General features: G+C 36.5%; 2 protein-coding genes across 2 annotated transcripts; one reads left to right on the plus strand and one right to left on the minus strand.

Moving 5' to 3' along the window:
- Positions 1-1,729: 1,729 nt before the first annotated feature.
- LOC149781594 (cdc42 homolog) lies at positions 1,730-31,113 on the minus strand. Its single transcript, XM_089935646.1, has 5 exons — positions 30,985-31,113; positions 20,484-20,646; positions 17,751-17,933; positions 11,701-11,898; positions 1,730-6,771 (listed from the first exon to the last, which is right to left on the minus strand). The coding sequence occupies exons 2-5, from the start codon at positions 20,586-20,588 to the stop codon at positions 6,682-6,684; spliced, it is 576 nt and encodes a 191-aa protein (XP_089791772.1). The 5' UTR covers positions 20,589-20,646; positions 30,985-31,113; the 3' UTR covers positions 1,730-6,681.
- A 10,749-nt stretch (positions 31,114-41,862) lies between these two features.
- On the plus strand, positions 41,863-54,244 carry LOC149781595 (cyclic AMP-dependent transcription factor ATF-3-like). The gene is made up of 4 exons (XM_089935647.1): positions 41,863-41,941; positions 44,898-45,284; positions 51,020-51,127; positions 51,456-54,244. The coding sequence occupies exons 2-4, from the start codon at positions 44,934-44,936 to the stop codon at positions 51,582-51,584; spliced, it is 588 nt and encodes a 195-aa protein (XP_089791773.1). The 5' UTR covers positions 41,863-41,941; positions 44,898-44,933; the 3' UTR covers positions 51,585-54,244.
- The last annotated feature ends 17,845 nt before the right edge of the window (positions 54,245-72,089 follow it).

Consider the following 72,089-nt stretch of genomic DNA (forward strand, 5'->3'; position numbering starts at 1 on the left):
TATTTTACAGCTGGCTTTGGGCAGACTTCAGCTAATCAGATAGGTCATTCTCTTTTGAGTGCCATGAGTACAATGATTTTGAATGGTGGTAAGATCCCTTTATGTAGTCTGACCGAGGTTTTCGGGGAACCTACTCGAATAAATCCATTATTGAAGTTAGGTAGTTTGGTTGAACTTTTCCTTCTGCAAATGAAATTGCGACCTGGCAATGTAAAAAAACACCCAAATTCCAGGACTTTTCCATAACTTTGAATGACTTATGAAAATTTCGAAACTTTTCTAGGTCCTTGAAATGTTTTCCTTAATTTGCAAACTTTTCCAGGATTTCCATTAATGAGTACTTGCTGTTCAAATAGACTTGTGATATCATGATCGTTAAGTTGGTTTCCATATTGGATGTCCAATCAGTACCCTTTTCATTTGGGATCAACTAGACATAACAATATTGATATGACCATCCATGCAAGAGCAGTAGTGAGAGAGATTTTCAAGATGGATGCTATAATGGCCATATTGGATGCCTGAGCATCATCGTTCTCATTTAGGACCAACTAGATCTTTGAATGAATGCACGTGTAAGGTTTCATGGCAATCCTTTGTAGTTTTGGAGTAGTAGTGAAAACGAACTTGTGCTAACTGACAGTCAAATGACAGAAAGATAGGCAATAGACCCTCCCATAAATTCTTCTAGTCAAAAACCTGAAGAGGAAAATACTGCAGGACAGATTAAGCAAACAAGACTGTCTTACACTCTAACAAGAAAAAAGCCAAGAACTTTAACAAAAATTATTGGAGCTAAATGATTTGCCACTATGCGCATCTAAGGATGTCCACAATATCTATTCAATTTAGTGGCAATCCATAAAAAGCTGTGGTATTTTTTGTGCTAACACAATTCCAGCTAGAACATACAGACATACAGTTGAACATTAACTATTATTATACTCTGCCATAGTGGTGTGGGTATAGAAATTAGTGCAGGGCATGTGCATATTTATGTACCTGCCTAGTTCAAGAACAATGCAGTCCATTATAAAAGTAGCAACATCTTAGACAAAGACACAATTTTCAAGCATGTTAAATAAACCCTGGAAAGATAGTAGTTACTTATTTTTGGTGCACGACACACCTTAAAAAGGCATCTACAATTCAAGTTCAGTGACAATAGATTAAAAGATACTGGAGTATGACCTTAGGAATTATAACCAACAATGAATTGTATCAGCCCTGCAAAACAGGTCACAATGACCTAGTTTTGATGTGTTACTATTATCTTAAGATATAACCAGATATCCCGAAAAATAAAAAATGGTTTTCAAAACGTGATTAGAAATTAATGATGCAGCCATGGGAGAGGATGGATATAGGGATGAAAGGGCAAGGATGGCCAGACAAAGTTAATCAGGTAACTAGCAGTTGCATTACAAAATATTGCGGAGCCCCGTGTGGCCGGGTGGTCTAAGGCGCTCTCCGTTACTGGTCACTGCAATCTCACCTGTCTGCGTGGGTTCAAGTCTCGGATTCAGCCAATGTGGGTATGCGAGAAAGCTTGCCAGTAGCTTCTCGTGGGGCAGTGGTTCTTTCCGGGGTTTTCCCAGGTTCTTCCTCCACCATTAATACTGGCCACCATGTATAGCCTATCGTGTGCTGAAAAATGGCGTTAAACCCTACAACAACAACAACAAAATATTGCAAAGACAATTTCTAATAAGTACCAACAAAAACTGACTGAATGAAATTCAATTTATTTATTTTGTGATCTGTGATACAAGATTAAATTTAAATGATACATACTTCTAATAAAATAATACAATCTACATGCAAATTTAATAAATGTCCTTCAAGAACCATAAAGATTTAATTTTATTCTCAATCAGGACAGGGTAAGCATACCCAAAAATACACATGCAACATAAGTTTTCATGCAAAGAAATGATGCTAATTTAGAAGTTTTACTGAAGATATTAAATTGAATTTAAAAATGTACAAATTAAACAGTTCAGAACTGTCATTGTTAATTCATGAAAAGATATACCAGATGTTGAAACACTACTTGTATCTACACATTTAAGTATGTGATTAACAGAAAGGAAGAAAAAAATACAAATTTTCTCTAGAACAAATATATAGCCATGTTGTAGAAAACATCCGCAAAAGAGCAAACCTTAATCTTTGCACAGCTATGCTTTTCTAATTATTTTCCAATTTCATGAACCAGCTTTTACTTATACAATTAATGGCAATTCACAAATATATGCTTTTTCACAAAAAAAGCATAAATATAAAGGGTACTGGACAAGATACCCTGATTTTCAAGACAAATGACCAAGAATATCACTTGAAGACAACTGCACAAGCTTAATTCAATTCTCAACAATGCCTTAAATGAGGCACTTCCATCTCAATATTAACTTTAAGAAGTCATTTTTATATATGATAAATCTCCACAATTGTTTTATGATAAAGTATTGTACTGACTACACAAGCAATTTTAACACTGCTGCTTCGCAATTTGGAACATCTGACCATTCTTTAAGATATCCTACTAACTTGAAGAATAAATATGTAAACACCAATACATAAAATATAAAGAAAAACTTGGCAATAGTTCCCATTCTCCGATGGTGTTACTTTTGTTGTTGGTAGTACATACACTCGAGTATATAACAAAACGGATTTAAAACCATCCTCCTAAGTCACTCGAGTCTATGCTGTTATACATGATGTAATTTAAAGGTTATAAACAAATAAGTTTCCATCCAAGTAAGAAAATAATAGATGAGTTTTATTTTTTCCTCATTTTGTATGCATGCATCACCAATCAAATCTATTCATTATGATTACAGCGATGTAAAACTTCCTACCAATGTAAGACCTTAGAGATTTAACATTCTTGAAGCTTGTATAGACAAAATACCTAACCAGCTGATGATAAGTTCTGTAACATCTATATACAAGAAAATACCATCACTTATCAGAGCATTTTCTTTTAAATACATGTACCTGTCAACCTTTAAAACTTCACAAATAAGTCTTGGCCAGGCTTGAATGAAATATCTAAAATATCTGCTTGAATATGTACAAAACCTATCTTTTTCTTCCTTAAGAAAACAACAAGATGTTCTAGGATAATTTACTAACATGACTTAGAAGTGGAATGCTTGAGATCAAGCACAGTTTTAATTCAATTTTCTTTTCTTTTAAACTTGTAAACAAAGATACATGTTAAAAAAGAGTTCAGAATGTAAAAGAGGCCAAGACTTTGTTACAAAAGTGAAGCCTGATGACCTCTAAGTTCAAAACGAAGTCTGGTCCCTAACAGTAAGTTGGTATGGCAAGTACAGGGAGAGAACAGATCTATGGTCAAATATAAAGTAAGGGAAACAACTGATGTGAAAGTAAATGACCAAAAGCAAGGGAGATAACTAATTTAATTTTAGTTTGGTTCTTTATGGCACACAAATATAAGTGGGTTATTTAGTGCCAAAGCAACTGGAATTAAGTGCCTTGCCCAAGGACACACCGTGGTAACTAACGCAGGCTGGTCCAAGGGTAGGATTCGAACCTGCACACTTTCATTCATCTGGCATGCTAACCAGTGTGAGCCACCGCAGCTCCTTAACTGATATGATAAATGACCAAAAGCAACGGTGAAAATAGATTTCATAAAGGAAAAAAATTTAATGATAAATGAATAAACAGCAAATGATCAACAAAAAAAAAAAGGAGAGAACAAACCTGCCAGTAAATGGTCAAATGAATGCAACCTAATTTCAACCTAATTTTTGTCAGTTAATGTAACTTGGCTTTGCTGAAGAAAAGACAGAAAAGACCATATGCTGATGGCATTTTATTCACCAACTGGATGAAAGATTAGCACCACTTTTATTTAGAACTAACCAGACATCATAAAATGTCTATCAATGAAAGTCATATGTTAATATGATCATAGTCAAAGAAAAATTTTCACAATAGCCATTGTAGTAACCAAGTTAGATATAATATCAATACCATTTTCATTTAAAATCAACTAAGTAATTAGTCTTTTATTGAAAGCCTCATGTTCATTCGACTATCCATTTGGAAAAGGTAGTATTATTACAATGTCAAACTCTAGTCATTTTCGCATAAATTTCATCTGGGACCAACCAGACATCATTAGAAGTCTGATGGTGAAAACTCCCAAGTCAAACAACCATCCATCCAGGAGGTGTCGCGACAAGGTTTTCAAGATTGCCATATTGGCTGTCTATCTGCACCATTTTGCATTTACATCCAAATAGACATCACTTAAAAATCTCCAGGTGGAAACGCCATGTCAAATAATACATGTTCCACTGCAGCATTAAAACCATTTAAAATGGTTACTATTCTGACCATACTGAATATTTTGAAGGGCACCATTTTTATTTGGAACCAGTTAAACCTTAGGATTAATGTGTGATAAGTTTCATGGTAATCCTCCAAGAAGTCTAGGATAAAAAGTTACAACAAACCTGTGGTAATGAACAGATGGATGATGGATGGGACAACCAAAGATGGACAACTCTGGTCTATGCCCAGCTGCATGTAAATTTGTGTTATTTTTTCAATGACACAACAAAAAAAGTATGTGGCTAACTAAGTAGCATCACCTAAAGACAGCATTTTTCAAATCTATACATAATGTAGGTGCTATTCTAGAGAATTTCTCAGCGACCTCTGAATAATGGGTTCACTATTCAATCATGACACAAAATTTGTCTTCTTATCAGGAACAAGACAGCAAGGAATGGAAACATAGATAACCAAGTCTTTTCAAGGCTTTAATTCATTACACAACAGATAGTCCGAGTTCCCTGTACAAGTCAGTCACAAATGTGAATCTTTACCTTTTCTTTCTTTAGGTGTGAAGGTTTTGAGCAAAAGCTGAATGTTACTTGATGGGACAATTCCATTTTCACAATGTTTTTTTGAAAATCCAGTCATTAAATTAAAAAGTTTAATCTCAACGACTAAATGTTGTTGTTGTTGTTGTTGTTGTTGTTGTTGTAGGGTTTAACGCCATTTTTCAGCACACGATAGGCTATACATGGCGGCCAGTATTAATGGTGGAGGAAGAACCAGAGAAAACCCCGGAAAGAACCAACGACCCTCAAGAAGCTATTGACAAGCTTTCTCACATACCCACATTGGCCGAATCCGAGACTCGAACGTACGCAGACAGAGGTGAGATGGCAGTGATCCGTAATGGAGAGCGCTTTAGACCACTTGGCCACTCGGGGCCCCAACAACTAAATGAAAATACTTTAATTGCAAAATTGTGAAAACTGAATTTGCAGCTCAATATCCAAATATTCCAATTTTCTCAAGACAAAAAATGACACATTTAAGTTTGTCAGGACAGCAGAACTGGAAAACATAGCTAGAAATATTAAATTGTATAGTGATATTAACATATCCCAAACTTGGCTCTTGCATGCATAAACAAGACCTGACACCAATAAGGGTTCCAAGATAACCGCCCCTTCCAACAAAATAAATAAGGAAAACAAAAAAGGAAAAATGGAGTAACCAATGACTATAAAACCCTTAATGAGTGGATTACTAGAATTCACTATAACTTGCATTCCAAATTTGGTAAGAAAAACATCTGGAGCTTGATTTTGTATCTTCTTGTTTTACTTTTTGTGAGATTTTATTTTTAAAGATAAATAAATTGCTGCTATTACATTATGTACATAAATATTTTTTAAAAGCAAGGCAGAATGCTTGTTCTCTAAGATATCAGGCTTCATACTAGATGAGGGAAACTACATTAATAAAAAATCATTTTGTCATACATTTAAGGGGACTCTGGGAAGGGTTTGGAAAAGGAATAAATAATGATCCCCTCACTCTTGTCACACATACTGAACAAAATGATCCATTAATCAGTTCACAATATCAAAAGTTGTCAACTTCAAGACAAAACCTGTAAATGATCAAGCCAGTGTGCAACGAGGTGAAATGCACATATAAAGGTATATATGTTTAGTATGAACATTGTCTCATTAATTGATTCCAATGTACCAATCTATATCTCTGGAGGCATGCACTGTACTTCTCTGAGGGCTGTTCCAGTAAAATATACATGAAACCCAGGGAAGGCACTTTTAATATAGAATAGTCACCCACAGATGCATTAGAATTCTGTATTGTTTATCATATGAACTCTCAGAGTAATCTGAGAAACCCTTCCATACATTTATAAAAAAGTGCCTTCCCTGGGTAGCATGTATGTTTAAATGGAACAGCCTAAGTAACATGGATTAAAAAAGATGAGAATTTAGTTAATAAACAGAATTGGATGATTCACAAATATACAAGTTAAAATGAATTAATTCAGAATATATCACGCCTTTCTCATAAACAAAAGCTCTAATATCTAAATTAAAACAAGTTTCTCCCCTCATTATTTATTTAAGTTGTTCAAATGTATACATATTACTAGTATTCATTGATATTGAAGACCGCATGATGATTAAAAAAAAAAACTACTTTCCTTAAACTTATAAACCTGAAATCTATAAACAGTTTTTGGTCTGATATGTGCCTTCCATTCCCATTCATCTCTGTATTTGTTCTGAGATTGTAATAACTGCGTGTAAATATGCAAGAGTTGCTGTCCATGAATATTTTGCAGTGAAGGTTGGTCACTGTTTACAGGAGAACACACTTCTTTTTCCTTGGTGGTTCTGGGGGTTCTAAGGCAGCAAGGATTGCTTCATCAAATACATTCTTTAGTCCTTTCTGAAAGATGAGGCAGAGAATGATTACTGCTTTTAAAACACTGACAGCATGGATAATTTAACAATCACGTACTACAAGTTTACATCATTTAAAACTTGACAACAGTCTCACTGAAGAATGGCCATAATGTTAGCAGACTGGAATGATCACCTGTCAAAACAAGCTGAAAATGTTCCTGGCGAGTCAAAATTTCATGTTACTTGCAACAAGCTCTCCTACAGTACAAGTCATACATGATGATGTTCAGTAACAACTATTTCAGGAACTGATATAACTTTTTAGAATTTGATTACACATACCATTAAATGGTGATTATTAACTTTATTTTGATCTTCATACAGCCATATTTCTAAATTCATTATATACAAGCAATGAGAAATATATATAGCCAAAAATATGTTAAAGTACAAGGAAAATCCTGGATGAGGGCAACCTAAAGGTTTGCTCCAGTACAAACCATGTTGGATGTTGCAACTTGTGATGTCATATTTTTTAAGCTGCTCATGTTTAAAAAAAAGCTGTACTATCCTATTATTTGTTTGATTAAACTTGACGTCTTCTTTCTTGACACAGTACAGTACCGGGTCACCATTGTAGAAATTCAAACATATCAATAATTTTCATCTGGAGCCTTTTTGATGACAGTTAAGGTTCTGAGCTTTCAACTATCAGGAATGCATTGACTTTGGTTAAACCAAATTAGCATTTAATTTTAGATTAACAATATTTAATTTAAGAGGAGTAAATGCACATACATGACTACACTGACATACACTTTGTATCATATAAAACATGTTGATGTGGGTTTAATGCCATCTTTCAGCACAAGATAGGCTATACATGGCAGCCAATATAAATGGTGGAGGAAGAACCTTGGAAAACCCTGGGAAGAACCACTGACCCATGAGAAGCTACTGGCAAGCTTTCTCACATACCCACGTTCACCATGCATGAGACTCGAACTATAAAATACGTAGGTAGAACAGCGTTTTGTGTGCAATCTGATGCACGAGGTTATGAACAACAGGTCTTAATAATAATCTATATTCATTTAATCTAAGTTATCTTTTGTGACCATAAAATTCATGTTTATGTTTTGATACAAAAAAGTCCAAAATAAATGTTAAAATGCCTTTTGATAACAATGCAGCTTTAATGACCAAACATACAGTAACTTTTTTTTACAGAGTCTGCCTTTTATTAAGCTAAGACAATTTAACATGGACCTTAATTTAAGGACAGGACAGACTGACACATCGATGGACGGATATTTGCAGAGACAATTAGATGGCAATGTTGAGTTTCATCAAGGCAAAATGTCAATTTTTTAATACTTAACCAATCACATTAACATCAGGAATATACGCTCTACTCTTTTCCAACTGCAGCCCTCCCAGACAAAAATTTACCCATCTATCTATAATAATCTATAAAGGGCAATAACATGCCCATTACCTCCCATTGCCACCTACAGGTGGAGCCAATTTAAAGCTGACCAGAACATTGTCTAAAGGATGCTCACATTGCAGGGTGGATGATATGGTATTAAATTAATGTGATTGGGCAAGTATTCTAGGAGAAACATAATTTACTAGAATGTTTGATCATCTATTTCAAATATATTTCTCAATCACATAAACGTTAGGAGAATAGATAATGTAGGGAGCTGAGCATCCAACTTACACCCCCTCTAACCTCAGAAGAAAGAATATTAGATTCCCCATATGAAAGTTAACTTACACCTAATTGCAAGTGGCACAACTGGAGGAGACGTGGATTATGCCTGGAAAGAAGAAATTAGTCTGTCTTAACATGCACAATTTTCTGGCAAATCCGGTGAGAGCTGCACTCGGTGTTCATCTTGAAGTTGTGCTATGTCAACTAGGTCTAGTGGCCTCTTAAGCGAATGAGAATGGGCCTACTAGATCCAGAATGTGTCACTGTGGAGCCACATCTTGAAGAAAAGGACTCAAGAAGGTCGACTGTGCATGCCAACCAACCGCTAAGGCAATATCTCTGATAGAAACATTATGGTCAAAGGCAATGCTTGTATATATTGCTTTTATTTCATGAGCAGAGATCTTCAAGACAAAACTCTCTTCTGGCTGTAAGTCAGAGAAGGATATGTGCATTTCCCACTTCGGCTATGATAATAGGGCTTGAGAGGTTATGTCCTGTTTCTCACATTTAACTGAGAGAGAAAGGCATCTTTGAGCCCCACAAACTGGCTCAGTTCACTTCAGGTAAAATTATGTGCAAGTACCAGGTCCTGCTTGAAAGCCTCTTGGTATGTGTTGATACAGGAGACAGGACTTTGTGATTGCAAACTAACAGCAGCCAGTTCTTGGCGAAAAAGTTGACCAGAACTAATTAACCCTGTTGTTTCATGTTGCACCAAAATGATGCACTTGTAACTCTGTGATGGTGTGGGTGAGGGAGAAGTCACAGCTTCCTCCAATTCTCCAGAACAGTAGCAGACTGCAACATTCGCCATTTCCTTGTTGCATGATAGGCCCCAATGATATCCCCGACTGTTATGTATATTTGATTTAACTATATCTGATTTAATACGTATTTCAATTTAATTGTTAGTCAGTTTAAAAAAAAAAAAAAAATTTTCATCACATGATATTGTAATGTAAATTTATTCACTAGAGATGATACTTTTTTCCAGAAAATAGTTTGACCTTGACTGTTAGTTTATAAACACCAGGTGTTGATCTAAATCCTGACCTTGTTTCAAAATTTGTAGCAACCACCGTAAACAAGTTCTATTTTATTTTAAAATGATTGGTTGTTTTTGAGGTCATGATGGGAATTTGTCTTTAAGATGTAAACAATTTATTTTTATTCTCAGAGTAAAATGATTGGTTTTTGTCCAGGTCACACTGGGTGTACATGACCCTTAATAAGTATTTAGCTTCTATAAACTTCCAGAAGATGATCACATGACCCCATGTTTACATTTTAGAAAGACCATATAACCCATGTTTTGGAGAGCTAATCTCAGTAGAAGCTGGGCTGTTAAACTGTTTGTTGTATGTTGTACTGTTTGGAGTTATTTCAAATTATTTGGTTTGTGGAACAAGAACAGTTTTTTTTTACAAAAATTTATTCAGCTATCAGAAACCGGAGTGATAATTTTTGTTTCTACAAGGAACTGTAGACTTCAACATTACAAATTGCCGCACGCGTCATTGTCTTCAATATTGGATTCTTCGTCGGGATTCGACTGTGAAATCAGTAGAACATTTTGTTATTAGGACTACTAAAATTTTATTCTTGGGTTATTTTTGGAATTGATTCTTTAAAACTGTATGTTCATATTTTTTTCACTTTTACAGAATTTTTCCAGGGAAATATATTATTGTATTTTTTTAAAGCTTGTTGTTTTCACTCTTTCTTGTGTTACTGTTTATTCAAGCCTAAACAAGTGACATAAGACTACCAAACTGACCAGACTCTGTATTAGGATTAATGCTCAAAACATCAGTACTCTCAGACTTCGATTTTCCACATCTTTCCTTTCTACGAAATTTTCCTAAGTACTATCAACAACATAGCATAGTATTTGACCATGCTGCACATAGATAATGATGTACACTTCATACAGACGATGCATGGTTCATGTGAATCCTCAGTGGCCTTGAATATTTTGCACTTTGCCAGCAATATGATGTATTATGTCTGAAAATAATACAATCCTCAATAGGTAGATGAATATAACGCAAAATCCAACTGGTTTTCGGGAGGTGAAGTGAATTACATCTGTCCAGTTCACATATAATACTTTGAACTATCACCAACTGTAGGTGGCAATGGGAGGTAATGAGCAAGAGTTATTGCCCTTTGTCTATATATTATAGACGGAAAGACAAATTCTCGTCTTTCGGAGAGCTGGATTCGGGAGGTAGCCAGGATTAAAACTCCTAACCTTAATAGGATTGCGAAATATATTCAAAGGAAAAATAATATATTTTAAAGGACTATTCCCAATCGCAAATGACCTAAACATGCAGGATGCTATTGTGAATGCTCTAAATTAATGAACAGTGTTCCAGCTAGAATCTGAAAAAGGCAGGACACCATTCCCCTACAAAGGACACACAGTAATGTGATGCATCAATACATTACATACCCAACCATAAAACTTTATCAACTTATCCATAAGTGCCATAGCTGCTTTAAGATAACTTTACAAAATTTGACTACTAAAAATAATTGTCAACACTTATTTACATGGGATGCTGCTGGATATAAGAGGTATAAAAAAATTTATCACAAGTAAGCAGCATTTGGCATCTCTTCCGCAAGTTGAATAATTTCCCTAACTATTATTCCTAAGATATCAGTATGTTTTAATTGTGCAGTCTAAAGAGATATCTTCAGGACTCAAACTCACACTACTTTATCAGTTGCATCAATCCAGCTAACTGCCAATCTCAAATACTAGCACCAGCTTTGATAAAATTGTGACCCTAGATGCACATTATTACCAAATGACTTGTCCAACAGAAGAAGCCTCTTAATTCCAGCCTCAATAAATAATGCCATAAGTGAATATTACTTTCACTTATGTTTGGGAAGTCTTGAACTTAGCATGCTATATTGGAACATACTAAAAGTGAATTGGACTATACACTGAGAAACGTTATAGAGACAAGAGCCACAGTTCTGGAAATATACAAGATGATCATCTTACAAAGAAAATCTATAGCCAGAAACAGAGATGCAGCACACAATCTTGGCACCTGGTAAGTCATGACCCTCTTTACTGCCTAGCTGGAACACTAGTGAAAAAACAGTATATATGAATTTGTCGTATTATTCATTTGGCCTAAATGGAAATACACTGATATTCATCTGATCTCAAAAGCTATTTAAGAATAGACACCCATCCACTCTTCTCTCACACTTTTATCACCAAACCTGTGTAAGTGCTGAGCATTCCACATATTTTACAGCACGTAACTCCTTTGCTAATTTCTCTCCTTGCTCAGATGTGATTGGTCGCTGTTTATTCTTTGCTAATTTCTCAATGGTACCAGCATCATCCCTCAGATCCACCTGTGTACCCACTATTAGAAAAGGTGTCTTCTGACAATGATGTGTAATTTCAGGCACCCACTGAAAAAGATGTATCAATCACTGTAAGTCTCTTTATTTGATAACACCTACCATGTACAAAAAGTATTAAGAACTTTTGAAGCTATAATTCATATACCTCCATTTATGCAGTCATGAAATAATAATAATAATAATAATAATAATAATAATGTGTGTGTGATTTAGATTTTCAACATAGCTCTAACAATTTTCCAGTCATACTGCTATGATGTCTGCAATGTGGCAGTTTAAAATGACGTCTAGCAATGGAACATCATGCCGCAGACATGTAGCATGATGTCCCACCCAGTCACATTATCCTGATACCAGACCGAACAGTCCTAACACTAACTTCTTAATGCTGCGTGTCTATCGAGGCCGCTGTTAGTACCATTTTTATAAGTATTTGGTATGACTCGGCCAATGTTCGAATCCACAACCTCCTGCATCTGGTGTGGACGTTCCAACCACTAGGCCACTGGAGTGTTAATAATAATAATAATGATAATAATAATAATAAGAGAACCAAGTGTGTCTGATCACTAATCAGGCATACATTGGTCTACAAGGTAAATGTACTAATAAGGCTGGTGCCTTGTGCTGAAAGACACCATTGGTAGAAATTGGTGGTATCCTGTCATGTTGTTTAACTATGTTTCTACTTTCAGTAATTTCAGCTGGATTATAAAGTGCATCCACATTTTTTTTAATGAATATTAAAGGTGTTCAAAGTATGATTTTGTCTATCAAAATGTGATCTCATATGGACTGATCATGGCAGTTTTGGGGATAAAGTTGTTGACAAAATAATATATAACAAATAGTCTTACCCTATGGAGACAAGTATTTATTGTAGGCTTTCCACCCAGTTGCTAAGGAAACCAGCCTATAAAAAACTTTGATAGCATATGTTCTTAGAAACTCTCATACCAAGTTTGATCACAACTGGTGTAATGTTGCAGCTAAAATAAGGTTTACTACCTTGTTGCGAAAGAAACCAGCAACCCTTAAGAAATTTTGATACAGCATGTCATAAGGAACATTTCTACCAAGTCTGATCAAAACTGGCTCATCAGTTTTTCTGAAGCTGTTGAAAATAGGTTTTCCATACAGTAATTGTGAAAGCCAAACAATCACTAAAGAAGCGATGCTTGTCACAATTCAGATAGTGTATGTCCTAACAAACATCCCTGCAGACAAAAACAAAATTGAACGGACTGTTATAGAGAAGAATTTTTTTTTTACTTAGATGCTATGGAAGTCATTGTTGTTTTTAAAGCATATAAAAAATTTGTTCATGAAAAAATAATTATATATCCATAAAAATCCAATTGTGCTCTAGATTTTTCTGTAGATAACAGCTAAAAGAAGGGTCTAACTGTCTAGATTACAATAACTTATCATGCTCGAAAATATCCCAACTAGGCAGCCTACTGGTATGGGATTTTCTAGGTATCAGTAATCTATTTATAGCATTGTACTTTGGGTTTGACTTTCGCAAAGCGAAGATTAAACAACAATAGACCTACAAGGTAATGACCCTTCAAAAACTCTACTCAAGCTACATGGATTAGAACAAAAGTTATTAACCAAACGCTATTTTTCATTTTTCAGTCACAGTGGACTTGACTTATTGAGCACAAAATCAATATGCTTCTTTTATCCCCAAACTTGTGAGAAGGTTAATCTGAGGTTGAAAAATAAAAACAAATCAACTCGCCTAGTCAGCACAGCCAAATACAACATATTTTAGTTGCACAGAATAAACTCTTTACTCACCCAGTTTTTATATAAATACAAAAGTTGCTCTTATTGACCTAAATTTAATCATGGTAAAGATAATTTTCCAGAACTTATTCTATAACCTTTCTAATACCAGTTGTATGCAATTACAAACTGAAACTTGTCTGTTCTCAATCTGGTAGGCTTTTATTAATACTGAAGAAAGTGGGCCAGCACTTGTATATGATCAAAACAAATAGAAGACAGACTGCCAGTATAAAGCATGGTGTTTCAATCAAAAGAAAAAAAAATGGCTACCCATTATTCAGCAGCATACTCATTACTGCTGGAAAAATTCACTTGCCCTATTTGAGAAATAAAATTGTTTTGTGCTGATACCATTTTTCAGTGACCATGAACTGTAACCACTTGACAACAAAATCAACAGGCTTGAACAAGCCATCCATAAAGTGTATGTGTGTGCGTGTACATATGAATGAATGTTTTGTATGCATGCATATATTTAATGAAACATCACCACAATCCTGGCTACCATAATGAATACCAGTCTTTAGATGCATTAAATGATGTAATACCATTATTTATTTATAAAAATAACTTTTCATGCTTTATAAAAGTTGGGAAAGAAGACCATAGCAATTTTTGAAGGTTAGAGTTCTGGACTAAAAAGATGTCTTGGGACTATTCCCATTGAGGAATATATAAGATTCTTAGAAATTAGTTGGACATAAATCAATAAAGATATTTAATTGTCAATGTTTTTTGGTTTTTTTTCAAATAAAAACAACAATCATGTAGCAATACCACAATGCTGCTGGAACCCAACTCAAAAAAAAGGACTTCTCCATTTCTTGCACTATTCAATACCATGTACAATACTATTTACATTAGAACAAAATAGGAGAGTTATTGCAACTTGAAAATCAGCTTGCTTGGTTCATATTATCTTGTGATACTGAAATCATGGTCTAGCTTGCACATGAAAATTGGTACCCAATGAATTTAAAGTGATTCACAGTATTCAAAAACACTGTTGGATTCATGGGTCCAATAATGCTCAGAAAGCCACCTAAACATGTAGCAAAAGCCATTATTGCATGCATAAAATATAGGTCACATTAGGCAATTTTTTTCAGTAAGATGCAGGTAAAAACTATATACTGCTCAGAGATCTCGGAAACGCTAAATTACGCATATTTGGATGCCAATTTCTGATCTGGGACGCAGAAAATCACTTAAGTGGGAGTCCTCCGTATGCATGTAATAGGTGTGCGGCAAAATTCAAAGACTTGCCAGTCCTGCTTCAGCCACCTGCTTTGTGTGAAAATGTATTGATCATTTAGCTGTGCTGATATTTACAATGACAGAATTCAGTGACTGAAATACCCCTTGATATACATACATGTTGCCATTGTATAAGAGTACATAAAAAAAGAACATGATGCAATAGCTGGGCAGCAAGTTCAAAGGCTTTGACTGGCGGCTGGGTGGGAAAATGTACTGATACTTACAGTGATTGAATTCAGAGTCAGAAAGACCCAGAGATGTACACGTAGTCATTTATAAAAGTACATCAAATAAACAACTTCAGCTTTCGCTATTGTGTTTATTTCCGAATGTAGTGGTATAAGCAGTGCACGTGACATGAGAATCAAGACATGTTGAGACTTTGACAAAATGCCATTCGGAAGTGGGTGACAAGTCGCCTAAAAATGTAAACTGTGCCTTCTTCTGTTAAGAAAGCGAAAATGACTTCGCCCTGTGATCATTTAAGTAGTACATTGACTGACCATAGCATTTTTTACTTAAATGCCCCTTGCATTCACAAGCATTATGTTTTGATAGCTGATTGACCATTAACCCTTTTCCGAGTAAGGTAGCAACTATCAATTTCCTGCATGATATCCTTTGATGATAAAACAAACTTTGTGTTTTAAGATCAGAATCGGTGATCTAGATATATATTAACTGCCTCTTGTACACTATTTCATCATAAAATAAGTTTGAATCTGTAAGTGAACCAGTAGGCCTAACGTGAAATAATGGCAGACTTTGCTAAGTCTGGGATGTACCAGTTTATTAGATTGTCTGTTTTCTTAAATCATCGGGCAAATATATTCAGAAAAAAATAAACAAATCATTGAAACCAGAGCCTAGGTATTATTTTATAAAAGATTTAACTTTAAAATGCAAATTATGTAGGTCAGAAACGTATGGGACAATGCTATGTTGTGGAATTCGCGAGATGTGCTTTAAGGTCTAAGCTGTTTTCTGACTTGACAGCAAATCAGATCCTATTTATTTGCCTAAAATTACTACAAGTACGTATACAAATAAATAAGCCATAAATTTGTGGTCCTGTCAATGGACTGTTGTAATGAAGCTATATTATAGTGAGTGATTGATTCTGTAGGAAAGAAGGGACTGAAACTTTTGATAGTGGGACTCCTATTTTTACCCAAATGGGAGTCCTGGAATCCTATTTTTAAAATCTTAGCAAGACCTCTGCTGCTACTGTCAACGTCAAATCATGCATTAAAAAAGTTAGGAAGTGTGATCTGAGACCAATGCGGCTAAGACATATATTATGTTCAAGTAAAAATGTTAGTAAAAGTACAATGGACCTTAATTACCCCCACCACTACAGTTCAGAAACTAGTTCCAAACCACATGGAGCTCAAAGGTTTCTTTCTAGATATCTCAACCTGACATGATCTTTATGTTGTTTTAGTCATTTTCTAGTGACAATGACAATCTCTGATACCAGACAAACTCAAACCAACACGTGATATCAAATAATAATATAAATGTTGCCTTTCCTCATTTTTCCCTCCAGAAGAATCTGAATAGTCCTTATCTAGACTTCTATTCTGTTTCAATTCTTTAAGAGGCTTACTGTCCATCTTGAGTTCAAAGTATATTTGTTCATTTTATGCCATTTATAGACAATGCTATAACACCAGTTTGATCTTGCAGGTACTTCCAACTGTCACATAATGTAACATAAATGACTCGAAGTAAATTTTTCAATCACTTTTTACTTTTTTTAAGAAAAATCTGTAAAATTCAATGACTTTCAATGACCTAAGTAAAATATCAATGACTTTCAAGGCCTTGAATTGACGTGTTCATTTCTCAATGACTTTCAATGACCTTTAATGATCATGTGAACCCTGTATTAGTAAAATTTCAATTTCGTGATTTCATTTCAAATAATAGGTGAAACTTCTCATCCTAAAGGAAATCTCTATGTGCAAATTCAGAAATTTTAAGTTAACTGCAAACTTTGAAAACTTGCTTTTCCACAATGGGCTTAATTGAAACAAAGCTTCATGTTCAAAAATAAGGGCAATTTTGGGGGGTATTTGCTAGTTTTACCAAAATGGAGAAAAATCCAAGTTGTAAGTGGGTTCTAGAGTCATCAGAGCACAAGTTATCAAGGGAGTTATATATGAAACCAGGAACTGGACCATGGGGAGTGGTATATGAAACCAGAACCTGGACCAGAGGGAGTGGTATATGAAACCAGGACCTGGACCAGAGGGAGTGGTATATGAAACCAGGAACCAGACCAGAAGGAGTGGTATATGAAACCAGGAACTGGACCATGGGGAGTGGTATATGAAACCAGGACCTGAACCAGAGGGAGTGGTATATGAAACCAGGAACTGGACCATGGGGAGTGGTATATGAAACCAGGAACTGGACCAGAAGGAGTGGTATATGAAACCAGGAACTGGACCAGAGGCATGCCAGTTGCCAGATTTGACCCCTAAGTCTGTAATTTAAAAGTGATTTCAGTATGATTTGTGATCAAATCATAAAGCCTGGCAGGTCTGGAGCTGTACTCACGCAGCTGAATCTATGTGACAATGCACAACTTGAGAGCCAGTAACACCTGAGAAAATGACCCAAACATAAAACTTAATATATGGAGAGATGATGTTGGTAATGACATATTCCCTTAGCATATTGATGGGAAATACAAAACAAAACAAAAAATATGTTCATGCTTGGAATGTGCACAACATTTAACTGCACAATAACAGCTTAAGTTGCATCTCTAAAGAAATTAAGACATAATTGCTTAAAATAAGACAAAGTGTTGAATCAATGATTTGATGACTTGCCTTTTCTTTGATATTTTCAAATGATGATGGAGACACTACAGAAAAGCACACTAAGAAGACGTCTGTCTGTGGATAACTTAGTGGTCGTAATCTGTCATAATCTTCCTGACCTGCTGTGTCAAACAAGCCTAGAGTGTATGGCTCTCCCCCAATCATCACTGTCACCGCATAATTATCAAATACCTGCAATTAAACATCGAGGAATAAAAAATTTAATTTAGTTTTCCACCTGGTGGTGATAGAATAATTAATAAATATTAATGGATGAGAAATTTTATGTTACAGAGAGGGGCATGTAGAAGTGTTTCATGATCTTAATTCCTGTCATAACCACAGGACAACGTAAGACGTTTCATTTATCCATGCACTGTGATGGAGATGGAGAGAATATGGAAAGGATGAGGAAAGTCTCTCCATGTTGACTCATTGTAAATGTTCCAAGTCACTGTATTTGGATACAGTGTATCACCTCATTTTGGGAAGGGGTACCAGACAGATGCCCCCTCCCATTTCCTCCGCCCCAAAAAGTGTTTTCATGTTTCTATGTTTCCCCCAGGGTTGGTGTTTTTATTTTAATATAGAATTTTGATCAAAAAAAATTTATTTTGTAAAAATTTTAATGTGGTATTTTTATTCCTAGTGTATTCTAAAGGGTTATTCATTCAGCCTAGGCTTCTACTGCCTTGCCGAATTCCCTTCCCTTGCTAGTTTCAAGTGACCTTTGCTAAGGGTCTACTATGTCCTATGTATGCTACATGTGTTGTGCTATATTTGTACGTTATAGACTTGTGTGTAGGGACAGCATTGAGATCATATTTCCCCTCGAGTTTTCTTCATCTTGGTGTTATTTATGTTTTTAAATTTCTAGTGCACAAGCATTGCAGTTAAACATCTGGAGGACATCTTGCTGAGCTCAATGGAAATCGCGTGAAAGCTTGCGAGATTTAGGGAAGCCACTCCGTCATAACATTGCCTATGCTAGAGTGATTCCGTTGCGCATGTTCCCTGCGTTGCACTCTGCTATATGAATAGTGGAGTGCAACACAGGGAGCATACGAAGCAGGGAACCAGACTATGCCTATGCTCGAAGGATACATGATGCCATTCCTCATCAAAAGCATTGGATATTAAATAAAACCTAATCAAATTATGCAAATCCTTTGCATAAAAAAACACACAGCAACAAAACGTGTGCATCAATTTTCACCAGTGTGAATCACTGACGCACAAATGTGCATAAAGGGAAACACTGGAAAGGATGTAACATGACTGTCACGTGAACAGTTAAGTTACATGATATGTGACAAAATAAGAAAATTCCTTAAACAGGTAGCAAATAGACTCAACAAAAACTGTTTACCTTTAATTACAAATATATACTGACAATTAAAATTAAACAATTCGCAAGGAAACACAGTAATGTGATGCAAGATTGTGTTCAACACTTTGTAAAACATCCAAATCTATACTATCAAGGCTAATTAAGAATGATGCTTTGGCCCAAAGTTATGTATTTTGATAAAAATGCACAGGTTAGGATTTCCATGCATCTGAAATAGATAAAATTTAAACTGAATGTATCAAAACCTATGGGTGAACATTTGTTGAAAACAATGCCTGCACACTGTGACCTATGCTGCTCTGCACATATTAATGAGTACAAAGAACATACAAGGACAAAATAAAATCCTGATTAAGTTATTAACTCATTCGGCCCTAGCACTGTCATCAGTATCTCTGCTGCTATGCCCCAGAAGCACTAAGCTGTGTCTAGCTGCTTGTGCCCCAGAGTTTTTACCTGTTTGAAAAATTTTGAAAACATCGTGCACATGCATTCACTTTTACCTTAATTTCTCTCCTTATATCCAATTAAATTCCATGAAATTTTCACCATTTATTCCAAATGAATTTGTCTGCACTGTAATGTATTTTTTTTCCCTATTTGTCCAAGTCTTTCACAACTTGTTTATACAGTAATTTACAAAATTATGTGCAACGTTTATCCGCAAGAACTCTATCTTCATTGCTGTCAGCATCCTCATCTAGGGACGATTCAATCTCAGAAACTTCTATGTCCAAATCTAAATCTCACAAATTATCCAACTGCTGAACATATCTTTTCTCAGCTTGCTCAATATTTTCAAGATCAAACCAGAGAAACTCATTTTTGCTCTTATCAAAAACCACTCTTACGTCCGCCATCACTTATGATTTTTCATGAATAGAACACGCGTAGTTAAACCACTCTCAAACAGTAACCCTTGGCTTCTGAAGAATTCAAATTTCCACAAATGGAAGTAAAATCATTTCTGATTGGTTTAATAGTTGTTTATTTCTTGGAATAAACCCATTTCTAACCAATCAGAGATGTTGTATCTAACACACATTCATCACACACTGGAGACAGGATCAGCCATTGAAGCCACTAAACAATTCCCGACTACAGGCAAGATCGGCCAATAAATGCAGAAACCGGATCACACCTACAGACGGGATCGGTGCTGAATGAGTTAAACAGATAAAGATAAAGTCATCTAATTATGGGAGATAAGTGATTTATTAGCTAAGAAGATAGCTGTTTAATTGCTCAGTGTAAGAAAAACATGAAATATAGCCTCTAATTATAATTTACCTGTTACAAATTAACATGAAGATCGCTATTATTTAATTGCTAAGTATAAACAAATATTTTCTAAAGGTGGAAATATGCAAGGGTATGCACAAGTAACTTACTGTGGGTACATATTCTGATGGAAATTTGTTAGTTGTATAGGAGATGAGTAGACAGGTTTTCCCAACAGCTCCGTCTCCCACCACCACACATTTTATGGTCTGCATCCTGCAGTTGCCTCTTCTGACCTACGTCTTCTTCAAAATTACTTAAGATGATTTGATCCTGAAAAAAACAAATAATACTTGTACAACTCATACATGTATGCAATTATGACTGCAGTGTTCCCTTGCTATAAAACATTGCAGTGTTTCGAACCGTACATATATTAACTCAAGATGATGCATCACAAACTGACTTAAAATTATTCACTTATTTTATTTTTGCATTAAATACGATTAGATTTTCAATTTAATAAAGAAAAGAAAACAGTATTATTTGAAGTCAACCATGATAGAAAAACGTATTATCCAAAGCTAACTGTAGAATACAAACTTGTGTAAGCAATATGACAGTGATAGTGGCATAAGTTTTCACCAGGCAAGAAGCACATGCACAATATGCAAGGTAAAGCTTGGGCAGTCACATGTATGATTTCTATGGACAGGAGCTAAAACCTGGACATTTAGCATAGCCATATTATGATATGAAAACTTTTTATTTCTTTTAGCATTTTGAATAATATTGGGAAAAGTGTTTCAACTGCACACACTTTGGGAATTATACTTTTGGCAGGTAAAGTTTTTTGTTTATATCGAATAGGGTTGTTCTCAAGGATTCTTTTTTATTCTTTACAATTCATTCTAGAGTAATGTATTTTCCCTGCTTCCATATTTATTATAACCAAGTCACTGTGTATACTCTACAGACTATTATGTTTATGAAAGATGTTGATTGTAATTTATGTTCATGTAGGTAACACTAGTACATTAAATATACTATCCTCCACTGTTGTAACATGTTTGTATTGATCAGCTGCAACATATATATATTTCATATTTTCATTGTTTTGCATTCATACAATTTTAAGTTTTCTTTAGTTTAGTGTAGTATGAGATAAGAACTGAAAACATGAACAGAGCATTTGTATAAAATGGAACATGAAGGCACAGTAGGTAATTTTAACTCAAAAATAATGTACACACATAGCAAGAATAATTTCAATTAATGACTCAAAACATTTTTCATTTTGTAGCCACTTCCCACCCTCGAGAGCTAGGGCCAGGTTGAAAGATTGCAAAAAGGGAGATTGTGCAAGCCAGGAAATCCTGCCACAAGGGTGGACAAAGCCGAGGATGTCGTAAGAACGCCAGACATGAGAGCTGCAGTCACATGAAGTACCCTATAATTCATTATACAGTGAAGAAGCCATTAGTGGGCATGCCTAAACAGTGAATAAGCCATTAGAGGGCAATACAAAGTGAGGAAGGCATTAGAGGGCAATCTAAAGTGATGGAGCTATTGAAGGGCAATACAGAGTTTGGAAGCCATTAGAAGGCAATCTAAAGTGAGGAGGCCAGTAGAGGGCAAACTAAATGAGAAAGCCATTAAATGGCAATACAGATTGAGGAAGCTGTTACTTGTGTTAGAGGGCAATCTAAAGTGAGGAAGCCACTAAAGGGCAATACAGAGTGAGGAAGTCGTTAGAGGTCAATCTAACGTAATTAAGCCATTAAAGGGCAATACAGAGTGGGGAAGCCATTAGAGGGCAATCTAGAATGAGGATGCCATTAAAGGGCAAAACAATTCAATGCAAATATTAGCGAACTATCAAATGGATTAAGGTACTGTTTTAGCAACTTGTTTATTTCATAAGTATTGAGAACCAATGAAAATATAATTTCACATCATTATATAAACAGCTTATAGTGTTACTTTTTATGTTACAACACTCAACAGCACCTCAGCAAAACAGTGGCTGCATGAATCCAACCAAAAGCCATGTTTGATAATGTATCACAAAATTTATATAAATATTAAGTACAACTTAATAATAACATATTGAGCAAATATTTTTTTTAAAAAAGCAAGCATTTAAAAAAAAAGTCAAACAAGATTACAAATGTTCTGAACACTTATCAAATGAATTCTTTTTCTTGAGCAATTACTTTTGAAAAAAGGTGTTCAGTTTTCTTATAAAAATTGATAGTTTTATTTAATGCCATTGACATGTATTAATACTACAACAATAACACTCAATCGAGACATGCTGAAAAAGAGTGACACGTGGACATGTATTCTGTCATGTTGATTCTGAAATTACGAAATAGTTCAATACTGATAAAAGATTGCAATTTTATGGGAGCTCTCAAATGCCACAGGTATAAAAAAACAATACAATCTAATCACAGGGATTTAATAATTTACAAGTTACTTGCCCAGAGAACAGCCTGCTGAAGAACTTAACTTGCCCTTGTAATACCTTAACTGGACCCAAATGTAAAATCACAAAATGAGTAAAATTTTATATATTTTAAATAAGTCACTTTCTATTTGTTTAAACTTTTGTATTCTTATCTTTATTGGCACCTTAAAACCATAGGCAAATAATATTTACAGTTATCTATATGCAGCACATCCTTTTATTCAAATGCACTCAAATACACACATTAAATATATCTTTGGAGGTATATTTATATAGACTGACCAGTTTTTAATCATTCATTGATGAATGTAAATACTTTAAGTTCCACTTTCTCTGTTGTAGATTGTTGACATGATTTGCATCCACTCTATTAATAACTACATGACATGGACAGAACATACTTTGCGCCTGTAAATGGTATATGTAAGATAAGACTAAAATGGAAATATATAAGATTTTCATGAATCTTTATTTCTTATTTCCTTTTCTGCTTTGAATGCATAAAAAGTAATAAAGAATATAAAAGGATAGCTCTATTATTTATAATAACCAATATTTATGAATTCACTAATTTAGTTGAAAAATATTTACATCATCTGCACATTTTGCTTAAGTTGTCTTCTTTCTATTGATATTTATATGTGGGCCCCTCTCAAGCTCCTAACTATATTAATTAGTAACCATTAAGCAGTGCCCCCCCCCCAAACATTAGGTCTAAATTTTATAAAGAATTTAATGTGTTTGTGTGTACCCTTTCTTTTGATCAAGTTGTTGTTGTTGTTGTTGCTGTAGGGGTTAACGCCCTTTTTCAGCACACGAAAGGCTATACATGGCGTCCAATATTAATGGTGGAGGAAGAGCCCAGGAAAATCCCAGAAAGAACCACTGACCCACAAGAAGCTATTGGCTGAATCTGAGACTCGAACCCACGCAGACAAAGGTGAGATGGCAATGATCCATAACGGACAGCGCTTTAGACCACTTGGCTACTCGGGGCCCCAATCAAGTGATGTTATAGTACCATTAAAATAAAAAATAAAAACACCAAAACAATAATAATAGAAACGAAGCATATGGTCTCAGTTCAAGCACATAGCTAAGAAAATAAATTGATTTCACAGTATTTTAGACATCTGTTCATTATATACTCAATAATATGCACCCCCTTATAATGCTATTCATTATTTTCAGGGATAAATATTTCATGTCACTTTTCAGTATTCTTCACAAGTGCACACCAACAGTAAATCACAATATTACCGACACTTCTTAATTACATCTTGTAACCAAACTTAAAATACAAACAATGATCCATACTACTGCAAAAATATATTTGAAACAAATAACAGTTACAAATAATTTATATGATCATCAGTGTTGAGCTTAGATTCTGAAGGTTTCATCAAAGCAGTGTCAAGTTCAGTGCTACATGTATGCTGGAATGAGGATCACTGACTTGTCTTATTCATTTCATTAGTAGGTACTTTTCAACTTCTGTAGCTGTTCAACTGAGTGCTGACATTAGGATTCAAATGGATGAACAGGTTCTGATTTACTAAGCAACAATGCTTCTAGAGTGTTGCCTCTCATTGGTGACCTCTGCTCTGTTCTGTTCATGTGTACTGTGGAGAAGATTCTTTCACAATGTGTATTACTGTAGGGAATGGTTTAATAGTCGATCACTTTATGCTTCTCTGATTTTATATGGTGAGAGATGTTGTTCCTGCCACCACTCCTAACTGACATATCAGTTTAACACAGTTTGCAGAAGGCATAACTGTTGCCCATTCTGCTGGCAGAAATGAACAGCCAGGTCTTGCTGTATGATGTGAGAAACTGCTGTACTCATCACTTCATGTCTTTGAAGTTAATTCTTCAATCACTCTTTTCCTCATAGATATTATTTCAAATACATTTCCAAAACCAGACTCAGCCATGATGCTGTTTACTTGAGACATGCACCATTGCAAAGCATTTTGCACTCGACCCTTCTATTTAATACAATGGCTGAGAGATATTACTATACATCCCCATTTGTTTGTACTCCCCTAGTGATTTCAATAACGAAAACATTTAATGTGATAAAAGGTGCACAGAAGTAAGTAAATTGAATCACTGATTTATGATTTCTAACCAGATTGTGACCAGAATGGCACTAATACAGGCATCCCTTGCACCTTTCATGCTTAATGGACTTTCCATACTAACATGGCGCCATATTGCGCACACTATCGGCTAGTTTATTTCTATCAGACAACATAATGATGTAGTTGATCCTATTTGGTAACTGCCATATAATTCCATAAATTAACATTACGTTGAGAATTTGGAATTATATCCCTCTGCACACATGATCACAGAAATTAAACCACTTGTTAAATCCACGTAAAAGGCAAATTTGTTGTTATTTTCCATTGCCTGATTCGACACTGTAAATATCTGAAACAGACAACATATGTATGTATATTGGTAGTTATGCACATACCCCTTTGCTAGAAATGGACTCATCCCGGAACTGGAAATGGATCTCGATCATGTCCGTCTATTATATTGAAAACTTCCGTTATGCGTGAAACATGCAATGATGTTTGGGACACTTTACTCACAGTCAAATTAGAAATTATAAATCAATGCACTTATTATCACATTAAAGGTTTCCATGATTGAAATATATAGGAGGGTACAAACAAATGAGGATGTATAACTACGGCAGGTTGCTACTGCTTTGCTTTCATATTTATTTCCTTTTTTTTCTCGTACTTGCCAAAATTGGATTTAGTTCTTGAATTCACATTTCCATATATTTTTTTCCATAGTAAATACGGAAAATTACGGAGGGTGCACAGGCCTGTTGTACAGTAAAACCTGCCCTGAAAGACCACTTCTATGTGAGACCATCTGTCTTGAGAGACTACATTCTTAATGCATAAAAATCATTGATTATATAGGATTGTGACCTGTTTATGGGTAACCAAATGTCTTAAGACCATAATTTTGGGGCAAGAGAGGTGGTCTTTCAAGACAGGTTATACTGTATAGTTAATTGGAATAAGAGGTGGCTGTCTGGATGAATACATGAAGTTTCACAGAAATGTTTTTGCAATGACTAAGAAAGTTTTCTCAATGAAACCTTAATTTCTACCTGTGATTCATTATAACAAATGGTGGAAGCTGTAATGTGTTTTTAATAATTAGTGAAATGTATTTTTTTAGTAAAACACTAATTTTTTGTGTAACTCATTATCCTGGTTGGTGGAATTTTAGCATAACCAAAGGTCTCACTAGGATTTTAAAACTAGGAGTCCAGGACTCCTATCTGGACTCCTTTTTGGTAAAAATAAGAGTCCCACCATCAAAAGTTGCAGTCCCTTTCTTAAAGAATCAACAGACGTGAGTGCATCTATTTTTAGATGGAGAGCTTTTCATAATTTAATCACTCATTTTAATATAGCTTCATTACAACAGTCCACTGACAGGATTGCAAATTTATGGTTTATTTATTTGTCTATGTCCTTGTAGTAATTTTAGGCAATAGTTAAATAGCATCTGATTTGCTGTTTTTCCCCGTATTTTCTCAAATTCGCATCAAGTCGGAAAATAGCTTAGACCTTAATGCATATCTCGTGAATTCCACAATATAGTATTGTCCATATGTTTCTGACCTACATAATTTGCATTCAATGATTTGTATATTTTTCTGAAAATATTTACGCTATGATTGATGAAAAGAAGACAATCTAATAAACTGGTACATCCCAGACTTAGCTTAGTCCGCCATTATTTCCCATTAGGCCTAATGGTTCACTTACAGTTTCAAACTAATTTTATGACGAAATAGTGTACAAGAAGCAGTTAATATATATCCAGATCACCAATTCTAATCTTAAAACACATGTTTGTATGTTTTATCATCATATGATATCATGCAGGAAATCGACAGTTGCTACCTTACTCGGAAAAGTGTTAATGGTTAATCAACTATAAAAACATATCCTTGTGAATGGGCAAGACTTTGTTTGTCAACATAATTGATATCAAAACAAGGCCTAGCTACAGATGTCTTGATGAATACATTTCGCTACAACAGTAGAACTAACCAGGCTAAGGCGAGGGGAATTTTTAAAAAAAGTATGGTCAGTCAATGTACCTCTTAAATAGCTCTTGTTTGTCCATCAGAGTGATACTGAATTTTGTCAATCCAAGTAAGGACTTATTCCAAACACTACGGTAGGCATCACACACTTTCTTACACTTAGCTACTGTCCTATCCGAACTATCAACTCTAGCAGCTTTAGCACTCTTCTGAATCTCGTTACAATTTTCGCAAGTTTGTCGTTTAACCCCCCCAAAAAAACTTTTCCAAATTTATGAATGGCATTTTGTCTAAGTCCCAACAAGTCTTGATTCTGACGTCACATGTACTACTTATTCCGATACATTCGGAAATGAACACAAGAACGAAACCTAAAGTTGATTATTTGATGTACTTCTATAAATGACCACATGTACATCTCTGGGTCTTTTGGACTCTGAATTCAATCACTGTAAATATCAGTATGTTTTCCCATCTGGCCGTCAGTCAAAGCCTTTGAACTTGCCGTCCAGCTATTGCATCATGTTCTTTTTTATCTACTCTTATGATGGCAACATGTATGTACATCAAGGGGTCTTTCATTCACTGAATTCTGTCATTGTAAATATCAGCACAGCTAACTGATCAACACATTTTCCCACAAAGCAGGTGGCTGAAGCAGGACCAGCAAGTCTTTGAATTTGGCCACACATCTATTACGTGCGTACGGAGGACTCCCACCTCAGTGATTTTCTGCATCCCAGATAAAAAAAATTGGCATCCAAATATCCATAATTAAGCGTTTCCGAGATCTCTGATTACTATTATATGAATCAAGAATATAATGGACTGAGTAGGTTATGGATCAATTCAAGCTAGTTACAGTTAAAAAATGTTAATGGGCTGACTATGCTATGGGCCAAGTTGTCACAGAATTCAAGTAGTCACATAATTCTTTCAAACACTTGGTTAAAAAAGCAGATGCTAAACTCTTAATGCCAGTGTGCAATGAAATCAATTTTGAGAAACATAAATCTATTAATTATTAACATGAAGAACAATAGAAAATGGTACAGCAAAACCTGTCCTGAAAGACCACTGCTAACTGAGACCATCTGTCTTGAGAGACTACATTCTTAATGCACAAATTTATTGATTAAATAGGACTGTGACCTGTTACGGGAGACCACATTTCTTAAGAGACCATAATTTTTTGGCAAAAGAGGTGGTGTTTCAAGACAGGTTCTACTTTACTAAATAGTGTGCAGGGTTAAACTGTATTTCATTTGAGGACTACATCCATCGACACACTATCATTAAACTATATTTCATTTGAGGACTACATCCATCGACACAATATCATTAAAATGCTACAATCTACAGATTATTATTAAAATATATTAATAATATTTGACAAAACAAACCTTAACTTTTTAAATAACAATCATACTTTTAATATTAAAAATGATGCATTTGAGCGCATCTCAACAAGGAAGTGTCTACTTGCACAGACAGCGTGTGGCTAATTTTGAAAAGACTTTGCCATGCAGCCAGAACAGAAAGGCTATCCGCATGGCAATAAGTAAATGAATTACGACTAAGTCCGAAATATTCTGATTGTTTCCAAATTTAAAGACCATAAAATACAAAACTCCACAGAAGAGGGAAAGCCCAGCTATTTCCATCACATGAAACTTATTAATGAAGAGCCTGATGTTGTTTTAGAAGCATTATGAGAAAAGAATATTATCTGGATTAGTTAGTCAATTATGTTCCTGAATAGTATGATTTGATAGTGTTAAAACTACTTTCACTTCCAAAACCAATAGCTAAACTTACGAGTATTCCCTGTAGCTCATTACTAATTAAAAGGATCATTCAGCACAAATTATCATTAAGTGCAAGATGTAAGAATATTGTGCACTTGACTTTTCCAACCATACAGTTAGGATGAATGGGCTGTTTACATACTGTGGGTAATTTTTTTGACATGAGATTATTGATCTGATTTGTAATAGAAATAGGTGTGTTATTGCAGAAAATGAAGCAGAGAGAATATAAACATGTACCAGTTTTACCTACAATCACTTGAAAAAAGTAATGGAAGATAAGCAGGGATCGTTCTTGGCCTCGCCAATGTTGCAAATTGCTATTTTTTTTCCTTACTGGCGACAAAAATATCCCATCTGGCGATTTTTTTGGTGACATACTTTTTGGTTATTTAATTTGTACATACAATCATGGATTTAGACTGGATAAATTAAAAGGGAGAACGAAAGGAAGCCACAAGCTTGACTAAGCAATGCATTTGAATCAATCTGTTACACAAACGATCCTTTGTTCGTATTGACAACCCCATCTTTACAGTGCATTGTTACATCATAATCTGCTTATGCTGACATCTGGGCTGAGTACTGTATGCTGTGATACAGTCAATCATGCTACCGAACTATACCTACAACTGACCGACTTCTGAAGACGCGAATAGAACAGATACAATTAACTGAATGGCTAATCCTTCTGTTTTTTTTTTTTTTTTTTTTTTTACATATAGTTTACATATATATATACAATAGTTTTGCTGAACCTTCACAGAAAACTGATAACCTTTGAAGTACTGACTACTGTGTATAAATACAAAGCAAATGGAAAAAATCTCAATCACAATTATATCTGTCGCCATTACAGCATTTTACTCATTGATCTTTTCCTTTTGCCATCAATCCGTGTTACAACTGCAGAGACTTAACTCCGCAACAAGAAACAGCAAAAAAAAAAAAAAAAAACGGTTTTGCATAATTAATAATAATTATTTATTTCTCAAAATACAGGAGTGAAAGAATCCCTAAATTGGGTGTGAATTTATGCTTATATATACGGTCCAATATTGCCAGGTGTTGACTCATGTAAGTTTCATTCGTGGGAATGGAGATCCTATTTTGCTTGTCGAGAAAATTTATACAGCATTCAGTGATCATTCTTGGGATTTAGGAAGCAATTCACTACAAGTTTTGTGAAGCTAGCCGGGGGGAGGGGGGGGCTGCTGAGAGACTACTGGTGTCACCTGTCAGCACTGTAGACTGTGAACGTGGATTCAGTAAGATGAACCTCATAAAAACTGACATCAGAAATAAACTCTGCATCTCATCTCTCGAGAATTTAATGAGAATCAGCATGTACAGATGTGAAAATTTAGACTTTGAAACTACATTCAACAAGTGGGCAGCCCTAAAATCGCGACGGATCTTCATGTAACACTTTGTAATATTTTGTTAATGCTTGTTGTAATTAGAGTATTAACTAACCCATCTTTTGTAATTTTCATTGCCTGTTACATTAATAGACCAAATTAACACTTGAAAAAATGTACACTACTTGTTCTGGCGACACTTTTTGAAAATTGGCGACAAAATATTGAGGTTGGCGATTTTTTGGCGACAACTTTTAAAAGCCAGGACCATCCCTGATAAGGTATGTGGCAGACATACGAACAGTTGCTTGAAGTAAATTATGCAACAGGCGGACATGCAAATCGTCTTTCAAAAGTGGCCACATGGCGGCTGTGAGAATAGTAATGGTCTTTGAGTAAAAGGTCGCACCCAATAACAGAGTTGCCATCTAAAAACATTATAAAATTGTAGGTTATAGCTTTAAAAGAAATACATATATTTTCAAAAGCTTAATTTCTTTCAATCAATACACATTCATTTATCATGTTAAGTCCCCTCTATAGGCTGCACAACGCCAACTTTTCAACGAAAATCTCACCCACCCACCCACTTTGCCAATGACGAGGGATTCTTCAACGCATGTGGCATTTCACCTATAGCAGCACACTTTGCCCAAAATGAAGTCATTAATACTGTTAAAACCAAGAATAAAAAACGTTTATATCTGCAAAATTGCGCTAAAATATATTGTATATGGCTACGATCACCCAATGACAGCTCATCTATACAATACCGGAAGAGATTTCCGCCATTTTTTATCTTACCAACCCCCTTCGCCGTCTAATTTTCACGATAAACAGACGTTAAATGCACTGTTCCTAAAGTTACGAATTTAAAGCGTATTTCACTGCACAATAAATTATCACCGAATGTCGGGAAGGGCGCTATTCTGTTACCTTAATATTTCCTCCCGGGGCGGTGGTGAAACTAAATCTCATTAACATGGATTCCGGAAACTTGAATTGCGCATGCTTTTAAACTTTGACGTAATTTTATGCTGCTATTTTAAGAATTTGTCGTTCCACACCTGTATACAGACAAAATGAGTTCGGCTAATTAATACCAGTGTCATTTATAACCTTATGGTTCGTGTTATATATAGTAACACATTTTGATTAGCTGATATTTTAGAACAGATATATTTGTGATGTAAATTTAAACTTTATATGATTTTAGACTTCGGTAGTGGTGGTCTTGACTACTGTTGGACAGTGGGTCACTAGGGTTGGTGTCACTAGTGTGGTATCTCATGGGGTCCCCCCCCGATGGATCTCCTTACTGCACAAAAATTCAAAACTGTTAAAGACAAATCATGTGCGGTAACTCATGGCGTCACCCCATGGACCTCTTTCCTGCACAAAAATTCTTTTTTTATTTTTATTATAGACAGTCATTTTGATGTCACCCCCTCTGATGGTGTCACCCTGTGCGGTCCGCAATTCACCCGCCCCCCTCCCCCCCCAGTGACGCCACTGATGTTTGATACAAGTAAGGAAATGATGTTATATAGACTGTATGTCTACCCGTAAATACATCACTATCCTGTTTGTTGTTGTTGTTGTTGTTGGTTTTTGTATACAAAGGGAAAATAAATCTTTGAAGCAAATTATAAATGACAATCGACACATTACACTTGACGATCGCATTCTTGGAAAAACGTTTTCAGGTACTATCTCCACTGGATTAAGTAGCCATTTTTTTCCTATCATGTACAAGGATATTCAGTCGAGGCCAGACAAAAGCAAACACCAAAATATGATAGTTATTTCGCTGGAAAAAATATAATCAAGGGGATTTAATTATGAGAGTATCGATTATGAATTGGACTGACGTATTTATCTGTGAAAATTTAAATGATTCATCGGTTCAGCTCAGAAAGATTTTTAGTTCTGCAAGTACTATTATGTACGAAAATACAAATGTAAGAATAAAACAAAGAACATACAGGGGATAATATACGATACATTAGAACGCATCGAACATAAAGATATGTTCATCTAAAAAAAAAAGAGAACCAACAAAAGAAACAAGACGAGGAAGAGGAGAGGTATTCCAAAAATGAAGAAGAACCCGACCCTGTCAAGAAAGGCAAGACATCCAGACCACGAGAACAAAGTGAAGAAGAAATTAAAGTATAAAAAGAGATAGTGAATGACGAAGAAAATTGATTTTCTGTGATGAGTTGTGAAAGTTCGTTATGATTTTAAGAAAGGGAACATACCCGAAAGAAGTCGTATCTTTGTCTTGATTTGTGTAAACTATGGATAAACAACACACACACACACACACACACACACACACACCTTGTAAACGTCATGGGGAAAAGGGCTTTACATTTTAATACATTTGGCAAACTTTGAGTAATATTTCTTTCTAGAGATCTGAGTGGCCCTGAAAAAGACCGTTGGTTGTTGATATCTTTTGTAATAAACTAATGCACTCGACACGATGAGCTTTAAATTTCCTTGCCACGGCCAAGTCCTGCTTCTTCTTCTGCTGCTGTTTTGTTTTTGGTAGTCGTTGATGATGACTTTTCGGTGGTAGTGAGCGTACAGGTAACGAAATCTGCTGAAATATTTGGCACGGGAAGGTCTCTTTCTCTTGGGTCGAGTTGATACATTTTCTCAAATATCTTGACTTTGCCAAAATATCTAGTAGCACAACGAACATTTGACTTTCACAACCATTCTCCTCTCCTTCGCACTTTCTATTCTCTTTTCTCTGTTGAGTGACAGAGGCTTTCTCTGCTTCTTTCTGCTGTTGTAAAAAAAAAATTAAAAAACACAAAAATCTCTGGTTCTTCATTATATCTGCTTATACGGTCCTCTACCAAATACTGTTACCGTTACACATTATTGCGAAGAGGAAAGAAAATCAGCTAAATCCCAATTAAAAGCATCTTCTTCTAGAAGCAGAATCGTGGTTGCTTTCTTAGCTGACATTCCGTCATTCCTCCACCGCAGGCAGACACCAAGATATCATCTTTTTAGTTTCCGCCATGTTCAAACAATATCACATGGAGTCATTGTGCACGAATGCTGGCCCGCGTATGTACTGAATGTAACATCAAGAAGCGCTCTCTTCTGATTGGAAGAGACTCCACATTCTGACTGACTTTTGTCACGTGGCGAAAATCAACTCTAACGTCACGTCTGTATGTAAAGAGCAACAAATTAGTTCGAAACACGTGGCCGATCATTTTGTTAATTTTCTTGACTTACTGAAGTCAGTCTAATACTTCTCTTGCAAGTAATTTTAAACTAAGCACAATTCTTTCAAAATAAAATGTTGATATGTGTTTTTCAAAGTGTAAAATTGTCGATGCTTATTGGCACTTCCGTTGTCAGATCTTCATTTTCGGAGGTTCTTAGGTTTCCCAGATGTAAAGTTCTTCAATTTCGGAGGTAAGTAAATTTTGCTTATTGTTCGCGATCCAGTAATGACTAAATAGAAGTGATCAGTGATCAACTTTTTTATATAAAAAAAAACATAAAAAAGCACAAAACAAAATCAAATCAAAAGCTTGGCGAAACTTGTCAGTCTGTCTCGATCTGCACTTACACCATAAATACAACCGTCTTGCCACATGGTTTCACCTGTTCCCACGAGAATATGTGGACAAAGTTGAACCCTCTACGACTGTGTCTGGTGTGTTGTTTAATTAAGATTACGTCATGTATATGAAGACATCTTGGGAGATTACTAGAATCACCGATAGGGCTATTTGGAAGAGAAGATTATATATGGAAAGACAAGATTGTCTGAGGTGGATGTTGATGAATGTACAGTATGACGAAGTTTAAGGAAGACAAGAAGTCCAATGATATATCATTTATGTTAACTCGACTGAGTCAACAATCACAAATGGCACTTTCAGGGCCACTCCCATGCATCGAGTTATACACTTTCACTCTAGCCAAAACAGTTTAGTGTGTTGTTTATGTGTTTGCCTATGTTATAAACTCAAAACTTCAAACCTTTTGACTCCATAAACCTTTCTGTCCCTTAAACATTTTTTGTCTCATAAACTCTTCTTTTCCATACGCAGTTTTACCCTATAAACACATTTCATGTTAAATTTTTTCCAAGTGGACCCTGCTTGTTAAATTCCTGTTATGCTCACAAGTAGGGCCGGCGCTACCATATATATAGGCAAACTAGGCAGCCGCCTAGGGCGCTGATTTCAGGGGGAGCATTTTTTAATTTTTTGTATTGTTTATAAGTTTTGAAATTGATATTTTCCGGGGGGGGGGGGGGGGGCGCCAGAATCTAACCTTGCCTAGGGCGCCAGATAGTCCGGCAGGGTCTGGCGCCGGCCCAGCTCACAAGTGGTCCACATAATGCGCTCAAAATAATCTGTCTCATGCAAAATTCATTTACAGGACGTAAAGGACAATACACATTAGTATGAGAGAAAAGTGATTTATTAATATATGTATCTACATGTAATGACCATAACATGTACAAAGTTTTATAGTGTGTGCAAGTGTGTGATTTAGATTTTCAAGGTTGCTTAAACAATTTTAGTTATACCGCTACGATACATGCAGTGTGGAGCTTTATAGTGGGGCACTGGGTCATCATGCCGCAGACATGTAGCCTCGTGTCCAACCCAGCCACATTATCCTGACATCAGGCCGACCATTCATATCACTAACTTCTTAATGCTAAGCCCCAGGCGAGGCCAGATGCTTGTATCAGATTTGTAAATCTTTGGTATCACTCGACCGGGGTTCGAACACTTTGACCTCCTTCATCCGAGACAGACTCTCTGACCACTTAGTCCACCGGAGCGCTCAAGTTTCATACTTATGATATGAGACTAGTTGAGTTTACAATATTATGTCGTAACCTACATCAGGTTTCAAGTCAAGAAATTAAATAACTCAAACAATTTAAAAAGTGCTGAACACACTAATTTAGCGATTCGCGCATCTTAACGTGATGACAGTAACATTTCCCAAGTTTCATGGAGAGCCAATGAAATATGTGAGACGTGCATCGATTATGTCATACCTTGCATTCAGCTGTCAGTCAAACGGCAATGACACCTATAGAAGAAGCCCGAACGCAGTGATTTGACGATATCCGCGTCTTCAGGCAATGACCAAAATATTTACAAGTTTTATGGCAATCCACCAAAAACGGAGGTACTAAGTGCGCTAACGAGACTGTTGCCGGCCGAAAGGTCCCCAGACTTTGGTTATATTCCATCCTCTTTCAGGACATATCACTTCCATAAAATTGTTTTTGGCCCTTGGATCATCTAAACCTTAGTGGTATTATTAGCGCAATAGTACACGAACAATTTGGCTGGCTCCAGTCTTACATGTAATCCACATTCGGAGCATCATCGTCCCTTTCTGATGCCAGTCGAATAACTACGACTGTGTGCAAAATATTCGGATGTAATCGTAGTGATACATCGCAAATTAATCATTTATGCAATTTTGAAATTGTAAAAATTAAGTAATTTTCAATAGCCTGAATCTGATGCTTGATTTAAAGCTAGCGATTACACGTCATCCAGTCATTGTGACGTAAATGAAATTATTATGACGTAAAAAATGACCATGGGGTTAAGGGCAGTTTAAAATCGCCATCATTTGCATCGACATTTGTTTCTTCTACTGTCTTGGGATCGAAAAGGACGAAGATGTTCCGATTGCTCAATGCGATCAAAAAACAAACTAAAAGAACCAGACTGTGTATAGTGGCTCAGATGTGCTTTATTGTGACATTTTCTGTATATTTTTACTTGTGCCGCGTGCTTACATGTAAGTTTATCAGTCCAGTCGGAACGTGTTCTGCCTTTTCCATCGCATACTACAAGAAACCCCATCATGCTTCTCACAGATCAAACCTTTTCAGAATATATCGCTGCCGTAAAGCTGTTCTGTCTTATCGGTGATATTAACTATAATATATAGTCTTCTCATACGATTGGATCCTCTCTCGCATCTACTGTAAGAGACTGAAATCCAAGTTAAATATAAACCAGGCAGAATAAAGCTGTGTTTGGAGGATCAGATGTCCTTCACTGTGACGGCATTAGTATATTGTGACCCTTGCCGTGTGGTGTCTTGTATTATCACATAGTCTGTACATTTTGCCTATAATGTGTGCAGTTTCATATTTTTTATATTATAACATGTGAACATATCACTTTGTAATAATAATAATAATAATAATGAGGACTTTGCATAGCGCCTAATCTTTAGAAGCTCTAAGCGTTTTACAACATTAGATACACCTATAAGATAAAAAAAAACATATAATGATATGATTACACAAATAAACACTATGCAATTAGAAAACATTAAAGAAACATGCTGAGAATATTTCAGGTAGGAAACATTATTAGGTCTTTAAGTTTGTTCTTGCAGTCGAAATAAGTGAGTTTTGAGAGCCCTCTTGAATGTGATATCAGTGTCTTTGTGTCTAAGTTCGATGGGCAATTCATTCCACGTTGCTGGGCCCTGGTATGCAAAAGAACTCTGCCCATATGACTTTGTTTTCATAGTGGGAATAATGAGTATACGATTGTCAGAAGAGGAGCGTAAGTATCTTGCTGGTGTGTACACATGGGTGAGATCGGATAGGTATGTTGGAATAGAGTCCGACAGTGAAACGTAGCACAGAGAACAAATTTTGTGTTTGATTCTGGATCGAATGGATAGCCAGTGTAGGGTACAGAACAGCGGGGAGGTGTGATCTCAACGTGGTACTCTAAGTATGATCCGAGCAGCCGTGTTTTGAACTTTTTGAAGTTTCATGAGCAGATATTGAGATGAAACAGACAGGACTGAGTTACAATAGTCCAGTCTTCAAAGTACTAATGAACACACAAGTGTTTTAGTGGCATCAACTGAAAGATATTTGCGAATTGAGCTGATGCGTCTCAGCTCAAGATATGCAGCCTTGCATATGTTCATGCCATGTTGGTGCAATGTGAGAGTACTGTCCAGAGTAACACCTAGGTTTCGTACTGATTGTGTGAATTTAATGTTGGTGTTGCTGATATTTATTGTTTGAGGTAAAGGATGTGAATGAGAAAGTCTTTGTGTTGTGATCGGAATGACCTCAGTTTTATCATCATTCATCTGCAGCTTGTTACATGTCATCCACGATTTCAAATCAGAAATGCACCTCTCTACACCTTGGATTGTAGCATCAACTTGAGTTGGGTGGCTAGATTTGTATATTGGGTGTCAGCGTACAATTGGTGAGACACTGGATGATGATCTATGACTGAGTGTACAGAATGAAGAGAACAGGTCCAATAACAGACCCCTGTGGAACACCACAACATATATTTACTGGGCTGGAGTGTATTCCATTTGCAGATAAAGTTTGTGTCCTGTTGACCAAGTAGGACTTGAACCAGAGTAAGGCTGTATCATTAATGCCAAATACATGCTGGAGACGGTGAAGTAACATATCATGGTCTATTGTGTCAAATTCTGCAGCCAAATCAATGGGGATAAGCACTGTAATCTTTCCGCTATTCAAAGCAGAGATAATGTCATTAGCTACTTTTTGAAGAGTAGTTTCAGTACTGTAGCAAGGGCGAAATGCAGATTGTATATTGCTAAATAGAATGGTTTAATTTAGATGAGATACAAGCTGGGATGTAACCACCTTTTCTAAGATTTTTTATATGAATGGGAGATTAGAAACTGTGCAGTAGTTCTTTAAATCGTTATGGTCTAGTGTTGGTTTCTTCAGCAGAGGCTTTACAATGGCAGATTTGAATGATGATGATAATTCCCCGGATGAGAGTGATGTATTAATAACATCAGTTAGTGAAGGCAATACTGGATCTAAGCACTCAAACAGAAGTGATGTTGGAATTGGATCAAGTTCACATGACTTTGGTGCACTCTTCATCAGGATTGTACGTACGAAATCCATAGAGACAGGTTCAACCGCTGATGATGGTTGCCGGTCAAATTTTGTATCCCAACTGTATGGTGACGACGAGTCAATTGAAATTGTGGCGTCAAGCTTATCTCTAATGGTTTGTACTTTGTCACGGAAGAAATTTGCAAACATGTCCGGAAGGTCAACTGGGGAGAAGGTAGTTGGAAGTGGCGCTGCATGGACTATATTTGTGACATTCTTCTTAGCGGCTTCATATATTTGCTTATGAATAGTGAGTCTGGCGGAAAGCCAAAGCCTCTCAGCTTTCGGCGGTCTCTTTTAGCAGTGCGAAGCTGGTCCCTAACACTGCTATACCATGGAGAACACTTTTGAATTGATACTCTGGACTTGGTAGCTGGGGCATGTTTGTCAAGCAATGAACGCAGGCAATTATCAAGTTGTTCTGCGGTAGGAGATAAGCAAGTTGTTAGGTTAGCTTGGATGTCGTGCATTAGTTTGGTTCTATTTATCATACGGACATTTCTCTTAGTAGCAGAAAAAGGTTGAGGGTTAGGGACTGATACATCAAGATGGCATATAATGCAGAGGTGGTCTGATGCAAGGTCATGGGATACCAGGGAGGACCGTAGAATGTTATCATCAGGTCTATGAAGAAATAGGTCTAAAATGTGACCATGTTTATGGGTGGGTTGGTTAAGTGATTGTTTGAGGTTGAAAACGTTCATGGAATCGATGAGTTTTGATGTATTTGGGTTTCCGGGACAGTCAAAGTGAAAGTTGAAATCTCTAAGAATAATCAGGTTGCCACGTATCGAATTTCCATAGTCCAGGAGATTCGGAAACTGCTCCAAAAAGAGAGAGTCAGCCAGCTTGTTTTTTCTACTAGGAGGAGGGCGGATTAGGCAGAAAAAATGGACTGATCTTTGCTCCAGTGTGAGTGTGTTTTGGACTAGTTCAAACGATGTGTGGTCCAAATTGAATGTTGCGGTGTGGTTAAGACGTTTTATCATGGAGTTCTTTGTGATGACAGCAATTCCACCTCCGCGAGAATTACGGAGGAACGACTTGATGGAGTAACCAGTGGGTGTTAGATCCACACGCTTGGGCTCATCGCCTGTTTTTAGCCATGTTTCTGTCAGGAAAAATATGTCAATATCCTGGTCGTTATGTGATTCTGATTGGTCAAAATAAGCACGTGAATATTATTATGCAGTATCCTATTTACTGATTGGCTGCGATCGTGGAAAACTTTTTCAGCCCCGCTTTCTGGAATATTTTGTTATCAATGAACATTTTTACCGCCATTTTTTAAACTGCGATTCATGAAATAAATTGGGGAAAATATGGTCTCGTCTGTTTCAATATGGTCAATTTACCCCTCCCCAGGAGTTTATGTTATGTATAACAGATCACAAAAAGAAAAATGGCTAAAAACCCACGACAAGAACAAGAACAACAAGTAAAACTACGGGTATTGCTCAGTTGATAGCGGGGTAGTTGTGGAACGGCGGTAAATATCTAGCATGGAACCCACCTTCATACAAGAGTGGTTTAAATGTGAACTTACAGATGTAAAAAAAAAAAAAAACCACCTCACCTTTGTTCATAGAAGAATGTAGACATAAAACGGCATTCCCAAGTGACAGAACTTTATCTAACCATTACATATTTATACGCGGTAAATATGCGATGCAAGTCCGACTCCAAAAGAGATTTGTTTACGTCTTTTGTACAGTCTAATGTTTCATACCAATACTGGAAGTACCCAGTCACAAATAAATTACATTAAATATGTGTATTTCTGCATCCAGTAATCTTATTTTCACAAAAAAATATTGCAACAATGTAATGTGTAGTTGTGATGACACATTTCAAGGTAAACACTGGCACAGTAGGTCAACTCAGACCAGTGCTGTGCACCGTATCAAACATTGTGACATCACACGTGTAAGACATTTTGTCTTCCGTGAAATGTTCTGTTTATTTGGATGGAAGCTTAATCTTTGATTTATAGTTATCAAAACTGTATAATTTACTTTTACTATTTCAACTTTGTTTGGGACTATTTTGTACACACAACAAATGAAAGGTACAGGTTCTGTCAGAATAAACGAAATTATTCATTCTTCTTTCTATCTAAATATGTTATATTGAAATAAAAACTATGCGATAAAGGGAATCTCAAATGGGTAATAAATTAATATTAAATTTATGAAACTCGTTAAATAATGTCCGGCTTTTGCTCGTCAAGGCTCACAAAAGCTGGACATTATTCAACTCGTTTCATAACTTCAATATTAAATTATCACCCATTTAAGATCCTCTATGCATTATCAACATTGTGCTATATAATTGCAAGTAAGCAATTCTTTACGTTTTCATCCTCTGTACTGGGCGGAATCTTCCCGTTCTACACTAAAGTCAATGTATAAAAAATATAACAGAATAGGTAACAGGCAACACACATATATATGAAATATATATGAAACTTTTCGCATGCATTTATTATTTTATGTTGACTGTAATGATGCTTGTTTCTATGTTACTTTAAAAAGAGGGTTATCAATTTTTATAATTCGTAAAAGGTTTTATTTATTTTAATCGGACGTCTGTGTACATGTACTCATTATCTATGTTAATTATCAACTGCCCTATATAACATATCATTTCAACATCATAGTTAGCAAAATTATATATATATATATATATATATATATATATATATATATATATATATATATATATATATATATATATGGTCTATTCTACAATACTCACGTCCGTTAACTCGAAAAGTGTTCTTGCAAAATAAATTATGAAACAAAATGCATGTATGCATATTGGATCCCTCCCACCCACTCCACCCCACCCCGTTTGTTTAAGACCGCACCGGTGGACTAGTGGTTAGAGCGTCCGCATAGGATGCATTAAGAGGTTAGTGTTAGGAATTGTCGACCTGGTGTCAGGATAATGTGACTATGTCTGAGGCATGATGTCCCAGTGCCAGACATCACTATAAACTGCCACACTGCAGACATCGTAGCGATATGACTGAAAAATTGTTAAAGCTACGTTAAAATCCCAAATCACACACACACACACACACACACACACACACACACATTTATAATTTTAGTTTCTATGTAATGACCCAAAGGTTCCTTACAAAGGTTTCAAATATTCCATTTTGTATTTTTATTAAATTTATCATTGCGAAGTATAGGAAGAATTTCTTTAAATTTCGTATTTATGTAATAAAGAAAGTGTACTCGCCCGAACCTTATATTATTCTAAATTAGGAGTTTCCCCCCTTTGGTTCACATAATTATGACGAAATACACGCTGTTATGTCGTACAACGAGACTGACGTAGTAGGCCAATTTTATCTTTTCTATCTAACGCTTACTCAGTACCTTGCATAAGAAAACGCGTGGCTTCTATCGTAGTTGAGCTGCGTAGTTGGAAATAATTTTCAGGTCCGTTCATATTATAGACTGGTTTTATTAATATATTATCTTCGCAAAGCTTTATTGGTCTTTGCTAAAAAAAACAAACCAGTCTATATATTAAGTTGAGTCAGAGAGTGTAAATTTCTGTGAAATAGTATGGTGAAATAGTCACGATAAACTGAATCATCAAGACGAAGCTTACTGTGAGAGTCACTCCTCCGTCATTTTATATAATCTAAGCTTTTGAAACAATCGGTGACTATTATACATATCAAACGAGTTTGTTATTATTTTGCATTATTCAAAACAGGATAAATTATACGCCGTTTAAACGATTTTACTATGTAAAGCTTATCATGAAAATACTAGCTCCCAATCCCTTAAGTAATTCGATTAATTCTGATATTTCAGACAATGACGTCACATTACAAATATAGCATGGGAACCCAAAGTTTGTTTCATCATTATTATTTATAATTTCCTTTTAGAATGAGAATCATACAGAATCCTGATTCAAACGGTGAGTTAAATAATTTATTTTGTTAACTATTCCTGATGGTAAGTTACCAATATATGTTGTTCTATTTATTTCACAAATTTCAATGTAGATTTATCAGTATTTTATCTTGTAAAGTGTGCAGACTTGTGATTACCAGTGCTGTCATGATGTCATGCGTGATATTTGCACGCATTTCTCTAACACTCTACTTTCAGTCGTCAATAATGGAGTGAAAATATAAAAAAACGGAAAGTATCCTATTATTGTAAAAAAATTTTAGTGATACATCGACACCTGGAAAGAAAAAGTAGATAGATCTTCACTTTGAAAAAGACCACACTCTAATCTGAGAAGTCAGTGCGCTTATGTTGATACATATTGTCATAACTGAATTAATGAACACAATTATTACATTGTATTTCCAATCCACATTGTGATGTATTTAGGAAAAAATTCGGTTTGTATCTGATCATACCCAAGGCTTAGCCTAAAGCGTTCTCTTTTTATAATTTCTTGTTCACTTCTTGTTTGATTTGATTATGATACTTACCGCTACAGGTACTATTTTGATATAGGTATAATAGCTTGAGTTATTATGATGACTTAGCATATTATCTGGTACAGAATAAAAAAAGTCTTCAGTTTGTACAGTATAATTTTTAGACTGTCAGGTTTATTTCAGATATCAAAGTATCGCCATCGTCGTCGTCATCATCATCATCGTCGTCGTCGTCATCATCATCATCATCATCTAGACCATTAAGTGGCTCGCCTACACTTTTGAACACTTTGCCACCGCCAATATTGTCACAAAATTAAAATAATGACGGTGAACCATTTTCTTGTCTAAGAGGATACTGAGGTGCTTCGAAAACAAATTTGTTTAGATGGCGAGAAAAGACGAAAAGGGAACGTAAATAAAATAGTTAAAGATTGAATATTATTACAATAACGAAAAGATGTAAATGAAATAAAAGATCCTCCCACTTTTTGGTTTAATATATTGGCGACGTAAATCTATACAAAGTGATGGAGAGATAAGGAAGAACTGTTCGTCGAGGGATGCCATTTTTTTCGGAGTTTTAGTGGTTGCAAACAAACGAAGAAATATCATATCGAAAGTTGATCCTTTGCTGAAGAAAATATGATTCCGTCTGTCACAAGATGCATATCAATGACCTGTAGTACTGAATAAAATGTAATAGATGATGGGGGCATAGGGGTCCGCCCAGGGGAGGGAGCGGAGTGGGCAAGGAGATGCAGTTGCCACTCCACGAATTTGTTTTTTTGAAGAAAAAAACATCCATTTTGCTTCGCCCCCAACCCTTTCCTGGAAAAATTCCCAAGGACGCCCTTAGGGTGGGGTGTGTGTAAATGTGATAGGTGGGTTGAGATATATGCAGAGATTCCAAACTTTCATAACTGATACCCGTGAGAATAAACAATTTTACCTTATTCTGGACTCGTGTATAAGAAATGAATACTAAATAAATAACAGCTTTACTTTTAGACTGGAGTGTCGTTGGTTTGATGAAACATTAATTTAAGCTAGTGTTTGACATTCCTTATCACATACGAGCCGCGATGACTCTCTGGCTATCGTATCGGACAAACCACTGAAAGGGCACATGTTCGAATCCTACCATCGAATGTACCTGGGTCGGCTATCACGTTGTATCCATGCGCAAGGCCTCGGCACTAAATAAGCTACTTGTGTTACTGTGCCGTAAATCACCAAAGCAGACCAATCATTTCCAAATTCATTCAATAAAAGATTCGTATTATTAGCATTAGAAATAGTACATTCCATTACAGCTTATTGTGCAAGTCATTCTAAATGACAATGCTCAACGGTAAAAATATGTATGTGTCAGATGCGAACTGCGTAATAATTAGTACGCTTTCAACATATGTGATTTTTATAACTAAGCATTTATCTTTAGATATGAAGTAAGGTTATATACTATAACATCAAACTGAAATCCGACAGTAGGTTATACGCTTGAACATCAACCGTAATCCTAGGTATCAAAGTAAGAATAGTTCATTACTCTCTCTCTCTCTCTCTCTCTCTCTCATCAAATTTAGCAGAGAAATTTTAGGTATCTTCAGGGCTGGCGCTACCATATAGGCAAACAAGGCAGCCGCCTAGGGCGCTGATTTCAGGGGGCGCATTTCTCCAAATCAACAACAATTTTGAAAAAATAAATAAATAAATTTCAGTTTTATTGAGGGTCGTTTTTTATCCTGGTTTATTTCATACAGGGACAAATAATCGGGTAGATTCAGTCTGACCGAAACACCAGGCTGACCGGAACAAGCAAAATGAGTGAGTGAAAATCGCGCGAAAACGAAACGTTTAAATGTTGAAAAACAATTTATAAAAATTTATTTTTTATACATTTTAAAACTGATATTTTCCGGGGGGGGGGGGGGCGCCAGAATCTAACCTTGCCTAGGGCGCCAGATAGTCCTGCGCCGGCCCTAGGTATCTTATCATATGAATTTTTAAATAAAAGCAAAACACTGAAAAATTGACACTGGTCCAGTTTAAAGCTTTATATATACCTGTTTTATAGCCCCTTTTTCCACAAACTTGACGATAGGAAATATTTATACTGAAAGTAATCTAAATTTCAAGAATTTTCCAATATAAAAATATATTTATATTAGTTGTTTTTTTTTAATTAAAAAAATTAATTAATCGCTAGCTAGAGTCTTTATAGGTCTATGGTGGCAGTCAACAGTTGCATAGTAGAGTAACTTTAAATGACTGATATCTAAATCCTGCATTGGTGTTGATTTGTACATAAGCACAAGAAGGACTTTTAATTTTGGAGGCCATGTGATCCCGGACTTGTCCGGTCAAGATTCGAACTTGGAGCTTATTTATTGTAAGTTATGCGAACCAACCACTGAGTTATAGTGAAATCGGGCATTCATGTGTCGTTTCTCTCATATGTATCATTGCTTTCAGGTCTTGTCAACAAAAATATACAAACCTGCATTCGGAATGGTCGCCCCTACAGTCCGGTTCTTGAATCAAAATGGCATGATGGGAGAATCTTCTGTCGTAGAGAACCCACAAGAACCCACATCGGTTCAGGACGTTGGTGAATACATGAAAACAGTGAAGAACATATCTATAAACCAGAGAGCGTGGACGCATTGTAATAACCAACACCGTATCAGATGCGTGATCGTTCAAGATGAAAGACTGAAAGCAGCGGCGCTGGAAGCATTACAAAATGGAAATATGACACCGCTTATCAAAGAGGAATTAAAATGTACTATACAAGCCAAAAGGATGGCGCATGGCTTGAATGAACTCAAAGTGGAATTTACAGAACCAGTGAAATATGAGGTACTCCTCTCTGTCTGCCTCTCTTCGTTGTTTTTATCACTGTCTTTAAACTTTCCTTATAAGGATTTTGTTGATTTTGTTTAATAATGCGCATGTACATCGACAGATGCATGTACGTTGTAATTAAAACTATGGTTCATTATTTATATTGCTTGTTAGTGATTGATTCTTCTTTGGATCAAGTTCGATCGTTGTTAGGACCCAAACTATTATGATATGTGATGCCTTAAGTGATAGCATTTTCTGTCCGTCTACATTGAACATTTTTCGTGTTATAAAATGTTATTTTGTAAAACTATACTCCTTATTAGCGAATCTGTTCGCTGTTCTCCGTTTCTGACAAACCTATGGCTTCTTTTCACCAGTTTTATAGAGCGCACTCTACAGATGTTTTGAAATTCTGAGAGAGGGCGAGTATAACGTGAAGTTGCTGTCTTTTGCAACATGCACAGGAGAGAGAATGTTTGTATACTTCTATGTTGATTTAATGAACTGAGGTTTAAATTTATTTGGATATTGTACTTGTGGGAATTGTGCATGATCTACGCACACATCTAACTAAAATTATTACCCCGCTAAAAAAATCAGCTTGAATTAGTCTAAAGTACACAATATTTAGCAGATATTGCGTGTGTGTGGCAGTTTATAATGATGTCTAGCACTGGGGCATCATGCCGCAAACATGTAGCATGATGTCCTACCCAGTCACATTATCCTGACACCAGGCCGACCAGTCCTAACACTAACCTCTTATTGCGAGGCAGCTGTTAGTACTATTTTTGTAAGTCTTTTGGTATGACTCAGCCGGGGATCGAACCCACGACCTCCCGCATCCGAGGCGAACGTTCTAACCACTAGGCCACCGGATCGGTGTAGCAGTTATTAAAATAGGTAAACTAATTTTACCATACTTGACAATACCAGCTTCTTAACATTGCAATGGTTAATTGCCAAATATGTAAAATGTGGAAATTTTTTATCGGTTTATTCTATTTGCAGTTTACATCTAAGTCCTGGAAGGGTGTGTGTGTATGATCTAGATTTTTAACGTAGCTTTAAAAAGATTTCAAACATATCGCTACATTGTCTGCAGCGTGACAGTTTATAGTGATGTCTAGCACTGGGTCATCATACCGCAAACATGTAGCATGATGTTCCACCCAGTCACGTTATCCTGACACCAGGCCGACCAGTCCTAACACTAACCTCTTAATGTTGAGCGCCAAACGAGGCAGCTGATAGTACCATTTTTGTAAGTCTTTGGTATGACTCAGCCGGGATCGAACCCATGACCTACCGCATCCGAGGCGGACGCTCTAACCACTAGGCCACCGGAGCATTCAAGTCCAGGAGGTGAAATGTTTTGAAAGGTGCACATATGAAATAAGGACAAGCTGCATACTGTATAACCGATATTACATACATTAATGATACATAAAAAAATGAAAAGAATTAAAAGTTCTTTGATCAATGCCTAATATATACAATGTCTTTTGTAAATAGCTATTATAACCAATGAGGAAAAACGGGGATATGTTTTTTCATTTAAAGGTCTATACGAACCTGTAGAGTACCACCATAATTTCTCTGAGCTTATTACGGATGGAGTAGATGAAAGTAGCGGACCTAATTTAAATCTGGGAGGCTCCAATGTAGATGTCTTGTCTTCGTAAAGTCATTTACTTGTAGCTAGGGCATTATCCAAAATTCAACGCATTGTGTGTACGATAATTTTACGTCGATAACATTGTAAATTGCGATGGTTATATCTGCTTTTTCTGGAGTAATTGTTTAAGATCATAAAACTCTTCAACTTTATATCTCATTTTCAGATTCTTTACAGCAATCATTAATCTTGAAAATATTTTACATTTTATTTTGTATGCACACATAATATGTTAACTCCATTAATTTATTTATTTGTGTAATCTTTTGCCTAGGAATGCATCTTTGCAGGCAATGGATATTATTTAGATTGGAAACAACGTGCGTGTCACATAGCAAAGACTGGCAGATAATGTCATCAGTTTGTAAATTTTGTAAGATATTCTTTAGTTTAATTTGTAAAACGTAAATACTATCAGTAAGAAAGGCAAACAGGCTGGACAAAATATGACTAGATCAGACCTTTATACAAATGGCAAAAGATTGGACAAAATATTGCTGGTTCAGATTTTGTAGACAAATGTAAGTATTAAGGCAGGATGTAGACTGGCAAATAATTTTCAGTTACCGCATATACTCTCTTATAAGTAGAGTCCGTCTGCAAACTGCACAGACTCAGATCTGTGGTTGCATAATGTGCCGGTAGATCTGGGTCTTCGCAGTTTGGTACCAGTAATAGGCATAACATAACTTAGTCCCTGATATGCTTTCGCAATATGCCACGGTAGATCAGAGTCTATGTTGTTTGCAGTTGGACTCAAATTGTAAGTGTATAGATACGGTTGTTGTCGAGTTAGTGTAGGCTCAGCATTAATAACTGTCATATGATGTAAGTTTAAAGATATTTTTTTTAAGATGTGTTTTCCTGACCAAAAGTCTAAACTCCATATCAGGTCAAAACTTTATATTACTATTCTAACGGTTATTGTCAATTTTAATTTGGTGATTATGCTTTTGGGCAACTGGAAAATAATAATAATAATAATAATAATAATAATGAGGACTTAGCATAGGGCCTAATCTTTAGAAGCTGTAAGCGCTTTACAGCATTAGACAACACCTATAAGATAAAAAAACATTTAATAATATTATTACAAAAACAAACACCATGAACTTAGAAGGACATTAAAAAAATAAAAAAGACATGCTGAGAATATTTCAGGTAGGAAACATTATTAGGTCATTAAGTTTGTTCTTGCAGTCGAAATAAGTGAGTTTTGAGAGCCCTCTTGAATGTGATCACTGTGCCTTTGTGTCTAAGTTCAGTGGGCAATTCATTCCACGTTGCTGGGCCTTGGTATGCAAAAGAACGCTGTCCATATGACTTTGTTTTCATAACGGGAATAATGAGTATACGATTGTCAGAAGAGGAGCGTAAGTATCTTGCTGGTGTGTACACATGGGTGAGATCGGATAGGTATGTTGGACTAGAGTCCGACAGTGAAACGTAGCACAGATAACAAATTTTGTTTTTGATTCTGGATTGAATGGATAGCCAGTATAGGGTACAGAGCAGCGAGGAGGTGTGCTCTGATCGTGGTACTCTAAGTATGGTCCGAGCAGCTGTGTTTTGAACTTTTTGAAGCTTCTGAAGTTGATATTGAGATGAACCAGACAGAATTGAGTTATAATAGTCCTAATGGTTTGTACTTTGTCACGGAAGAAATTTGCAAACATGTCCGGAAGGTCGACTGGAGAGAAGGTAGTTTGAAAGTGGTGTTGATTTGTTCCTTGACATTAGCTTGTTAGTAATCTCGAAGAGCTCTTTGTAGCTGGAACTTTCTATGATCTTTGTAGTGTAGTGGGTTGATTTCGCTGCATGGACTATATTTGTGACATTCTTCTTAGCGACTTCATAGATTTGCTTATGAATAGTGGGTCTGGTGGAAAGCCAGAGCCTCTCAGCTTTACGGCGGTCTCTTTTAGCAGTACGAAGCTGGTCCCTAACACTGCTATACCACGGAGAACACTTTTGAATTGATACTCTGCACTTGGTAGCAGATAAAGGTGGAGGGTTAGGGACTGATACGTCAAGATGGCATATAATGCAGAGGTGATCTGCTGCAAGGTCATGGGATACAATGGAGGACCGTATAATGTTATCATCAGGTCTATGAAGAATCCAGTCTAAAATGTGACAATGTTTATTGGTGGGTTGGTTATCTGACTGTTTGAGGTTGAAAACATTAATAGAATCTATGAGTTTTGATGTATTTGGGTTTCCGGGACAGTCAAAGTGAAAGTTGAAATCTCCAAGAATAATCAGGTTGCCACCTATCGAATTTCCATAGTCCAGGAGATTCGGAAACTGCTCCAAAACTAGAGAGTCAGCCAGCTTGTTTTCTCTACTAGGAGGAGGGCGGTGTAGGCAGAAAAAATGGACTGACCTTAGCTTCAGTATGAGTTTGTTTTGGACTGGTTCAAACGATGTGTGGTCGCAACTGAATGTTGTGGTGTAGTTAAGACGTTTTATCATGGAGTTCTTTGTGATAACGGCTATTCCACCTCCGCGAGAACTACGGGGGAACGACTTGATGGAGTAACCAGTGGGTGTTAGATCCGCACACTTGGGCTCATCGCCTGATGTTTTTAGCCATGTTTCTGTCAGGAAAAATATGTCAACATTTTCGTCGTTGATAACATTAACTATTTCTGTGCGCTTTCCCGTGGTCCTACTGACTGGGCATTGAATAATGCAATGCCAGTGGTATTTATTGGATAGTTGACACAAAGGTTGACGAATTAATAGGGATTTGAATTAGGTTATCTAAATTAGCGGTCGATTTTGTTTTGCTGGTTGTGCCGAAATAAGGGAGATAACTGGGATTCTTCTTCCCGTTCTACGCCGGCCAGCTTTGAAACAACGTTTCTTTTTTCGCTTCTGTTTACATTTAGGTAATGATGAACATAGTCCCAGTTCGTTTAGTCTAGAGCACAATGTAGTGTGGAGATCCAAGGAGTGATCATTTATAGCAATTAATGAGGGTCCATCGTAGCATAAATGGGTTGACTGGCGAGTATCACGTGATGGTGCTTTGTTCAAAAACAGTGGAGCAAGACAGCTGAGGATAAAGTCTAATTTTTCTCTTTTCCAAAACAAGGAGATGAAGAAACACATACGAATTTAACAGCCAATACATAATGAACACAGTAAGGAAGATGAAAACAGGCAACAAGCTCAAATGTCATGAAAACGGCACTAAATAACGGAACAGCTGCTTCAAACCGGTTAAGCGATATCGGCCATCTTGTGTTTGTGTCACAGTATAAACACAAAAGTAAGATACTATAAATAATGTCTAGGCTGTGTTTAGTGAAACTGTCGAGTATATAGCCTAGTGTCAGGGTATTTGATCGTTAAACCAAAACATGTCCAACATTTTGCCTAGCGTCATGGTATTTGGACATTAAACCTAAATCTGTCAAGCATCTAGCTTAGTGTCATGGTATTTGAGCATTAAAGTCAAACTTGTCAAGTATTTAGCCTTGTGTCATGGTATTTGGTGGTTAAACCTAAACCTGTCAAGCATCTAGCCTAATGTCATGGTACTTGGTGGTTAAACCTAAACCTGTCAAGCATCTAGCCTAGTGTCAAGGTATTTGGTGGTTAAACCTAAACCTGTCAAGCATCTTGCCTAATGTCATGGTAATTGGGCATTAAAGCCAAACCTGTCAAGCATCTAGCCTAGTGTCATTGTACTTGGTGGTTAAACCTAAGCCTGTCAAGCATCTAACCTAATGTAATGGTACTTGGTGGTTAAACATAAATCTGTCAAGCATTTAGCCTTGTGTCATGGTATTTGGTGGTTAAAACTAAACCTGTCAAGCATCTAACCTAATGTCATGGTAATTGGGCATTAAAGCCAAACCTGTCAAGCATCTAGCCTAGTGTCATTGTAGTTGGGCATTAAACCTAAACGCAAGCGTAGCAGTATTAAGCGCCGGTTGTAGAAGCAATTCGTCATATTCACTGTTTTTTTAAAAAAATATTCTTGTAATAAATATTAGGTAATATTTTCTATGATATAATCAAAAACACAGTACATTTATTTGAGTCTAAACCATTTCAGCTGAATTCTGAGGAGATAGCGAAAGTCGAGAGGCGCAGAGAACAAAACAAGCTAGCAGCGAGACGGTTTAGGGAGAGACAGAGATCGTTAGGCCATAAACTTCACAAGGTACAATCCCCTCCTATATTATTTCTCTCTCTCTCTCTCTCTCTCTCTCTCTCTCTCTCTCTCTTATAAACAATTTATATGACGCAAAAAGTTTGGATTATATAGGTTTATAGAAATGGTAGCCATGTAATGTTCAGAAACTTCCCATCTCATTATAATTTTAAACTTTTCACGGCATTTGATGTATAAACTAATTTCATTTTTGTTCTTTATCATTTTCATCTGTGCGAAACAAGTCATTCATTTCATTATCCAAATATTTTTTTAATTTGACGCTCAGTGAACTTTTGCTTACAAATACATGAAAGTATATTTTTTCTATTTTCAGGAGACACTTAAGCTCGAGTCAGACAATACACTATTGAACTATGAAATTCGGCAATTGAGAATATTAAAGGATAAACTGCAGAAGGAATTGAATGAACATCTTGCTGTTTGCCCGTTTCAGACTTTATAGACGCTAACCCAAGCGCTTGCAGAACGTGAAGGAAATATACTTCCGATACACATGACATGAAACATTGTTAGGATTTGACCATGTATATCAATCACCTTTGATAGTGTCATAAATTTGTCAATTTTCAGGGTTGTAAATCTGTTACAAGAAATACTTGTTTTACACTGAATAAAGCATAAGATGCGTGATGCGGATAAAAAGAAAGCGAATGATTTTATTTTGAACAAATTGAATTTCACGATGGAAAAACAACATGTCAATGCACAGTTGTAAGTTATTATCGTTGTGTGTTTGCACAACTATGATGTTAATTGAAGCAAAGTGCTTGTTTTGAATAGATAAAATAATATTTAACCTCATTTTATCCCGATCTGAGTCCAGTTTAAATGTTGATATGTGCTTGTTTGCTTTAGGTTCAATCAGAAAACAAACAGACAAATAAACAAAAACCACGTGTATCCTTGACAGCAAAATTGATCTTAACGTTAACTGTAATTTTGATTGATGGATATTGATCAATATGTGAAAAGAGTATAATCAGCATGTACATTCTCTTACCTGGTAACAAAGATGATACACCTATGATATGCACTATATAGCTTTTTATATGATAAGAACTTTAAGAATTGCAGTTTTGTTCTGTAAACTTGCTTTTCTGAGTGCCCACGGAGTCAATGCGTAAGAATCAATATTTAAAGTCATTTACAATCCAAACAAATTTAGAGTACTTATTTCGCTCCGACGGTGTAGATTTATTTTCATTATATTAATGGCAGATATCTTGGTTATGATATACGTCATACTTGTGTGATTAACAGAAAGTTCATAACTTGATCTGACCAATGGAAGGTAGCAATACTTTTCTTTTTTTTTACATCTTACTATATCAGAATCATAAAAGTACGTAAACAGTACCATTTAACGAACTATAATAATGTCGGACTAAATTTGTCCGCATTGGACAGGGGTTCGACAGGTAAAACTTGATCACTATTCCCTCTCTTATTTAATTTCACTACTTAATAATCAGTCATGAAACTGAGGTTGTCACGAGGATATCCAACAAAAAAAATGAAAACAATCAACATCCCAACAAAATTACATTTTAAAGTTATGTACATACGTAATTGTTCCACTCCATGACTTATCGATGAAAGTCGTCGAAATCCTGTTGCCCTCTGCAGTACGTCTGTCACGTAAGATTCATTCAGAAATTGAATTTACAATCTGTGACGAAATAAATATTAGCATGTACTTCATCTCTACCATTCATACTGCCTCCCAAATATTGCAAACAATGATAATATATTCATTATTCTCTCTGTTTATGACAATCATCTTTTTGCATAATGTATATCATGCAAGTTTTACTATTAACTTAAATATGTTGATCGTTACGTATGGATGGCGTAGTATATTTTATAAAATATTGCTACTGTAAAGTAATAATATTAAATTTCCTGTGTACATTTTCAAGGTTTGATTTAACTTTGTTACATTCCTATCTAGTACATCTGTGATACAAATTGGTTAAATTAACTGGCATCTCTCTCTCTCTCTCTGTCTCTCTCTCTCTCTCTCGTAATTAAAAACATTATGCCTAAACGATGCATGCGATTTTGTTGACTTGTAATCACATGAAAACTGTTCTATCGAATTGTCTGTAATAAGGCATATGCCAGGTTATAAATTGATGGTTACGTATTGTATAAAATCTTTCCATTATAATTTTTGACAGTTGTAATTTTCTTTCCGACTGAAAGTCTTTGGTTTAACCAGTATATAATTAGGAAATCATATTTACTACTATAGTGATAATTACTACAATAGTGGTAATTACTACAATAGTGGTCGTTGAGAATTAAATTACCAATTTTCTCTTTTGCATTATTTGCATTATCTTCTCCTGATTTTCAACGTCATAGTATGTCTACATTTTCTTCTCGTGATTATTGTTATTATTATTATTATTATTATTGCATCTGACACACTCTTACTTGTGCTAGTTATAACGGTACTTTCAACACATTACTGGCTATGTCATGCTGACAAAACTGTGACTAAACGCCTTTCCCAAGAACACACCGCGGCAACAGAGCTGGGGTGGCCTGGGCCGGTATCGAACCCACTGCCGTGTGATTACGAGTCAGACACTTTAACAGCTAAGCTACCGCAGCTAAAACAAAATTAAACAATTGCTATTGGTCAGATATAATTTTCTCCTCCTTTTTTATTGATCTGTGTGCCATCTACATAATTGTATTTTTACTTCATCTTCCTAATGCAAAAAATGCTTTTGTTCGATTGTTGTGACACTTTAAGTGACAATCATGTGCACGTATGTGCTATACACATGGGTTGTGAGGTATTTTTTAGTCTCAGTCATTATATAAATTTTTAGAAATCAAGTTTTTTATGTGTTTTATTTGTGGTGAGTCAGCTATCTACAATATACACTTTGTATCAAAAAGGTTATTTTGTGTCATTTATACATGTGATTGGAGCATACATACAATTTACATTTTCAGATATATTTGAATAGAGTCCATTGTTATTTTTCGTAATGCGTTTACAAAACAAGGCATAACAAAAAATTAAATAAAAACATCAAAAACGAGTATCCCTCTTGCCAGATATCTAATAAACTAATGATATCTAGATGTGTACGTCTGTTCTTTTATATTTATGTCAGTGTGTGTGTGTGTGTGTGTGTGTGCGTGTGTGTGTGTGTGTGTGAGAGAGAGAGAGAGAGAGATGATGATGATGATGATGATGATGACCTTAGATTTCAGAAAAACACATTTAAGTAATCAGTTGAACAAACAGCATAAACCCTGATATGTCGGCGCTTTGGTGGACGGAAAATCATAGTCTATGTTGTCTGCAGTTGGACTCGACTTATAAACGAGGACATACGATATTTCAATAATCGTAAAAATTGGTGTGTTACAGACTTATCATTTTACTACAAAGACCACAAATATTTATAAAAGCTATTTAATACGGTACAGATTACATTGGCTCTGCATTGTTGTCAGAAAAGATATTCGCTGTGCAAACAACTGTTCTTCTGTGTTACACATTGTATCGTTAATTTTGGACCTAAGAGTGCAACTGGAATGCCACAACAATTGGATAGTTCATCCGCTGAATGAGTATTCTGAAACCATAACTCTTGGAAGAAATACCCGTCTGCAATACAATAATATGTCTTACCAACAGGACAATACCATTTTAACATGTTGTAACATGTGTATTTCCGAAAGCATGGGTTTTCATTGCAAATTTGCATACATACATACATACATACATACATACATACATACATACATACATACATACATACATACATGCTAGTTATCAAAGGAAAGTGAAAAATGCAAATGTGATTCACATATCCCGTGTGTAATTTTTAGAGAAAGCAAGACTTCCCAATTACATTGGCTAAATATGGAATCTATCGGATTATATAGTACGTCATACACTATTAATACACAATCTAATGATATATTGTACAATTATTGTAGCAAACGTCATATACCTTATATACCTGTCATTTTCTTTACATTCACCAACACCAGGTAGTCATTAGTCTGTTTTTAGATTATTAACCTTATAAACATAAACAATTCTGCATATAACATGCAGATATGCGAAATATACACACATACATAGGAAGTAGGTGTGTTAAATATGTACAGGTAATATATAAGAAACACGATCATTCAGGTGAAAATGATGGTGCATCTTACGCGCACATAATTAAGATAAAAATTGAAAAATAACTAATGCTGTTCAAAGACTAATACAAGCAAACTTGGATTAAGATTTCCTAAGTTCATAAAGCGTTTGAAAAGGAATGGGGATGGGGGATTCATTTTATCATAGGCACTGTGGAGCGTCAAGATCTGTTTGAAGTTGAGTTATAGCGTTAACGATTGTATTCTGGACGTGTTTATTTTTTTATTTACTGTGCGAATGACGCGGAGTAAAACTTAGCATCCGGACAATTTTAATTATCTTATTATTGTTAATTGGTGTTTTTGTTGTTGTTGTTGTTGTTCTTGATTTAGCCACACCTTGCTGAACGGCTTTATTCAAAATTAAGATATATCTATGTAAACACTTGTCAAAATATGTCTGATATGGAGCAGAGGTAAAACAGTTTTGACAAAATCATACAACGCTTTTTTAACATGAGTGCACCGCTCACACCACTGTCCACTTTAGAAGGGACACAAGTCGGATGATCACATGCATGTAGAGCCCCGTCCACTAGCAAAAACATAGTAAATTAAGGTGTATGCTGTATATGATTTTATGTATGTTCCAATTAGGAACAATAATCAACAATTTGTAAACATTATACACTAAAATGAAGAAAAGTGGAGAACTGGACAAGAAGCCAGTACTGAGGGGTACTTGGTATAGCACGTAAATTAACTAGGCTGATATTGTTCATTGAGTTCCTTTATTACGATACATTCAAACCGGCGATTTGTTCAGCGTTGTACTGACTTAGATAAGAAGATTAGTTGGTAAAGCTTAGTGTGCGGCACGTGTAATTTTTTACCACTCTATTGCTTCGAACTATATATCGGAAAAATCGAAACCTACAACTTTAGTTAAATTCAACAAAGATTTTTTAGATATATAATACCAAGTGAAAACTTAGAATGAACTTACAATAATGTAAACTTCTATCATAAGTGAAAATAATAGAGTTCCAGTAGTGTTCGGAATGACTTATAATCTTGAAAGTGCTGATGTTCCCATGTTCTTGAATGTGCCGATGTGGTAACAGTCCTGATAGGTCACAATGATATAACCCCGAATATCTTTGAATGAATTCACAACAACCACAAAGCAAGGCTTAAATCCATAATGTCAAAAAGCACATTGCAATTTCAGTGAATACCTTTTAAATAAAGGATTCCTCTAAAGTTATATCTCTACACAACTAACAATGGCCATAGAGACGGAACGTAAAGTAGGAATGAAATAATTGTACTTCCTTCAAACTTAATAGACTCACTTGACTTATGGCACAACAAAATGGCCTGAAATTTCCATAAAATTAATAAACAAGGTCATGTATGTTTACTCAGATTTTAACAATTAAGCTGACAAAGTGACACCATGGAAAGACCAATTTCCAAGTAAACCTTTTGTTTACAAAGGAAGACTATGAATCGTCCAACGATCACTTTGAAAGAAGGTCAAGGTTAGATGTACGTATGGTCCGTCCTAAAAATAGCATGACAACGAATAATACTGTAACAAAACGTATCAGTGTCTAGTCTGAGATGCAAAAATCAGTTAGAACTCCACATGCTTACACGTTAGTTTTTGTGGCAATAAAAGGTATGTATTGCTGTCACTGACGGGATAAATCAGTTTTGATCTGAATAAATAGAACAATAAATAAAACATGTTATGTGCTGTTTAATACGATTGTATACTCCCACATGTCCTCAATGTGTTTACACTATAAACATCTGTGTATATATATATATATATATATATATATATATATATATATATATATATATATATATATATATATATAGAGAGAGAGAGAGAGAGAGAGAGAGAGAGAGAGAGAGAGAGAGACTATAATTATAGTATGTACGCTGTATTATTGATTTAGCACGAGATGTATACATTTTCATTAAAATGAAAATTTATACTACGAATGGTATATCATAGATACACCATACATAATATACGGTACTAGAACAAAATGGTACGGACAAAATGGTTCGGACAAAATGTTAAGTGGACATAATGGTGTTGGACAAATTGGTATGGATAAAATGGTGCGGACACAATGCTACGGATAAAATGGTATGGAACAAAATGGTACTATGATTAATTGGTATAGACAAAATGGTATGTTTTAAATGTTGCAGACAAAATGTTATGGGACGAAATGGTATAAAATGGTACATATATTAGAATTTCGATTGCTAATGAAAATAATAACTACCTAAAATCATAATAAAATTTAATTTTATACACATATTAAAATATTCACGCATCCATAAACTAACTGAAAAAGATACCAATACAAGAAATTATCACCTTGCAGGTTTAGATCCAGTTAAAGTTGTATTTGATTTTGAATTGGCAGAGCTCTTCAGAATATATTTCCGATGGCAACATTAACTGGATGCATCTTTCACTTCGGTCAGTGCGTCTGGAGGAAACGGCAATCAGAAGGTTTTTCAGAACGTTATAGAGATGAACCTGATTTCGTGCTTCTTGTCAAGCGTCTTCTCGCTCTAGCATTTATTCTAACATATAGCGTCATAGAAGTCTTCGAATATCTGACCGCAGATCCAGCATACCGACAAATTGAAGTAGTATGTGATTACATGGAGGACAACTTCATCGGAAGACTAAGGAGAAAAAGAAGAGGTACACCAAGATTCGCAGTTCAGTAGTGGAACCAATATTCTAGAGGCATCGATAACCTACCTAGCAGCAACAATGCACTCGAGGGTTGGCACAATGCTTTTAGCAACGTTGTTGGTTTTGTTCATCCGACTGTCACAAAATTGGCGCAAAAACTACAACAGGAGCAGCATAGCACTCAACTTCAGCGTCGTCAAATGGAACTGGGAACAAAAACCGGAAAGAAGAAGAAAACGTAAGTTCGCATCAACGAAGCACTTCACACCATAGTGGTCGATTACAATAACCGAGATCCGGTTACATACTTGGGAGATATTGCTAGAGTGCTCAATATAAATGTTATCTGACTGCGACTAGGTTAAAAGGTTGGACCTCATATGATACATTTTATTTGAGTATGCCTTGGATGTGTGACAATTTTTTAGTTAATTTTTTCTATTTCTAAACTATTTTATAGCGGTCAGAGGTTTTGTACTTGTCTTTTGTCATGTTGTTTTGTAGTTTACGCCTTATTTTTCTTGAATTGCTTTTTTATTTTAAAATTGTTTGTATAAGTAATTATTATAAATCATCCATGGTCAGTTCGCAATAGCAGATTATTAATGTTATTTAGTAAAAACTTGTCTGTTTTTTTAACATTTCGTATTAATAAAATTGTAGTCGTACCATTTTGTCTGTACCATTTAATCCTAGTACCATTTTGTCCCCTACCATTTTGTCCGTACCATTTTGTCGGCACCATTATATCCATACCAATTTGTCCAATACCATTGTGTCCACGTAACATTTTGTCTATACTATTTTGTCCGTACCATTTTGTTCGCTACCATTTTGTCCGGCCACCTAATATACGTATATTTTATTTATACCACATACAAGTTTTTATTTTATATGGGAGATAAAACTGACGGCCATAAACTACACTTTAGGGCAGTGAACTCTTCAAAACCCTTTGCATGTTTGTACTCAAAAACAAGAAGTGCTGTAGTGATTCATAATTTCCTGTACATTTCCATCATTTTAATTGCTATATGTTTCCTTTAGTGCATGCAAACATTGAATTTGCAGCGGAGGTGATGGTGGTGGAATTTCAGGCCATCCCAACACTGTTTTGATCGATGACCGATATATATCAACGGCGATCTGTTCGAGTTGATAACTGCCGGTTGGTATTCCAACAACTGTCCAGTCGGGAGTTTCCCCGGTGCCATCAGCACTGGGTTTATTTTTTATCTGCAAACACCAGCGATTATTTGATTGTAATCTACCGACGATTTTGATATGATATTTGGCCAACTATGATATACTCGCAACTGTGCAAGAGAAATTTCTTGTACTGAAATCACAGTTGGAAAATTATTACTGAATTCAGGGGTTGTTGAGCTTGTCGATATCATTGTTGTTTTTGTAGGTGCTGTATTTGCGGCTATCTGCTGAAGTAGTTCTGTCATTATTATTTTCATTTTCTTTCAAATGGTGGATTTTACCAAGGATTTCATTGTATGTCTTAACCATTACGACAAATTCGGAATCTGATATCGTTGTATCGTCGAGGCTTGATGATATCAGCGACGACACTTTAGAATATGCTGTTGTGGCTGTGTTTAATTTTACAACGTAGTCGTTGTGTTTTTTGGTCGGGCACGTGGATATCTTTTTCGCGATAATATTAAAAACACCGGCGATGGCAGCCGATGATGAAACGCATATTGTTACTGCTACTGCAATTTTTACTGGCGTTAGCGCTGACAATACTACCCCGGTGGACGCAACTAAGGCAGATACTGAATAAACTATAGCATCCAAGGCAACTACACGCCGCTTGTATTTTTTTACTTTCAACGTATACTGGTCAATGATGGTTTTTAACATTGATTGCCATTCGCGTACTTGATCATATCTGTAATGTTGTGCTACAACATCATGTTGAACTGTCAACTCCATTATTATTTTACACAGTAACCAATTGAGGTGTTTCAGCAATAAATTCCAGACACCACCAGTGAGATGCTGCGTTTAATTTCTTATCAGCTGCTTTCATTATAAATGTTTCTTCGGTTCCGCTTTTTAATATAACAGATACAACCCCAGAAAACTTATCGGTTGAATGCCGCCAGGGATATGTAGTAAATATACTAAATTTTGCAGCACTGAACACAGACAGCCTATACACGGTAGTGACTTCCGCGGTATGTTTGATTGGATTATTTTGCTGTGACCATGTTGCGAATCCCGTTGACACTGTGTATACCACGTTTGAGTTTTCTTAATCGTATCCAATGTTTTTTGATATCAGAAAGTTTCATGTCAGCGGTGAGCGAAATACCAAAGAATTCCTCTGCGGTTTCATTAATTTTTCTAAAATTTCTGCGAAGATTTGTAAACGTACCCATGTGAACATCATACTCGGCCCGCAACGGGGATACTTTACCATCTATGGTGCTGTAGTTAACGTCTACATATTTTTTCGTCGCGGCATCTTCGTAAGATGTTGGATCTCTTAACACCACTATTTTATTTCTGTTCATGTTGAGTTCACCTGCCATTGTGTCACCGGTATTTGTTAAGCGATTATCAGCGCTTTTTGCAATTTCATCTCTGATGGTTGTAAATCATATACTTGTGTCTCTGATTTTTCCGCTGTCAGTAAACACAGGGATGTTGTCCGTGACTGCACCGAGTACTCGTCGAACTATGTAATTCCATTTGATGTCGCTGGTTTTTAACATACCATATTTGTCCTGTTAAACAACAACCTCATCTCGGTCAATATCGGATAAGTTCATGAGATCAGCTAGTTCATCCTTGGTCGCATATTTTGATAAATATATGTCAGATTCTTTTTTTGCTAGTATCACTACGAAGTCTTCCGTAAATATCTACCATTATTCATTTCGTTTGTTCTTAATAGATTTCCAACGCTGACTTGTATAACCGTGTACAACTTTGTGAGGTTGGAGTGATGATTTTGATATAGACTCGAGCACAGCAATTGCTTCACGGCCGCATATTGGCGGATCGGTTAATTTGTGTGTTGGTAGCATTGAGTACCAGATTGGCACGTTGTACCGTGTAACATGCTTGATAAATTCCTGCGGTGGAGCTAACCCTTACGAGTCAAAATAAACAATTGCACGGGGGTCAATTGCGTATGATACCCAGTGAGTACCAGGCCCATCACGTGAATCGAGATTAATAATACCGGTTTCTGGATTATTCGGTCGTTGTGGTAATTCATCTGTCATGAAACCCGCCACTAAAGATTTTTATTTTTAGTTGTTTAGCTGCATCAAGTAAATCAAAATTTGACGTTGCTTTTTTAATGCCAATCCAGCGGCGGTTCCAAGAGCACCTAACGAGGCTACTTTTGCAACAGCTGAGACAGTAGCAGCCATCAGCATTGGTATTGCTGCGAGAAGTGGAAATATTCCTCCGGTTTTAACTGCGTGGCGGATAGCTCCGGCGAAAAGTTGAAGTCGTACTCCAGTCATGGATTGTTTGGCTTTATTGAGATGTTTGATTTCACGTTCTGTCAACGATAACTTGACCGCCTGTGATTTGATTGTGTTTTAACGTTACTGTTGCTCCGGTTTTTTGGTCGACGCGGACTGTAATTTCCTGATCTGACCAGGAGTCAGACTGACACTAACATGATGATATGACATTTTTTATAAAACACTCATATTTCTAAATCACAGCGATTAAGGTAACACATTAAAGATTTTCCATTGATGCATTAAGGACTCTCATTCGACCACCAACACCTTCAAGTAAGATTACTTTGTCACTGAGTATATCTGCGATTGCTCTGTAATCAGCAATAACACCTCTATTCACGTTAGCTCTAAAGTGTATATCAACGACAGATTTCCTAAATAAATCTAAATTTTTCAGCGAGAAGTAATAGATTGGATACAATGTAGTAAAATCCAGCTGTGAGATTTGTAAACCAGTATCTATGTTTTGATCATGTCCCACAAACGTCAACATTAATAGTAACATTATTATCGTCAAATTTTAAGATTATATCCTCGGATGGTTATTGATGCCCATTTATCCCCAAAGACACGGCGGTAACATCTAGTTGGTCAAATATCATATGGGAACGTTCTTAATTACCCACCCGAGTAACATTTTGCAGCGCAACAAATATGTGTCTCGGTGCAGAAATACCCTGTTGAGTTGTTATTTGCCTCGTGAATATCCGAACGTTACTTTGGACACTTTCGACGGACACTGAGTGCCACGACAGCTGAGATTTACCGCCTGTGTTCATAAAAGAAAGCAATCGCCGTTCATCAGCAATCGATTGGGGTCATTACTAGCATCCACAGCGATAGTTTAGGCAGTAATACTTTACCAGCAGCAGCTACGGCTGATCGCCATAGGCATCGTTACTGTCATCTATTCGTACAAGCACAACTGTGTGTTTCGCTCCAAAAATAACTTTTCGGACATTCTGCCAAATCTAAAGATATGTGATAGTTGAATCACGCATGAGAATTTTCTACGTTCACCTCTCAACATTAATTTACGGTTAGCAAATTCTATATTGTAATTAGGGTTTTGACTTTGTAGCATCAAAAATGTATCATCGGGTCTATCTAATTGATAATCACTTACAGATTCATGTCTTTGGACTGGCTCGTCTATGTCAAATGCTGGATCGGACGTGTGTTTGAACAACTTTTATTATACTACTCATTTTTTAAATTTTAAGTTTTCCTCCGATGAGAACTTATAACTGTTGTACATCCTCTAGGATATCGTTAGGACAAGTAACAAGACGACTTCCAGTAAAACCTCTACCAGTAGGCGCATCGTGAAACTTTTCTTCTGGAGATTGTGTTCGAGTAATTTGTTGTTTCATCGCTTTGATTACGTCTTGAATAAATTTTATATACTCGGGATCTTTTGCATGAAGCCGTGAATTTTGGGAGGCAAAATATAATGCAGAAACCCAATTTTTATATTCTACTTTTTTTTGAACAAATTCAGGTTTTAAGTACTTATCTCTATAATCATATTCACGCGCAGCAAAATTGATTAATTTATCCCAATCAACAAAAATATTAAGAGCTTCATTGGTAAACATTATTGCAGGTTGTGACGGTAATCTGGAAGACTTAGGTTTGGATTGAGGTTCGGGTTGAGATTTTTGTTGTTATATTTTGTTGCAGAGGTGGAGGAAGTTGATACGAAGGCTCTTGATCAGGTGGAGAATAGGGAGGTTGTGACTCTTGAGGTTGCGATTTGTGTTATTTTACTTCTTCATTATAAAGCCTTTGTATTTCCCTTACAAATATCGTAAATTTTGGTACGTCATTTCTGGCTTATTTTTTTTGTAGTGTACACGATATATCCACCTCATGAAATTATCGTTGTTTATAGTAGCATGCTCTGATTTTAAAATCCTGTCTTTTTGAGCCATACATATCAAAATCACAGTAGGTAAATCGTTTTCTTTAATTTTTTTGAGGTGCTTAATAACACCTTCGTTAAATTTTGCAATCAATTCATTATTTTCTCTTATTGGTTTATATTTAGGTGCAAGTTTTTCTTTTATGTCAGCAATTTGAGTGTGATTTTTGCCAATACCTTCAAGTATTTCTTCACCAACAGGTGGAGGTTGAGCTGCAGCTGTGTCAGTCGGAAGATCTCGTAAAATCCTTTTTGTTTTCTTAGCTCTCGCGACTATTTTTGTCAGTATCCGTTATAATGGGTCTAAATAACTGTTCTGTATCTTCTGCGAATTCGACTTGAGATTCTTGTCTTCTTGCAGTTTTTCATTGACAGCATCTCTTAACGTTATATACTTTTTTATTGCTTCTAGTAACTCTCGAGCTAATCTAGTTGTGTAAGACTATCTGAGGTTTGTCATTATTTGATATAACTTTTTTAAATTGATAGCAGCAACGAAGACGCGACGGAAAGTTGTTAACTATATCAACGGGGTGAAATCTCCTACGTGGAACTCATTTTGCGATTTTTTTTCCTCGATTTTCCAGGAAGGCTTATTTTAACGATTTGAGAATGAACCAAGCAGAGTCTGTTCACCCTATCTGCTGCTATCTGCCATGCAGGATTTTCCTCATCAGCAGCTTATTGATTAAAATTTTATATCTTTCGAAAGATACAGGTGTTGATTGACATAATACCTGATATCCTATATTCGTTTCAAACAAATACTTTATTGGCAGATCAATCACATAATCGTGAAAAATAATCAATGACCTCTTCATAATTCATTTTCTCATGGCTCGGTTTTATCTCTGTTTCTTTATGAAAATAAACACATCTTTCATACCTATATTTTGTATCAAGATCAAACACTGAATATTTTTTCCTGTTCGTTGGGATAATTTCAGTGACGGACGATTGTCAAACAAAATTATTAGAAATCAAATTAAAATCATCATCAGAAGTAAAACATAAAATTTGTTGAAATGTTGTATTATTATTCCTTGCAATAAATAATCATATTCCACGAGAATGTCTACTGCTTCTTGTGTATTGTGGACATAAACACCATTGTCGAGCGAATCAACATATCGTGAAGAATATTGACGTAAACAAAACTAGCCCAACGTAGTGACATCCTGTAGTTCAACATCAGGTACGTTTTCAAACACCTTATATATATCATCTTCATTTGGTTCGAGACAAGCAATAAAATCATCATCATCATCTGATTTCATATTTGAAGATTAGGAATAGAATTGTTTCAACGAGATCATCAGATTTCATCGGATATCAGCTGTAATAACCTCACGTTCAAAATCGCAAATATGATTATTTTGTTTGGCTGTAGAAGCCTGTGATTCTGTATTTTGAATCATTATTATTATATATAATGTCTAATTGAAATTAGATCTATTTCTTAAACATGATTAGATATCATTTCAATTAAAAATAAGGAATATATATATATATATATATATATATATATATATATATATATATATATATATATATATCATGCCAGCGCGTTGTGGTACAAATAAATGTAGATGAGTAGTAAGGTGGGATACTATAGCGACAATGGGAATTAGCATTACAGACACCCCTGGGAACATATAGCGACAATGGAAATTTAACATGGAGAAAAATCGTGGAAACATATAGCGACAAGGGAAATTAACATGGAGAAAAAATCGTGGGACTGTTGAGCGTCAAGGAGAATTGAACATGGGAATAGGGGACTGTATAGCGTCAAAGAAATTTAAACAGGGTGGGACTGTATAGCGTCAAGGGAAATTGAACATGGGAAAAATTGCTGGGTCACTCTAGGGACAAGGGGAATTGAACATGGGAATAGAGTGTGGGTCTGCCTAGGGACTAGGGGAATTTAACATATGGAAATTGAACATGGTGGGTCTGTATAGCGTCAAGGGGAATTGAACATGGTGGGATTGTCTAGGGACAATGATGGTAAAGGGTCAAACACAACAGAGACAGAAACATACATACACTAGTACAAGCGAGAGATTTATATATAAAGCATTACCAAGACCTGAAATCTTGCTGGGGTGTTCAAAAATTTGCATAATTGTAATGATGCTATAAATAGCTATAATCAAGGAAATGCTCAACGACAAAATGGATGTGACTAAAAGTAACGCTAAAATGACGAAATTGTCCCAAGAGACACTTACGTTTTCTTTCTGGTCTATTCTCTTTTAGAAGGTAGTATGAAATTTCACATCAGGGCCAACGCATCGGCTCACATTGTCAATTTTTCCATTTCCATGTCTTTACTGGCACAAGTTCTTCATCATCTTCAATTTCTTCTTCTTCTTCTGAATCCCTCTTCTCTGTTTCGTCTTGTTTCTGTTTCTTCTCTTTTCTCGTAGGGCACTCTGAATTCCAGTGTCCTTTCTCCTGACAACGATATTAGGTATCTTGACTTTTGTCTCTCTTTCTTAGACGAAGCAGGTATTCTGGAGACAAATACCCATTTACCTTTGCAGATATAGCAAACTTCATTAGCACACACTTTCGTATGACTCTCATCAAACCAACGACCAAAAGAGTAAGTTTTGTTGCCACTTTCGCCTGTGAATTATGCTTTCGTATGACTTTTAGCAAATATTTGACCAGCAGGTCGATCTGTGCTGACTCTTCCATCTTCTTGATCGTTTGAGAGTGGAATGAATACTCTGACGCTAAGACACTCTCCTTATATACAGGGACCTGCTGCGTAAGAAACCTAGTCAAATTTAATATTGCAATAAGATGAAACGATTTCATTGAGGAAGTAAAAGGCAATGATGTACCGTATCGCCTCACACAAAACCTGAAGTGTTAGCTCAGATCCGTGTCAGCGATTTCGAAGACGACATAACTGAGCTTTCATCAATGCTATCCATTTATGCCACAAAACCACGAGTCCTGATTCACGCCAAAAGAAATCTCGTTCGGTCCATAAAAAATAGCATCACATCTGAGAAACGCAAAAACGAACTTCCAAAAAACTGAGAACGACGGCTTACACCTACAACGTGAAATGTATGAGTTCAAGTAGTGCGTAAAACTTAGTCAAATTAAATTTTTATAGTCAAGACGAAACGATCTCTTTTCGAAGAAGAAAGCAGACACCAAGCGACAATGGCGATCCGTGTCACACAACACTTTTCAAAATGTATATGATCAGAGGTTTGTTCTAGCGATCTGCACGGTTAAATTAAATGTTGATGTATTTTGTAATAAGACGGACACAATTTCCATGGGATCGCCCATGGAACCATTGTTCGTGCATTAGTTTATTTTTTTTAAATATTTTTTTATATAAATCGCCTATAGGATAGACCCAGTAAAGCATGGCCATTCTCGTCACTGTGTGAATAGCTACTCAAGTCAATTCGAAGTGAACGCGGTAAGAAAATAAGTATAGCCAATGAAATGGCTTACAGCGGGTGATGCATTGTTTTGTTCTAGGACTGTGTGAGTAGTAAATAGGGTCACCTTAGGGACAATGGGAATTAGCATTACAGACCCCCCCGGGTCACTATATGGACAATGGAAATTTAACATGGAGAAAAACGCTGGGTCACTCTAGGGACAATGGGAATTTAACATGGGGAATAGAGTTTGGGCTTGTCTAGGGACAAAGGGAAATTAACATGAGGAATAGAGTTTGGGCTTGTTTAGGGACAAGGGGAATTGAATATGGGATTTTTTTTTTTTTAAAATTTATAAAAAAGGGTAGGCAATTGAAAAGTCATTCTCCTTTCGAGAAATATGGCTGGCCCTGAAAAGGGCCTTTGGGTTTATGTTAATGTATCCATTAACATAAAGGGCACCGCATTGGTCTTCTTCTTGTCCTTAGGCTGCGTCTCACTGTTGGTCCGTAAATCAGCACTCTTTTCAGGCATCCTTGTCTTTCTACGTAGATCCTACGTATCCACAGACTGGTGTTTGTCCTGTGGACAACGGTCCACTTGGATCGGACATACATGAGCATGTCCGTCCTAAACATCATGGAAGACACAAGCGTAGAAGATTGCACATCGGTCCACATCTTGAAGCGACGAGAACAGGTGAATCAATGCAGTGAACTGCGCTTATTTATAGGTAGAGGAAGGATTGAAACGGATTGAGTTCATTCACCAATCCGAACACGCGTTACAAAATTCAGTCAGCTCGCATCCAATCCGAAGAGAGTAGTCTGTGACGTCAGTTGGTCTATATAGATTCGCTAGCGCAAGTGTGCAGTCAATCTATGCGACAGTGATTCAACATGACGGAAACTCAGAAAACGATCCATTGGGGTGCACCAACAGGGGAGACTGCCCAAGGGAACCCGGACTTACTTTCAGAAGAGGTGAATTGGGATTTTGTGGATTTTCTCTCCTCCCAAGAATTTGTTCCGGAACCTTCGTTACCTTCTTCATTACCGCAAGTGGAGAATTTTAGACAGAGACAGAAAGAAGAATTGGAGAAATTTGTACAACGACAAAAGGAAGCGGAACAAGCTTTTCTCCTACAGCAACAGCAGCAAGAAGAAGAGGTAAGAAGAAAACAACAGCAACAACAGCAAGAAGAAGTAGCAGCAGCAAAGAAACAAGAGGGTGAAAATCAAACGGTCACGGTACTGTTGGACATTTTAGCGGAGTTAAGAAGTCTGAAACAAATGTATCAGGCTTCTTTATTACGACCGAAGAGAATACGACCTTCCCGAGCTAAACGCGTTAACCCTGTGACTAAGCCTACCGTACCACCCTTAGTGATTTCAACCCAATCATCATCAGCAACATTACGCAGTCCAGAAGTAGGCCTTGGCCGTGGCAAAGGCTTAAGGCAGTTAAGTTGATTGCTTAAACTCACCCCTACACCTAAATAAAAAGGCCCTTTTCAGGGCCACCCACATTTCTCGAAAAGAAATACAATTTCTATTTGCCAATAACTCAAAAAAAATAGTAAACAGCCCATTTTACCCTTATAGTACGTGTCTGTGTATGAGTGCTTGAGTGTACGTTCTTATTTTAAAATCAAAATTCAAAGACACTTACCTTATATCATTAATTTATTCTTTTATCCATTGTTACAATCCAATTCACAATTCACAACAGAACACTTTAATTAAAAGTTCATTGACTTCTTCTTTCTCCTTGTTTAGTCTCTCTGTTTTTTAAATTTCTTCACCGTCACACTCTTTTCCTCTTCTTCCTCCTCACTTTCTTCCCTTCTTCTTTTCTTCTCCTGTTTCTTTTTCTTCACCTGTCTGCTTTCTTCCTCTGAAAAATCCCTCTCTTCTTCCGAAGAATCCCTCTCTTCTTCTGAAGAATTCCTCTTTTCTTCTGACTCCTCTTGTTTCTTTTTTGGGCAATCTGGAAACCAATGTCCTTTTTCTTTACAATAATAACAGGTATCTTGACTTTTGTCTTTTTTAGCCCCTGTTTTTGTTCTTTTTTGACGGTCTGGACACTCTGAAGACCAATGCCCTTTCTTCTGACAGATATAGCAAGTATCTTGACTTTTATCTCGAAAGGAAGGAGAGTAGTCCGTGGGCTGGTCTGAAGAGAATTTTCTAATGACCCCTCGCAAAGCTCTGACGAAACGTTCGATTTGGTTAGTCTCTTCCATCGTTGTGCTCGGCTTGAGAGTGAAATGAATAGTGAAAGGACAAGACACACACCCTTTTATATACGCTGGTCTGCCATGACTATAAATTAGTCTATGGTGTTTAAACTTGAGTCATTTGACGTTTCTCACTCAAGATGAAACGATCCTATTCATTCGAGAAGAAAGAAGAAGAAAGTAAGAGGCAGAAACGTGATCTATCGCCTCGTACCAGGGCTGAAATCTTGGCACAAATTCATGCCAGTGATTTTGAAGAGGACATGAGTGAACCAGAATTTGAAACCTCTAAACTAAGTTCACCACCCTTAGTCAGCCCTGAAAAATACTATTCGATTCGAGAGACGGAAAAGCGCTCCTCTAGAAAATTTAGAACCACGGCTTACACCTACACGGTGAAGTTTAAAGATTTCAAAGCTGACGTACCATTGGAGAAAGCAGAAGGGTTCATCACCAAGATGTGGGATTCTTTGCTCACTGCACTCAAGGGACAATGTCAACCCAAAGAAGACGATCGCTTGACACTATCCATACAACACGACAGCTTGAAACCCCCTGTTTGGATCGAGTTTAGCAGACCCGCAGAACTAACCCCTTCCAAAGTCGTGGACAAGATTCAACACGTACAACAATCTAATGATCAGTTTGACATCACCGATGGTAAAGCCACACTGAAAATGGCCCACGTCTCTCCTCCTCAAGGGACTGGACGTAAAAAGGTCTTATTGGTGAACGACCTTCGCAGCACCAAAAAGAGTCTCGTCCAAATTAACAACCCTCAAGACCAGATGTGTTTAGCCCGTGCCATCGTGGTGGGACGAACCTATGCCAACAAGAACGACACGTAGAATGGTAAAGACCCTGGGAGAACATTCGAAAATCGAACCGAACCAAACAACGAAACGAAGCATAACTCCTGTTGCAACAAGCTGGCCTGTCCAAAGACACACCCAGTGGCATTCCTGAGATGCAAAAATTGCAAGATGCCCTAGCTCCACGCTACACCTTGAAAGTGCACCCTCAAGAAGTGCGTGGGCCTCTGTTGTTTCGAGGCCAAGATTTTAAGGACGGAAAATACATTCACGTTTATTATCACGATGACCATTTCGATATCATTACCAGTATCACCGGATTCCTGGGATATGTTTATTATTGTGAGAAATGTGACCGTGGTTATAATAATCGAGAGCAACACAAACATTGTGGATCGAAATGCCCAGGATGTTTGGCCTCTCCACCCTGTCTGAGCGAAGAACCAGTGCCTTGTTCAACTTGTCTGCGCACGTTTGTCAGCCCTACCTGTTACCAACAACATTTGAAAACACAAGGTTCACAGAAGAAATGTGCTTGTCAACTCCTGAAATTGTGCCCTACCTGTGGACAAGGCCTATGTACCAATATTGCCAAGGCACACGTATGTCGAGGAAAGAAAAAATGTCACATTTGTCACCACATCGTGGACTTGGAACACCAATGCTACGTGCAAAAATACCAACCCCCACCAGAGAAAGAGGACGGTCACAAGAAGAAAGGCAATTTCATCTTTTTCGATTTCGAATGCATGCAAGAGACCGGCATTCACATTCCTAATTTCTGCGTGGCTCATCGAGCGTGCGAGAAGTGTATTCAAGAACCTATCTTCAGTCATTGCCCTCACTGCAGCAAAATTCCTGGAGGGCGTGAAAAAATCTTTCGGGGACCGAACACGTTAGCCGATTTTGCCCAATGGGTTTTAGACCCCATCGACAAGACGTGGAGCCAAGAGGACATCGAACGTTACGGAGATTGTCATCGTCATGCCACGGTGATGGCTCACAATTTTTCCGGATACGATGGACAATTTCTTCTCAGATACTATACGGAACAAGGCACCGAACGTCCTAAAGTGACTTTGAACGGAGCCAAAATCGTTTTCATGCAAGTGGGACAAGTGCAGTTTAAAGATTCGATGAGTTACTTGGCCATGCCTTTGAGTCGAATGCCTAAAACGTTTGGAATGACAGAAATGGCTAAAGGGTACTTTCCACACTTTTTCAATACGGAAGCCAATCAACACGCCGTTCTACCCCATTTGCCCGAGGCTCACTATTACGACCCCGACAACATGCGTACCGAACAACGAGAAGCTTTTTACGCTTGGTACCAGGCTCACGCCTCGGACCCTTTCAACTTTCAGGAAGAAATGTTAAAGTATTGTCGTTCCGACGTGGACATTTTACGACGTTGCTGTGGAAAATTTCGAGAACTGTTCATGGAACACGGAGGGGTCGATCCTTTGAAAGAAGCTTGCACCATTGCCAAAGCGTGTTCCTTAGTGTACCGCCAACGATTCATGCCTGAAAACACCGTGGCTGTCATCAGCCCTCAAACGACCAACTATGTCAAACGTCAATACTCGGTCAAAGCCCTACGTTGGTTACATTACACGGAAGACAAGTGGATTCAGCATGCCCGCAACGGAGGGGGTGAAAAGACCATCGGAACGTATTCGGTCGATGGCTGGGACTTAGAAAACCCAAAGATCGTGTACGAGTTTAACGGTTGCTTATTTCACGGATGTCCCGTCTGTTATCCTGATCGTAGCACTAAAAATCAGTTTTTGCAACGAACCATGGAAGACTTGTACCAGGACACTTGTCAGCGGCGCCTAAAGTTAGAACTGGAAGGATACCAAGTTGTGGAAATGTGGGAACACGAGTACGATCACCGTATGAAAACCGATCCCGAGTTTAAACGCCTCGTGGAAAGTTACCAGTTCATGGACCCGTTGAACCCGAGGGATAGTTTGTACGGAGGAAGGACCAATGCCACCTGTTTGCTGTACCAAGCCGACGAAGAGAAAGGAGAAGAAATCAAATATTTGGACGTGTGTTCGCTGTATCCCTACGTGTGCAAATATTCTCGCTTTCCTGTAGGGCACCCGCAATTGTTAACGGAACACATCGACCTGGTCAACATTTGACAATACGAAGGCTTGATCAAGTGCAAAGTTTTGCTTCCCACGAACCT

The sequence above is a fragment of the Sinohyriopsis cumingii genome, chromosome 15 (assembly GCF_028554795.1).
Source record: "Sinohyriopsis cumingii isolate HCF-2022 chromosome 15, ASM2855479v2, whole genome shotgun sequence".
Lineage (NCBI taxonomy): Eukaryota > Metazoa > Mollusca > Bivalvia > Unionida > Unionidae > Sinohyriopsis > Sinohyriopsis cumingii.

What these genes read in the sequence shown, in the direction of transcription:
- LOC149781594 (XM_089935646.1), bottom strand. Translation starts at nt 20,588, where the DNA reads ATGCAGACCATAAAATGTGTGGTGGTGGGAGACGGAGCTGTTGGGAAA. An exon ending in CATCAGAATATGTACCCACA is followed by an intron (nt 17,934 to 20,483) that starts GTAAGTTACTTG and finishes GTTTAATTGCAG; the next exon opens with GTATTTGATAATTATGCGGT. An exon ending in AATGCTCAGCACTTACACAG is followed by an intron (nt 6,772 to 11,700) that starts GTTTGGTGATAA and finishes CTCATCTTTCAG; the next exon opens with AAAGGACTAAAGAATGTATT.
- LOC149781595 (XM_089935647.1), top strand. Translation starts at nt 44,934, where the DNA reads ATGGTCGCCCCTACAGTCCGGTTCTTGAATCAAAATGGCATGATGGGA. An exon ending in CAGAACCAGTGAAATATGAG is followed by an intron (nt 45,285 to 51,019) that starts GTACTCCTCTCT and finishes AAACCATTTCAG; the next exon opens with CTGAATTCTGAGGAGATAGC. An exon ending in TAGGCCATAAACTTCACAAG is followed by an intron (nt 51,128 to 51,455) that starts GTACAATCCCCT and finishes TTCTATTTTCAG; the next exon opens with GAGACACTTAAGCTCGAGTC.